The 72,089-nt window shown below is 36.2% G+C and overlaps 1 protein-coding gene across 1 annotated transcript; it reads left to right on the top strand.

Annotated features, from left to right (window-relative positions):
• The first annotated feature begins 19,341 nt into the window (after window positions 1-19,341).
• LOC131076474 (uncharacterized) lies at window positions 19,342-57,479 on the top strand. The gene is made up of 3 exons (XM_058013680.2): window positions 19,342-19,962; window positions 20,126-20,196; window positions 56,882-57,479. Exons 1-3 carry the CDS (start codon window positions 19,537-19,539, stop codon window positions 57,129-57,131), a joined length of 747 nt encoding a protein of 248 aa, XP_057869663.1. The 5' UTR covers window positions 19,342-19,536; the 3' UTR covers window positions 57,132-57,479.
• Window positions 57,480-72,089: the final 14,610 nt, after the last annotated feature.

Genomic DNA, 72,089 nt, shown 5'->3' with positions numbered 1-72,089 from the left:
CCGATGCCAGCAAGCATTTCAGATGCTTAAAGACTATCTCATGAAACCACCATTGCTGATGCCACCAGATCCAAGTAGACCGTTGTTACTCTATATCTCAGCAACAAGTACAACATTGGGTGTACTACTGGCACAACATAATGCAGAAGGAAAAGAGTGTGTTGTTTACTACATCTCTCGCACACTAGTGGGCTATGAACTCAATTACACGCCTATTGAGCGAGCTTGCCTAGCAATAATCTTAGCAGCCACTAAACTGAGGCACTATCTGTTAACACACAAAGTACAACTAATTGCAAAGATTGATCCACTCAAGTATCTACTCAGCAAAGCAGCATTGACAAGACACTTGGCCAAATGGGTGATGATTCTAAGTGAATTTGACATCGAGTATGTAGATCGTAAAGCTATCAAAGGGCAGGTTATTGCAAATCAGTTGGCCGATGCGCCTCTCATAGGCGATCATCCTCTCATTTCCAATTTTCCAGACGAAGAGATAGTCATGATCACAACAACACAACCATGGAAATTATACTTTGATGGTTCATACACTAGGCATGGCTTAGGGGCAGGCATTCTGTTTATCACACCCCAAGGTGACAGCATCCTGAAGTCTTACAGGCTCACATTTCCATGCACCAACAACATCGCAGAGTATGAGGCCTTGATCACGGGACTTAAGTTAGCCGTACAATGGAAATTACAAGAACTACAAGTATATGGCGACTCCCAACTGGTCATTCGACAAGCAACAGATGAATATCAGACCAAGGATGATAAACTCATGCCATATAAGCAAATGGTGGACAAACTAAAGACATCATTTACTACTATCACTTTTGAGCAGATACCAAGAGATCAGAATCAAGCTGCTGACGCTATGGCTACCATCGCATCTCTACTAGATCTTCCACATAATTCAACACGCTACGAGTTCTTGGTAGAACAGCTTTGGATTCCCGCTTATGATATCCCCAAATCCAAAATGATATGTCGCCTTGTCGGTTCTGAATCCCCATGGTACGGTGAATTCTATACCTATCTCTGCGATCACACCCTTCCTCCTAACCAATCGAATAACCAACGTAAAACCTTCATTCGCCAAACTGCTCGATATACCATTATTGCTGAAACCCTATATCATCGCGGTCTTGATGGTACTCTCCTTCGATGTCTGGAACAAGGTGAGATAACAAAGGCTTTGGAATAAGTCCATGAAGGAATTTGTGGGACTCACTCGAGTGGTCCGTCACTAGCCAAGAAACTCCTGTGCAATGGATACTATTGGTCATCTATGGAAAAAGATTCCTACTACTTTGTCAGAAAATGCAAGAAATGTCAAGTTCATGGCGACCTGATACATGCACCAGCCCAGGAACTACAACCAATCACAACACCATGGCCTTTCTGTCAATGGGGCCTTGACATTGTAGGTAAGATCCATCCATCTTCATCCAACGGCCATAAATTCATTATTACCGCCACTGAATATTTCACAAAGTGGATCGAAGCTGTTCCACTTACCCAAGTCACCGACAAGCAGATCGCCTCATTCATCCTCAACTACATCATCTGTCGGTATGGTGTGCCCATGTCCATCATCACAGATAACGGTCATCCTTTCAAAAATCAGGATGTCTGTGAACTTTGTGAGAAATTTCATATCCAACACCGCTTTTCCACTCCCTACTACCTACAAGGCAATGGTCAGGCCGAAGCATCCAATAAAAACATATTGAGGATCCTAAAGAAGACAGTCAATGATGTCGGTCGTGATTGGCATGTTCAATTGAATCCAGCACTATGGGCATATCGAACTAGCATTCGAACCCCTACAGGCGCAACTCCCTACTCATTGGTCTATGGTGCAGAAGCTATCTTACCTATTGAAGTCGAGATCCCATCACTACGGGTTTCCTTGCACAATCTAATAGATGATGAAGCGTACAGAGTCTCATGCCTCCAAGACTTAGAGTTACTCGATGAGAAGCAACAAGCTGCATACAATCATCTCAAAGCCTATTAGCAACGCATGAGCAAAAGCTACAATCACCAAGTTAGACCTCATACATTTGAGGTAGGTGATCTTGTTCTTCGAGAGAATCCTCACAACCAACCAAACAGAGAACATCAGGGCAAGTTTGAATCAAACTGGTTGGGCCCATATGTTGTCACTGCTGTCTTCGGGTCCGGGGCATATCAGTTGGCTACATCAGAAGGAGAACCGCCGCAGATCCAATCAACAGCATGCACCTCAAACGGTTTTATACCTAAGCTATATAGAGCATCAGGCTCCCCTGCATACCAGAAAATACCAAAAACATTCAGAAAAATGTCCTGAAGAAATACAAAAACATTCAAAAAGTAAAGAAAAATCATGCATCCAAATGGTGAACAACCACTCCGGTGGCACCTTGGGTAAGTGCGATGGTGAAAACCTGGCAAATAGGCGCCACTCGTAAAAAAAAAAAAAAACTATGGCTCCAGTATCTTTCAGGCTCGTTGCAATCACATTCATACATCCACACATCCATCCATCTAAACCACGGCTTGTTATTTGATCTGTAATCAAAGAAAGTACTTCATGCGTCTTGCATCCCACTTTGTCATAGTCATGTCTACACTTGGGGGCAATGCCCTTAAATCTAGTTGGTGGAAGTGGATTCTACATTACTGGTGATTCATTGGGTAAAACATTCAAAACTGTTTCACAAAATCCAAAAACATTCAAAACTATTTCACAAAATCCAAAAAAAATCAAAAATGACTCACAAAATCCAAAAACATTCAAAAATGTCTCACAAAATCCAAAAACATTCAAAACAATTCAAAATCCAAAAACATTGAAAAACCATTGAAAATCACACAAAAACATGGCAACACTTTGTACATACTCATCTGCGCAGATACAAAACAAACATTGACATAATACTCACACAATGACCATTTACCAATCAAACCACACAATCAACATCAACAAATCAGAAATTGTCTTTCAAACAAGGATGCATCCTTCCTTACTAAAACAAAGACAAAAGTGACGTTTTCTTTGACAAGAAAATTATGTTAAGCTATCAAATACTTGGTTGATTTGTGAGTACAATCATTCGTTTATCTGTATCGGGATCTTTCAACATTGTTTTGTATCATTTGCGCATTATTTCCGATAAAGTTCTGGGGCATGTACTAATGGTGTCTACATGGGAAGTTCACCAAGCTACGTGATCTTATGCCAAATGCAGTCATAGATCATTACGGCTTGCTGACTACAGCGTATACCTCGACCATATGAGCATGAACCATTACCAAGGATCCTTATTCTTTATTCTTTATGTATATATTGTTTGTTTGTAGGTACATTGCTCTTCCTTTGGTTCCTCCTACCTCATCCAAACTGGATAAAGGTTTTTATCTCTTAGTACAGTGTGCACTTGTCTCAGGATATGATCAACATAAGATCAAGGAGGATGATCCAAGTCATGCATAAACGGAGATAATCCTTGTCTGTTCCGCAAGCAATACTCTGGTTGACTTGACCCTTATATCAAGTCATTTGTATTAACTTGCTATATAAAATCCATGTAAGGAATACTCAGGTCATCTTGAATCATTATGTCAAGATGCTTGTATTCTCTTCCAACATTTTAAAAGCTCAATGATGAAAATAGAGCATTATGGATCGTCATTTCATCTCATCTGTTTATATCTAGCATTCCGTTGCATATCACCCATCCATTCATTCATTCATATGTAGGCTTTATAGGAAAAAGTGACCATTAAAGCTGGTCTTGGATACAATCCTGACCGAGTACTCTGATACATCATCAATGCATCATGCAAAGTCTCAAAAACCTTGCATTCCTCATGGTCATATCATCATCGCATTTAGTTGCATCTTGCATTAAGTACATTCATGTCATTTTTAACTTAACATTGCATATAGTTCATTTTTTGACATTACTTTTCATTAATCATTTGCATCATTGCATCAATCATAAATAATTAGATTCATTCGTGGGATCAAATTGTCTTTTGATTGTTTTAAAATCATTTACTAGACATTCATTTAGTATCAATTATCCATCCTCATTTCATTATCCTTTTCTCATTTATTATTGCATACATTCATTTATAGTTAAAAGGTGCATTCATTCATTATTAAGTATCTTATTATGCTCATTTTAGGATTCATTCACATTGCATTCATTATCCTCTTTTTAAATTGCATTAAGGTGCAGTTATTAAAACCATAAGTTATAATATCCTCACATTATCATTTTTACTTAAAATCATATTTAAAGCATTTAGAATCATAAATCCATTTGTTTCCAAACATGGGTTCATACCATTTTATATATATCCATTATACATATGCATTCATTTAAACATTATCATATAACCATTTGTACTTCACATTTTGTTTATCCATATTACATTCATATAAAAACATCTAGATGCATATCCATACATAAAATCATTCATCATCGCATAAATCATCTCATCATTATATTGCAATAGGAAACACCAAAATCCTGTTCATAAATAATCACAAGCATACATCATCATCATGGCATCACATACATAAAGCATTACATCAAAAATCAAACAAATCATACATATATAAACCTGCATTCATATGTCAGTATCCCAACATCATACATCATCGTAAAAAAACATGCATATAAGAAACATCTCATCAAATGCATACATGTACACATATCCATCTAAGCAATAACTCATCATCCTGCATAAACATCCATACATATCAACTGCATATCATCAAAATATGGGATCTCCTCATATATATCATCTCATATATCAGAGTACAAAGAAGTCTACACAATCGGCTACCAAGAGCCATCCAAGATACAGTCCAAAAAATAAACAATGATACAATACATATATGCAAAAATGCTCTCTCAAATGCCACTCTGGCCAGATGCTGTCCCACCACCTCCTCCACCTCCACCTGCTCCACCACTGGTGCACGCACCACCTGATCCATCTCTCCGTGGAGGCCTCATCGAACCACCACTCACTCCTACATCCCCTGATCTCTCCCTCCACAGAGGACCCATCACACCCCCACTACTTTGCACCCTCTGTGATCGCTCTGATCTAGCCTGCTGCATCTGAGAATAGCTAAGAGCTTGCTGACTAACTGGCACCACCTACTCATATAAACCTCGCCAGTAGTCTATCTCTGCCTGTGCTCGTCGCATCTCCCTCATCACCTCCCCCGTAGGCCCCTGTGCTCCTACTCCCATCCGGACTCTCTCCTACAGCTCTGCCAATCTCTCCACTACACTATCCCTCTCCTGCAGCACCACCGCCAGCTCTGACTCCCGTGCAAATAGCTGCACATCCCTAGCCGCCACCTCCGCCTCCAAATCCTCTACTCGAGTCTGCAAATGTGCTATCATGTGATCGCGAAGATCTCCAGTGGCTCCCTCCCAGGTATCCATAGCCGCCTCACCTGTACCACCCTCTCGAGTAGCTCCCTCCCCTCTGTCCATCGGGATCTCCCTCTCCATCCCCCTCCCACCTAGCCGAATTCCTCCCTATATCAATGGTCCTTGTGCTATCCATAGAGGCAATCCACCTCTCCCTCTCTGTTGAACCCGCATCCCCAACCCACCACCTCTTCCTCCTCCACCTCCTCCTCCTCCTCCACCTCCTCCTCCTCCTCCTCCTCCACCCTCTCCTCCTCCCCCTGCCCTCGGTCCTCGACCTCCTGCCCTCCTCCGTCTCCGTCCCCTCTCATCCTCAAAATCTGGGATCGGCTCTGTTGGATCAGATATCCGTAAGATCGGGTGTGCTGCCCGGTACTGCGTGTACTCATCTGACACTCCTGCATCCACGACCCTCGGTTGTATATCCCACGATCTCGCCTGCATCGTCCAAAACTCTGCCAGTGCTTGATCATATGGTAGCACTGGCCCCCATGCATACCTCTCCCGAATCACCCGAGCATACTCCCCTGATCCACTAGGCAGTCCCTACTGCCATCCAAATTGTCTCAGCACTCTCCCGGGCACCTGTCTCTCCACATGATATGAGGTCCTCCCAATGAGGAATTGGGTCATAAAAACATAAGGCAGTGCCTCTGCATCATCATCCCATGGCTCACACTCCAGGTATGGTCGCCATATCACTGCATCCAGATCGTCCAATGCCCACCGCCACCACTCTAACTTCCCCATGTGGGGCTGACTCATCATGCCGCTATACATGAACATATACGGCTGATCTACTGCACGGAATCTCAAACTCACTAGTCAAGTCATTGGTAGGTGCTCCCAGGCCCAAATATGCAGCAGCGTCACTCCCACTGCTAAAGAACCCCTCCCTCGGTAAACCACCTCATGGAGCTCCTGGTATAGGTGCGCCAGCATGCACGACCCCCACGCAAATCGAGTCCCCTCGGTAATCATCATCTCGATCACCTACCTCCATCCCACGGCCAAACCATGTGATCGCCTGTCCGGACAAAGAAGTCCTCCCACGATACCTGATAAGACTGCTGGAAGAGGCTCATATAACGTCGCTATCTCCTCCCAGGCAATCGAGCCATCATCAATAAACACGTCCTCATCAAAAATCCTCTGAACTGCAAGGGTCCCCTAGGATCTGTCATATGTGACCAGCTCCCCCCGAATCGGAATCTGCAGGATGCGCCACACATCCTCTAGGGTCACTGTCATCTCCCCCTGTGCCAGATGGAAGGTGCACGTCTCGTTGTGCCACCGCTCGGCTAACGCTGTGATCAATCCGTGATTTATACGAATCACGGGCATCTGCATCACCTCATACAATCTGGTCGCGACAATGCAATCAATCTCCGCCTCTGTCAATCGATCCCGCAACCCCTGTGTCGCAGGATGTCGCTAGCGTAACTGCAACATGCCTAGCTCCTCCTGCAATCCCCCTATTCCCCTTTTGAATAAGTTAAATAAAAACATTTATTTAAATCATTATCCCCCCCACTTGCATTTTCCTACAAATGCAACTTGCACACATTTATTGAAATAAATAAATTTTTATTTTAATAAAATCCTATTTTCCCTCACCCACCAAATCCACTTGCAAATCTAATCCCCTTCTAGATTCTTCTAACCCCTTCCTAATTAGCCTAATCCACCCCCTAATTATTGTCACATTCCTAAGCAAAATGAAGTCACTTCTCAAAGACTTCAAAAGTCTTTGAAAAATATTTAATGCTTTGTGTGTTCAACAAATTAACCCCCAAAGTCTTCAAAAACCACTAATGGCTCTTACATGACCATTTATGGCTCTTACATAACCATTTATGGTTATTTCAAACTTGTCTCCCCAAACATTTATTGTTTTGACCATATTTATCCTTTTTACATTTGCACAAGAGTTTATCCATTGGATAAAAGCTTTATTCTTTGAATAAAGAGTTTATTCATTCAACTAACCTTGACTTTAACTCTCAAGGTCATATCAAGCATTTAATGCTTATTCCCTCCCCTCTCAACCTATCTCACATTGACATTTGTCATCCTGGGATTGGGTTGAAAGCCCTCACATGGATTTGAAATCATTCAATCCTGACCCTTGTTGAGATTGTTCAATCTCAACCATCCATTGCTCCATTTTCCCTATAAATAGAGCCCATTTCTTCATAATCCAGATCCTGAAAACTTGTATGCATTTAACCTATAGGCATTTTTAGAGAGCATTTAGCATAGCCAACTAAAATCTTGTTATTTTGGGTTAAAATAAATCATTTTAATATCATCTAGTATTTTAGCTTTTCATTTTACATTTAGAGCAAAATACTCAAATCTCAATCCTCCATAAGCATCCATAGTGCAAAAAGCTGCTGAGAGCTACACTATTTTGGAACTTGGAGAGGAGAGGAACAAAGGAGAAGAAGCTAAGAGCATGTTAGGAGGTATTTGGAGATGCCTCATCATATTTGCTTCTTTAGTTAAATATGCTTTCATGTTTTTAGTATCTCTTTTGATATGCCTGTTTAGATTAGTTTTTGATTGATTAACACTAATGGTTTCTTGTGTGTGTGTTATTTATCTCAGACTAACCTTGTCCATTTTGCAGAGCATCAGCTTCCATTTGACATATGTGTGTAGCATCAAGATCAAACTTGATCGTAACTACCTTACTATTAGCAATATAATTAATAGAACCATGAAGGGTAGATGAGATATCTCCTAAGGCATGTAGCCATGACTTGCCCAAAAGATTGTAAGGTAGAGGCCCTGGCATCACATATACTAGAGTTTGGAATAGTAACTAGTCCGATCTTCAAAGACAATGCCTAAGGTGAACTTACCAATATTATCAAAACCACAAATGAACAAAAAAAATGTAGTAGGAGCATTTGGATCTACTTTGATTTTTGATAACAAGTCTAGAGTACAAATGTTGAGAGTTGAACTAGTGTCAATGAGAGTCTGCCTAATATCGATGCTATTAACATTTAAACAATTATCATTGATAGGTCTACTAAATTCCTCACTTTCGAAGGCGAAAGATCATGTAGGTCGAATGTGATATTCGACGTTTCCGCATGAATATGATCCATCAACATATTCACATTTGTCTGTTTAATGGAAGAAGGTAACAAAATCTTTTGAAGAGCCTCTTGAAGCATACCTTGATACATCAAAGAAGTATGAAGCAAATCCCATAGTGAGATCATAACAGGAGTAATGCGAAGTTTCTCAACAAGATCATAGTCACTGAGTTGCTTGGCTAGAGGATTATGTGCTTTAGGAAGGTCAAATTGAGAAGGTAAATAAGTAGTGGGTTGAACAATATTTTTCTTATTTCTTATTGTATTGTGAGTATGCACAATACCATTATAAGAAGCATTATAAGATTCGGTAAATTTTGTAAATAAATCCAGAGAATTAATTTCAAAGATTTACCATATATAGAATTAGCTTTCTTCATAGAAGGACTAGCTATAGTCACATAAATGACTGGTCTCTTGGGTTTTTGAGCACCGAAAACCACAATAACATTTACGAACTTTCCATTATCCAATGAAGAAGAGTTTACACATGGGTCGATCTTAGAAACCTCACGATCAAGAGGGGATGCCTCTAGTAAATCATCCAAGGCATCATCCAACATATCAAAATCATCTTTCGAAAACATCTTATCACATGCATCAAACTCTAAGAGAAAAGGATTCGACATAAGGCATTCACACATGGGTTCACCAAAATGTAGAGGAGATTTTCTACCCTCAAGATGATGGGATCTCAAGGAGAAAACCAACCTTTACCACCTCACTAAACTAGCACTTTGGTGAACTAAGAAGATACAATAATAATGAAAGAAATGAAACTATACTAACATACATATAGAAGCTACTAGGTGATAGAAGTATAAAATATAGATTTTTTAATTGTCAGGAATAAAAACTAATAGAACACAAATGTTACCATGAATCTGAAAGAGTCTCGATTTCAGGCACCAGCGCATCGCGAGAATGTCTGAATGCCACGTTGTCATTTGTATGGATAGAAAATAGAGGTCACTACAATCCACTTTAAACTTAGCTCAACACCTCAAATCTGTTTGCCACCTACACACACTCGGATGGGGGAAAAATGTTGGGCCTGTATAGGGGCTTGCCTTAGTCAAACCCCCACTTTGGTGTTTCCACCTCCATGGATAGCCAGATAGACAGATTTGGATAAAATGACAAATAGATAACGTAATAGAAACAAATTCCTCTTAATGAAGGAAAAACCCTCTTACGAGAGATAAAATAGATAATGCAATAGAAACAAATCTCACTTAATGGAGGAAAACCCCTATTACAAGAGATAAAATGATAAACAAACTAAATGCACCTAGATAATGGATACATTCATAGATTTGATAAATGAGATAATACCAAGATACTATAGATAAGAGAGAAGAAGAGCATTGCATAGCCCAAACCCCTCTCTTGAGATAATAGTGTGATTGTACTTTGAGAGAAGACCAAACAGTTGCGATTTCAAATGTATATTTTGACAGAGCTTCATTAAGAGCACGAGAGAAAGAGAGCCAAGAGTGAGTCCCCCTTCAAAATGAGGAAGAATAAAGAGTTTCGTTTCTCTACATGGGCATGAGTGATCGTTTCAGACGCGCACAAGCTAGGGACATGTGTAGGAAAAGGTCTAATATAGAATATGCTTGTTTAAATCTAGAATATTTTTGGGATATTTGTGTGTCATGCAGACATCCATGTGACACATTGTCATCCAACCAAGTTAACTCCAAAATAAGCTTAGGGGTGACTAGTGCTATTTTGTCTTTAGGATTCATGATGTTAGGATGATAAAATCCCAATTATGAATTTCATCATTAATGCACCATGCTTAATGCAATAGTGTAATAAATGCACTAGGCGCAATTTGTGACACTACAACTAGACACTCATTAAGGTACAACTTTTATTGTCCCCCCTTTATTACCCCATTGGGAAATATGGTTGATGTCGAACCTTGGGGTGATGAAACTCCTAGGTAGGCCTCCTACTGAAAAATAAAAAGTGATTGTTGTTTATTTCTCTTGCACTCAAGTTTGCACAAGCACGTGAGGGAGAGGATACACACACAACTACTTGGGTTTACAAATATGTGCAAGCACACCAAATATAATGGATAAGTTTCATTTCCTTTAAGATTTTGAAGTGTGAGCTAGCTAAAAATATCACAGGCACTCAACCTGTAAGAAATATGTTAGTAGCTTTAAGATCAAGGTATTCTCCAATGTTCACCAAGTATCTAGATAGATCTGATTAGTAATACAAAAACCTCTATTATACTTGAGATGAAGCATGTGAAATGATAATCCCAAGAATTATACCTTTTCTTTTACTAGAACAAATGTGGCACTTTGTAGACAAATGTGCCACAAGAAACTATAATTGCATCAAAATATAGCACAAATGCATTGTAAAAAGTCTCAGATGTGATAAAACCCTATGTAACTGTATTATTTAAAGCTACAAATGAGTCATAAGATCTGCCAGTCAAGAAAAAACCAAAAACCCATAGAAAGACCCATAAAGCAATAGAATTTTGTTAGGGGTTAGAATCTACGATATGCAATAGTAATCCATAGCCTAGATTAGATTTTTTTAATTCCCAACAAAAAAGACAGATGCATTTTTAGACGTTGCAAATGCACCACATTATTTCTTAGATGCATTGAATCCTCAATAGATGCGTTGTGGGATCCCCAAAGCTTCAAAAATTAAAATTTCTCACAAAATTTGTAAATAGGGATATGGCTCCCACCAAGCATGCCAAAATATAAGAATAAGATTAAATTAGTGTGAATCATAAGTAGGTCAACCACAAAACCCTATAAAACACACTAGGTCCTAATCTCAACAATGAAATATGTAAGATGCAAGCAAGAAATCAAATGAATAAAAAATAATAATACTCTTGGAAGATTTCAATAAAGTGTATGTATGTTGCTCACAAAATCATGTGTAGCACTATATTTGTAGCGTGATTGCACTAAAGCTAAAAGAGTATGGTTTAGAATGATTGATGGACGAGGTATCATTTTATAGATTGTTTGATATTGATCAACCAATAGTGGAAATCTAATGAGAAAGATTAAGATCAATGGATGAGGTTTAGATGAGATGAATTGATTGAGATAATTACAAAGTTAACATATTGTATTACAGAGAGAACGAAATTGATTGATCAATTGAACTTAGAGTGAGTGGTAGTTAAGAAGTGAAAGTGGAGTTATAATTAGCATTAAATAATTAAAAATATTTAATTAAGTGCTTGAGAGGGAAAAATAAATAAAATATTAATTTTATTTGTTTTTTAGAATAAATATATTTAGAAAAGTGGATAATTAAAAAAATTAAATAATTCATTACGTTAAGAGGCGTAACACTACAATGGCACCCACCCATCTATTTTATTCGTATAATTTTAATGACTATTATCGGACTAAAATCTAAATTAAAAAGAAACTTTCTATTATTATTTATTACGACTAGACATTGGATAATTTGAAAATAAGTTAAAGACTAAAATCTAAATTAAAAAGCAACTTTCTATTATTTTTATTTATTAAATAAAAATTAAATATAGATTTAAAATAAACAAATCTAAATTAAAAAGCAACTTCTTATTATTGTTATTTATTAAATGTAAAAAAATTATATGTGTTATTCCTCCTAAAATCAAATGCTTTAAGTGGCAGCTTATTATTGACAGACTTCCTTTGAGAAAATACTACTCTAATGCTGATCTTTGTTCCATTAGTAGAGTTCCTGAAACTTGCAGGCACATCTTCTTTGATTGTTCCGTGGCCAGGGAGATTTGGTTAATGTTTGACATATGTATCCCAGATCACGTGAATGTTTTAGATATCATCACTGGCTCTATCTCCGGGTTAAAGAAAGATGCTAATATGTTTTGGCTTACTTTGTCATCTTATATCCTCTGGTTTATTTGGAAGCTTAGAAATGAAGATGAATTTCAAGGTAATGGCAGATGTCTTACTGAGTCTTTTTGTAGACTCACTTTTTTTTAATATTGCTGTGTAGATCTGTTTTGTGATGAATGTGAAAAGACATAAGTTCCTCCGATTCCTGAAGGACGGGCACGTCGCTATGTTTATTTATGCAATGAAAGATGGATACGATTGGAGGAGGGTCACGGACAACCACACTACTTTCGAAGAGGCCCTCAACAAGCTACACAACGAGATGAACAACAACAGAGTTCCCTCATTTGATCGTATTGGCTTGCTTGCTTAGATTTAGGATCGAAAGAAGGTCGTCTGGATGGAGGGATCTAAAGGATGGACTACGTGAATGGAGTCCCACGTTGACATTCTGTACTAGCCTGGTGTTGCTGCTCTTGTCTTTACCCTTTTGCTTCTACGGTTTTTGTATCTTGGAGATAGTTATGCTTAGACTCTTTTTGTAGTTATGTGATGGTTGGCATTGGCTCGCCCAACTCTTTTATAGTTATGCTGTTCTAAGTTCTCTGATTGTCTTTTTTTTGGTTGGAGGCTAGGCCTCCTTGATACTCTTGTAATCCTTCTTTTACTCTCGATATTTAATACAAAAAAAAAAAAATTTTTTTTTTTTTAAAATCTAGACTTTAAAAAAAAATTCTAATTTAAAAAATTATGTTTTTAAATCTAGATTTAAAAGAAACTTCTATTTTTTAATTTATTTTTTATACAAATCATTTCATATTCTAAGATAAGACTCTAAAAATTATATATCTTTTTTTGCATGCAAATCATTTCATATTCTAAAATAAGATTAGATTCTAATAAATATTAACCATATAAAATTAATTAATCTATGCTAAATTAAAGATTTTTTAAATTTGATATCTCTCGGAATCTTCTACATAAATTTTATAAAATAGAAGACTTAGTTAACTAATTAAATAATTAAAACTATTTAATTAATGAGGAGAGAGGATAAATAATAAAATAATTCAATTATGTGTGCAACAATAAATTAATTAAATAACACAAATTCATGTAATTAATGTTGGAAGAAATTTAGAATAATTAAATAATTAAATATGATTGAAGTGTAAAATTTGAATTTAAAGAATAATGTTTGTTTAGCCAAATAATTTTTTTATTAATTAATGTAGAGAAATTATTAAAAAAAATGTCGTTAGTAGGTGTTGGATAATTTTTTTGTGTCTACAAGTTGAGTCAATTTTATTGACACGTGTTTAGTGAGTAGTGGTTCACTTGAACCCACCTTACATGAGATTGAATTACTCATTCTACACTAGTTTTATCAAAGTGATGCTTAGAGGGTTGAAGCATTGTGACTTCCTAGGAGGTCACCCATTTTAGTACTACTTTGACTCAAGCACTCTTAAGCATGGAGTTTCCCTATGATTAATCCCTTTTAGCTACTATTTCATTTGCAAAATCTTCAATATGAACCATTCATTACAAAACCCTTTTAACTCATCCATTGATAAGTAGGTGGTATTTTCCACATGCGAAATTATCATAAGCTGCTAGTAGATTTATGAGTGTGTGTGTATGGGGATAAGGGGATGAATGAGCCTAACTTTGCATAAGATTAACAATTTGTTTATATACAACTTTATTCAAACATTTTTTCAAACCAATACAAAACTAAACAAGTGCCACGTACGTAGTGGCCAATACTTGCCATGCAGATTTGTAATAGTAATTGAATATGTTTTTTTTGCAAATTAATAAGTAATCAATCAAACTAGTACATACAAATGTAGTAAATAAATGAGAGGCTTAGTAAAGGTATTAATTTTATAAATTTATGTAATCAATAAATAGTATCAATAATAGTCATAGTTAACACTAAATTACATGGAATTGTTGATATCCTTTAATTTCACAAATTCTAATTATTTTATTTTAAAAAATATTACATTGTAGACATCAAATTTCCACACCGATGTCTATCTTGGAAGGGTATTGCACAATTGTAACTTAGGAGCTTATTGATAATTTTCAATACCATTTAAAAAATAAAATTAATGGAATCTATTTTATTGTAGTAATTACAATGATGTGTGAGCAGAATATGCTTGTTAATATATAATAAAAATCCACTTCTTCATGCTTTGAGGAATGATATAAGGATAATGTTATTTGAAGGAGCATGAACATATATACTACATTAAGAAAACTTAATTATAATTCAAACTTTATTCATAATACATCAAAAATTATTTAATTATAATGAGTGTATTTGGTAATCTTTGTATTTTTTAAGTTAGTTCATTCAATAGTAACAATAATATTTGCAAATATGTGTAATCTTAGTTGAATATATTAGAAAATGGAATATCAATAATGCAAAATATATTCTATATTATTCAATTAATATTAATCCTTCACTCACTTGTCATGGTAGTTACCTTGTAATGGTAACTACCAATATTTTTCACAATTAATTAATTAATTAGTATCAAAACATGTTCACCTAGTTTCAATAATGAAGGCAAAATTCATTTGTCATGTTAGTTACCTTATAACATATATATCAAATAAAAAAATGTTTAGACTTATAGGACCAAAATTTTCACTATTCATCCATAATCAAAACATCTCCATAATATTATTATTGTATTTTCATTATTATATTGTTATTAATTTATTAGAATTATAGTATAATATTATTTTATTATCCAATTTTTATATTATTAAATTATATGAAGATAACTAAAATATTATTATTAATTCATATTTTTTATATTATATATATGTTTGTTTATTTATATAAAGCTTTAAGATATATAGATTCTAAATAATTTGAAAAGAAAATTTAAACATTTGAAATATTATCTTATTGTAACTAATTTTTTTTCTAAGAAATTTCATTTATTGAATTTTATTCTTGACCTCTTTGAATCCTAACCATAACTTAAACCTAACCACAAATCTTCCTAACTTTATACCTAACCCTTATCCTAATTATGTTTGAACTATGATCATAATTTAATCCTAAGTAAAAAAATTCTATAATTAAACATAAGTATAATTATAATTGAACTATAATTATAATGAATGTATTTGGTAATCTTTCTATTTTTTAAGTTAGTTCATTTAATCTTAACTATAATATTTGTTACCCATAAAAAAAGAACTATAATATTTATAAATATGTGTAATCTTATTGAATATTAGAGAATCTATTTATTAAATTAATATTTAATTCATATTATAAATATATATAAAGAAAGTCGAGAGATATAGAGTCTTTCATTTTTTAATTTAATAAAATTATTTTATTTAAGTGAAATAATAAAAAATAAAAGCATCTATATCTTTTGACTTTCTTTATATATAGAATTTAGCATATATATAAGCTAGTAGCATCCACAAGCACAAGTCAAAAGAAATTAAATAAAGTTTTTTTTTTTTTTGATCAGTAAAAATTATTTTATTAATAATAAGCTGGGTTTTAATCTTGGCCCGAACCAGGTGGGACTACAAACACGAAGCCACCTCCCCAAATTACAAAGTACCAAAGATCCAAGACCCATCAACAAGTGAAAAATACTAGATCATCCACTAACTTCACTAGAAACAAGGGAACAAATTGATTGAAAAAGCGAGACATCCTTCATTGCTCTCATGTTCTTCTTCCCAAGCACCTCTATCCACCCCTCTTCCTCAATAACACCCTGAGGCACCCTGACAGATTCACTGGAAGAGGACACAATACCCTTCCTATCACCAAGTGAGACATCATGACTACCTCCCTCAATAGAAACACCAACATGTCCATTGTTTATAACTACAGGCATCAACTCTCTTGGTTCCTTATCCACCCTACCCAACTTTTTCTTCTCAGGTAAATCAACAACCATCGTGGCCGTAGCCTGGCTTGGCTTAACCTTAGCTCTATTGCCACCGTCCTTCCCAAAATCCCCTTCCTAAATGATACCATCTTCCTTCTCCACAAAATAATGATGGGGAGAGGTCTCCCTCCACTAAGAAGCTAAATCCTTTGATTTCTGCTTGGCACAGTTAGCTGCCAAGTGACCAGTTTGAAAGCATCTTCTACATCTAAAAGGGATATTCTCATAATCTACTGACTGCACCCAATCCCCATTTGCAAGCTTCAAAGATATCTCAGCAGGAGGAGTAGTTGAGCAATCCATCTCAACTAAAATGCGTGCATACATGGTATGTAAGTAATCCAAAGAACCCTCATCCACCCCCAGAAACTTACCTATAGTGTTACCAATAGCTTTGAAACAAGCTTCAAACCAAAACTATAGAGGCAAATTAGGTAACCTTACCCAAACTGGAATTTTATCAAAGGCCTCTATTGTAGGGTTAAAGGCAGGATACCAGGGTTTTAATAACAACATATGCTTCTAACCCCACCACCATAACTGTTCACATATATTTTTCTTCCTGTCTAGCTCATTGTCAAAAACCACCACAAAAAAGCCCCGTACACCCGAGTAAATCTGCACATCACCTTTCAAAATGGGCTTCCAATAATCTGTAATCCATTTGTGTAACTCGACCACACTTGGCCAAGCACCATGAAAACGCCCAATCAACCCCATCTCTGAAAAATATAGTTCATTCTCCTTCACTTCTTCAAAGATCTCGACATCAAAACTCACCAATGGCCTGTTAGGGTCCGGACCAGTCTGAAAAATAGGGAACATAGAAACCCCTGTGTCATTGCTTCCTTAACTATCAAGCCCCTTGCACGCCCTATTAACCAGAGTTGATCGACTGCCTTTCCGCAACAACATTTTCCCACCATGCAAATCCTCCTTAAACAGAGAGGCGAACTTTGCATTCCCACCACGCTATCCATTCCTAATAGCAAGGGAGGCACCACTCGTACCATTGGAAAAACACCTCGAAGCTCGCCCGAAGCCCTTAGCTTGCACGGGGAAAATAGAAGCCACTCCCATAGAAACCCTAACAATCGACAAAAAACCCTTCAGCTGCATCGTGCTCTTCTACAATCTTCTTCTTAAATAAAGAAATATTTATTAATTTATAAGTACAATAATTTATTTAAATATTAAAATTTGAATGTATAATCGTTAAAATAAACTTTTAATAAATCAAATTGAACACTAAAACAAATCTTGATAAATTAAATTAAACTAAACCAAATTGAACCCTAATAAAATTTTCATTCAAGATTAAGGGCTAGAGTTTAAATAACACTTTTAATAAATCAAATTGAACACTAAAACAAATCTTGATAAATTAAATTAAACTAAACCAAATTGAACCCTAATAAAAATTTCATTCAAGATTAAGGGTTAGAGTTTAAATAACACTATTAAGTAATTAGGATTAGAATTCAACTATGGTTAGGGTTAAAGTTGCAATTTTGGTTATGGTTCAATTTGATTTGGTATTAGATCTAGTGTTCAATTTCATTTATAGTTACAGTTAATTTGGTTTATTGTTATGGATAGGATTTCATATAAAATTAGAGTTAGGCTTGGTATTAACACATTAATCCTTTTTTAATAATGGTTACAATTGAATTAAGTTTACTGTTTAATTATATTTAGAGATGTGTAAAATTTGGTTTAGTGTTTAATAATATTTAACGTTGGGATTAATTTTGTATAGGGTTAGGGTTATTGTTAAATCTAGTTATGGGTTAATTTTGTTTTGGGTTAGGGTTAACTTTGGTTATGGGCTAGGATTAATATTTAGTTTGGTGTTGTGTTAGTGTTTAATAGTTTTGTTTAGCCTTAACTTAGGTTAAGGGTTAGTGTTCAATTACGTTTAAAGTTAGCTTTCAATTTTGTCTAGTTTACGATTGTGGTTAAATTTGGCTTAGTGTTAGTGTTAAACTTTGTTATGGGTTAGGGTTAAGGTTAAAATTTACTTTTAGTTTTAGTGTCTAGTTTGGTTTAGTCTTAAATTACATTAAGGGTTAGCATTTAACTTGACTTAGTTTTAAATTATGTTTGAAGTTAGGATTAAATTTTGTATTGTTTAAGGGTTATAGTTCAATTTGTTTTAGTGTAAGGTTTGGGTTCAATGAGAATTACTATTAGGAGGAAATATTATTATAGATTATGTAACTTTACTTGATTTAAATTATTTTTTTAAGTTAGTTCATTTAACCTTAACTATAATATCTATATGTAAATATGTGTAATCTTATTGAATACTAGAGAATCCATTTTTTAAATTGACATTCAATTAGTATTATAATGAACATTGAATTAGTATTATAATTAGTTCTATAGTTTCAATAATAAAGACAAAATGTATTTGTCATGGTAGTAACATATATCAAATTTATGAAATTTCAAATTGCATGAAGAAAACTAAAATAAAGATGTAAAAGATTTAAAGATTTACATACAAATTCAAAATAATTTGGAAAGAACATACTAATTTTAATGATCTAAAATTTACATCTAAAGAAAAAATTCATTGATATAATTGGTAAAAAAGCAATTGAATAATCATAAATTAATAAAATTTGGGTGCAATAGATTACAATAGTACTATGAACAAATGTATTTTATTTAAGAAAAAATATAAAATCGATTTTGTATCACCACTTAAACAAAATAAAAATAAAAATAAAAATAAAATAATATCATGTAATTAAACTTTTGTTAAAACTACAGCCTTCAATTTAATACACCAAACATCGAAAAACATCATTTATTTAATTTCTTTTCCCAAATAAACACCTTATTCTAAGCAAGAATTGCTTGCATAAATTTTGGCCATTATAAAGTATAATTGAACTCTGAAGTTTAATATTTAACATAAATAATGATGAATTATAAGCAATTTAACTACTTGTGTAAAAAATAAATCCCTAACCACTTAGGTAGCAGTGAAGATTTGAAGGAGAAACTAATGGGGTTTTGATAGCCGTGGAGGGAAATTGCTTGGGTTCAAACTGCGCGGGATGAATGCTCGCCTATAAAACAAAATATGGGCTAAAGCTTAATAACTGATGTTATGTGTGTTCGCTGTGGAGCTTTTCATTTGTTGAGAGATAAGTAGAGAGCAATGGCCGATGGGAAGGGCAAGGTGAAGGTGAAAACCAAGATGATGAATACAAAGGTAGAGGCACTTCTTATCCCTGCAGACTCGGATCTTCTAAAACCCCTCAAAGTGAAGAAAGAGGCGCAGTCACCCAAGGAAATCAAAGATATCTCAAAATCTGGTTCAGTGAACACCAAGGTGAAGAAAGAGGCGCAGTCACCCAAGGAAATCAAAGATAATTCAAAGTCTGGTTCTGTGAACACCAAGGTGAAGAAAGAGGCGCAGTCACCCAAGGAAATCAAAGATAAGTCCAAATCTGGTTCTGTGAACTCCAAGGTGAAGAAAGAGGCGCAATCACCTGAGAAGGGCCACACCAGTGATGACAAGAGTGAAAAAAAACAGAGGAAGCTCTATGACTTGCCCGGACAAAAGCGTGATCCCCCACCGGAGGTATGGCATTGCTATATTCTCTTGCTGCATTGCTTCTCCAATGCCATTGATACTAAATTGGGTGGGCTTTCTTGATAAGTAACATCTCTTTATCTATTTTATTTACTGATGTTGGGATTCACAGCTGGGGAATGTGTAATATTGTCACTTTTGTAATCTACAGAGGGACCCACTGAGGATTTTTTATGAGACCCTGTACGAGCAGATACCTACGAGCGAGATGGCTGAGTTTTGGTATGTGCACTTGTTAACTGTTGTCCATTAGTAGTGCAGTACCCATTTCTCCTCTAGGATAGTTGATGAAATACATCAAATATAAACTGAGTTTGGCCTCTGAGTGAAATTGCCAATGCAAATTAAGGGTGCCTGGTGGTTTCACCGTTTTGTTGATTGTGTAATGTGCTTGTTACCTCAGAACAGTTGCCTTTGAGGCTGACACAACGCTGTTACGTATCAAGTTCTCATGTTCTACAATCGCTATTCTTGTTCTCTTTGTTTGCTCCACTAGTTGGGTTTCATCATTTTCTTACTAAGTAAACATTGACTAGAGTAAATATCAATTAGTTTCTCTTTCATCTATTGTTCTTGCATGTTGCATTTTGCTTCTGGAATAATGCAGCTGTAAGAGTTTTCTTTGGCTTTTCTCAAGTGTTTATTTATCCTTTTGAAAGTTGCCATTGGGGCCCTCAAACTTTTAGAATCTTCCGAGTCTGGATCTCAGAGTAATGGTTTGGGTTTTGCAATAAGTTGGACTTGTGCATTTTTTGTATATATAGTTGCATTTCTATTTGGATCTGATGTGTTTAGCTGCATTGTAATTGACTGTTGTTTCATTCCCGGTCCTGATCTTTCTGTACCAGATGTTTTCTTCTAACTCGTAAGTTACTGGGCATTTCCTATTCCTACACTTTGTCTTCAATACATCAAGTACTCCTCATGTTAAGTACACTTTTTTAGCTCAAATTTTGAAGTTGATAGATTTTTTTGCTACTTGTGTCAAATCTAAAGTTTTGATTTTTCTGAATTGAATGTGGAGCATAGGATTGATTTGTGATCCAATAAAGCTGAGGAGTTCATAAATGCTGTCAGGAATGTGGTTTTGCATATCATTAAAGAATGGTCTCATTCTTTTTGTATAAGAAGTGAGGATGCTAGGATCCGGGGATAAGAGTATATGTTGAGCTCATCTATGCTTTTGATGAGAGGTAAAATAGGTTTTGAAGAGGTCCTTAAAACCTGTACAATAGGCCGATTGGCAGCAAAAGATTAGCCAAAAACAGCTAAATGTTTGCAACAGCAAATACCAACACCGAGAGTATACATAGAGCTCATCTATGTTAACACCATTAACAGGGATTCATTTGCCAGTTTGCTTTTTATTGGTGTTGTTGAAAGTCCTATCTTTGTCAAAGCTTGACGACTCTTGGAATTGATTTTAGACAACTTGTAGCCACTGATAATCAGAGTATATTATTCATAGTTTAGAAGAGTTTCTATACACATGAGGTCCTATAAATTAGGATGCGCTTCTTATCATCTCCACTTATCTCTCCAATAACACTTATTCTATGTGATTGTTACAACAATCACTCAACAACTCAATAATAAATTAACTTAGAATAGGTTTAAATAGTACCATTATTTAACTTATGTAATATTGAGCTCCCAAAAGCTTTTATGCACCACGTAATCTATGGTATAATCTTTACATTTCCTAACATTCTTCCCCATATTACAACATAGTTTGAAGGAGAGGATGCACTTTTTATATGATTGGGGACAAAGATGCAATTCATCATACTTATACATAGTAGTGGGGAAGACTACACTACACCTACAAACTATCACCAAACGAAGATAAACTCATCATTTATTGAGATACATCAAATGAGCTTGAACTAGGACACAACCAATAGTCTATACATTTAATCTTGTGCAAACAGGGACACACTTTTCAATTTGCAACACAGTAGTAGAAGTAGATCATGCCATCTCTTCCACGGGATGCGTGGCCACCCTTTAACAACATATGTACTCTTCAATCAGCTGAATCTCACTAAAAAACAACTTGTGAACTTAATTCACGAGAACACATACATTAAAACTCAGTAAACTAAATCCTCACCACAGTCCTTGTGGGGAGGCTCTTCATTGTGCACAATAAAGCCACAACGTTGTCTTTCTTCAGTTTTCTGTCAATTAGTTCTCTTGCTCTTTGAATACAATTTATTATTGCACGTCCTTGTTGCTTGCAGTATGAAATTACATGCCTATTTTTTGATGTTTGCTTTGCATTTGAAGATGAGAGGTTCTAATTAGATTTGGAAGAGGGTTCTAATAATTAGAGGGTCTTCATTGTGCACAACAAAGCCACAACCTTTGTCTTTCTTCAGTTTGCTGTCAATCAGTTCTCTTGGTTCATTTTGCACAACAAAGCCACAACCTTTGTCTTTCTTCAGTTTGCTGTCAATTAGTTCTCTTGCTTCATTTTGCACTACAAAGCCACAACCTTTGTCTTTCTTCAGTTTGCTGTCAATTAGTTCTCTTGCTTCATTGCGCAGAACAAAGCCACAACCTTTGTCTTTCTTCAGTTTGCTGTCAATTAGTTCTCTTGCTCTTTGAATACAATCCATTATCACATGTCCTTGTTGCTTGCAGTACAAATTTACATACTTTTTTTGATGTTTGCTTTGCATTTGAAGATCAGAGATTCTAATTAGATTTGGAAGAGACATTGGGCATGTTTTCCACAACAATCACAGTTTTTTCTTTAAACCGGCCATTTCTCATGGCTCAAATATTTTCGTCGTTAGTCAAGGAAGAGATTGTGTGTTTAAAGCTTGTTGGATCAATCTTGCTTAGTGTAAACACAAAATAGGAGTAGCAAGCAGGCATGCCATAAAACAAATTTTTTTCAGCATCATCATCTTCTACTTCAGCTTGTTGGCATTATTGGCATTAAGTTGTCATTGATGTCAATTGGTTTGGCATGGTCACCAGTGAGTAAGAAGTGGTGACTGGTATAGGAAAAGTAAGACATGATGATGTCAATCCTTATGTTTGTAAGCAAATTGAAGGTAAGTTACTGGTAAACATGGAATGCATCATCTACCGGTAAAGCAGGGCCACTGGCAAGACAAAGCAAGCAAGCAAGAGAAGAACTGAAGGATGTAAACTGGTATACTCAGAGAAGATCAATGATGCCAGTAAATGGATTGAGTAATAGGACCAACATGTTTGATGGAAGGCCAAGTTGATCCACGGATAGAGAAGAGGTATGCACGAATGAAGGCCCACTGGTGGATTTAGGTTATACCGGTAAGGAGAGTTGAACCGGTAGTCAATCTTGGTCAACAAAGAATGTCAAACCGACATAGCAAACCAAGCAGAGGTGGATGTCGACAAAGATGACAGTTGGAAGCCAGGTGGTGATAGTACACAGGTCGGCGAAGTGTGCATCAACGTAACAGTAGCAAGCAGGTCGACTTTTATGAAGAACCTACAAGTCATGGAGGATGCCAGAAGATTGCGGCTCAAGGAAGACAAGCTGGCAAGCGATTGAACTTATCCTGCAAGAAGATCTGATCTTCGTACCTGTTTGCTGAAGGAAACAACCGAGCCATTAATGGCGTGTGACAGAGAAAAGCATAAAAGCATGGTGCAGACCTCCAAATTTAGAAAACGCACATTGGAATGCGAGGCGTTGGTGGTGCTGATCGATGGCATGCATATCATCTCTCTGGAAAAGCAGATCAGATCAAATCCAATACAGATTGAGTTGGTGAAGGCAAAACCTAACACGACATTGTTTGAATGTTGCTTTGGCGGGAACCCTAGAAGATAAATATGTGAGCTCGAGACTGAAATTAGTTGATGCTTGATGCGAAGAGTGAGAGAGAAGAGAGCTTGAGCAAGGAGAAAGATCATCTTCCTTAGAGTTTATTCTAAGAAAGTTGTAGAGTGAGTTAGCAGGCGAACCGGTGAGAGGGTCTAATTGGTAGTGACAGAGTAACCGGTAAATTGTTGCAGGTCTAATAGTTAAGCTAACCGGTGAGGGGTATTTGATCAAGAAGGCATCCGAGAGTGACATAGTGTGGTGTGAGGCTGAGGGAGATAGAAGAGAGGCTAGGAGTAACCGGTGAGTGATCAAAGAGAGTAATCTGATAACCGGTGGTGTGAGAACCAGTGAAGAAGAGGAGGTTGTTAACGGGCATAAATCTATTGATCAGGTGTTGCAAAACTCATTTGCAACCAGGTGCTATAACTGTATCAAAATTGTATTTCATTATACATCACCGAGTTGGAGCTTGGTGCAGGGGTGGGTGCCCTAAATCATTGTAATCTATTGTTTCATTGTGGGGCTGGATTGGAGCAGTAGACTCCAACAACATTTCTCACCGAGGTTTTTCCCATATTGGGTTTTCCTCGTACATTTGGTGTTGTGGGTTGCATTTGTGTGTTTGCCTCTTTTGATATCCACATTTGTCTTACTGGTTTGATTGTTTAGTGCTTAGGGTAGTAACTGGTATTCCAAGGTTGTTTAAAAAGAAAAGAATTTAAGAACCATTGATTCACCCCCCTCTCAGTGGTACATTGTGTTCAACAATTGGTATTAGAGCCTAGGTTCTCAGTTGATTAAAGCTTGGGTAGATTCTAGTCTTAGAACACAATGGCAAGAAATGAGTATGCCTCCTCAAAAGCCCCCATGTTTGATGGATCTAACTATGCCTTTTGGAGCAAAAGAATGGAGACCTATATTTCCTCCCTTGGTTTTGATGTGTGGATGTCTGTCAAGATGGGTATACTGTCCCTAGTGCTCCTCCCACTGATCCAGATGCCAAGAAGGAGTATGAGAATAATGCAAAGGCTAAACATGCTATGTTAAGCGGGCTGTTTGATAATGAGTTTGTCAAGGTCATGCACTGTGCATCCGCCAAGGAGACTTGGGATAAAATGCAGAGGTTATTTGAAGGAGATGCAAAAGTCAAAGAGGCCAAGCTGCAAGCACTAAGGGGTCAACTTGAAGGCATCAAGATGAAGGATGAAGAAAAGATTGCAGACTACCTTCACAGAATAGATGAAACTGTGAACACCATCAGAGGACTTGGAGAAGAAATTGTAGATGAGATTCTTGTCATGAAGGTACTTAGATCTCTCACACCTAAGTATGATACTAAGGTTTCTGCCATAGAGGAAGCCAAGGATCTGAAGATCTTCACAATGGAAGAGCTATTTGGCTCACTAATAGCGTATGAAATGAGAACAACTGGTGAAGCATCCTCAAGGAAAGAGGCAACATTCAACTCCACCAAAAAGGGCAAGGAAGAGGCTGCTCATAAAGGATCCAGTGAAGACTCGGATGCAAAGGTAGCAAATTTTGTCAGAAAGCTCAAGAGAGGATCCGGCAAGTATAAAGGAAAGTTACCACTCAAATGTTTTAACTGTGGTAAAGTTGGACACTTTGCTGCAAAATGTCCTTATAATGAAACCGGTGGAGATGAGCAAAGAAGTTTTAGTAGATCTGCTAGTAAAGACAGAAAGAAATGTCTATCGGCAAGGAAGAAGAGGCTACCGGAAGCAGAACAACCTATATACTATTGAGGATGATGCCACAGACGAAGAAAGTGCATCAGAAGATGACTACCATGAGAATGAAAGAGAAGTTAATCTCTTTATGGCACTTGATGAACCGGTTGGTGAAGATGAAGAAGAAGAAGACATTGAGGCCGAAGTAGATCTAGAAGGTGAGCTCATAAGTGCTCTTGAGGAGCTGAGTAAAACAAGAAGAGAACTCAAGAAGTTCAAGCTTGCTGCAGTAGATGAACAAGGTCTCTTGAAGCAATCCCTGGACGAGTCCAATCAAGTTATATCTGACTTGACACTCCAGTTAGAAGAAGCCAAGAGGTTATGTGAAGTGACATCCTCTAATCTGATGAAGAAGGAAAAGGTGCATCAAGATTTGGAAGCAGAAATAGTGAATCTCAGAAAGGAGCTTGAAAAAAGTAAGGAAGAAATGAAAGTGAGAAGCAACTATGAAGGCAACACCGAAGCCTTAGACAAAATGTTGAGCAAACAGAAGCCATCTAAAGATACCGGTGGCTTAGGATTTGAAGAAGGACAAAGTTCAAACAACAGAGACACATCCGGTAAGGAGATACAGTTCACTTCTTCAAGTGAAGGTGAAGAGAAGAAGACATTCACAATAAGCAAGGATATTGGTAAGAAGACATATGTAGATTCCGTTAGAAACTGCCACACAAATCGGTATACACAATCAATGAACCGGAGGCCACACTCTATGTACCGACATACAGATCCAAGGAGAAATGCAAGAGTTGATCATGAAGGATTCACTAGAGTCAGCAACATGAAAGGAAGACCCTCGGTGAGTCAGTCGTTTGCAGGACCAAGGCAACCTAACTGGTATGTTCCAAACTTTCATGGTTATTGTTACCGGTGTAAAAAATTTGGACATAGGATAGTTGACTGTAGATTAACCAATAAGCCCACTATGAGTTATGAAAGTAGAAATCCATTTAATGCACTCTGGGATATGAATGTCGTCTGTTATCAGTGCAATGGATTTGGTCATAGGAGTTTTGAATGTAGGAAGAGCAAACCGGTGTCCTACAATAGTTTCAAAGATTCATTCTCCAATGAAAATGTGAAATGCTATAACTGTCAAGAGTTTGGACGTATAGCAAAGTTATGTAAGAATAGGAAAATCAAGCATAAGAGGACAGATCCTGATCAAGAACCGGTAGTTAAATCGGAGCACAAAATTGCAGCTGACAAGAAGAAGGAAACCAAAAAAGGACAAGGCAGAATCAAGTCTGATAGTGCAGACTGCCCTACATGCTGAAAGGAAAAATCTATGGGTTGTAGACAATGGATGTTCCAACCACATGACCGGTGATAAAAAGAAATTTATCAAGCTTGAAGATTGGAATGGTGGTTCAGTGAGATTCAGAGACAACTCATCCATCAAAATAAAGGGAAAAGGTACTCTAAACATTGATGGAAAACTAAAAGCACATGATGTGTATTATGTGGAAGGCCTAAAGCACAACTTGTTGAGTGTGAGTCAGATGTGCGACAAAGGTTATAAATTCACCTTTGATTCTACCACCTGCCAGATAAAGAAAGAGAGTACCTGTCAGATTGTAGCCAAAAGAAAGAGGACAGATGGTAATGTATATAATCTGAAAGAATGTTTTGAATCCCAATGTATGTTGGGACAAGTTGATGAAAGCTGGTTGTGGCACAGAAGATTAGGCCACATAAATTTGGATAACCTAGTTGCAGTAAGCAAAAAGGGGTGTGTAAGGAATATTCCACCCATCATCAAACCAATAAGCACATTTGTGATGAATGTGTGAAAGGGAAGCAGACTAAGGTGAGCTTCAGAACAAAAGAACACAACACCTCAAGACCACTTGAAATTGTACATACAGATCTGTGTGGTCCAATTAGGACAAGAGCTCTTGCTGGTGAAAGATATTTTATGTTCTTCATTGATGACTATTCAAGATTGACATGGGTCACTTTCCTACAAGATAAATCACAAGCATTTGACAGATTCAAGATGTTTAGGAAGATGGTGGAGAAGGAAAGTGGGTGCAAGCTGAAATGTCTAAGATAAGACCGAGGTGGAGAGTTCACATCAAATTATTTTGAAGATTACTGTGAAAGACATGTAATTAGAAGACAATACTTAGCCCCTAGGACACCACAACAAAATGGGTGTGGTAGAAAGAAAGAACACGACAGTCAAGGAGATGGCCAGAACCATGTTAAATGAGGCCTACTTGCCGAACATATATTGGAAGGAAGTAGTTCATACTGTTGCATATACCTTGAACTGGGTTCAACTAAGAACAAACAACATAATGACACCTTATGAGTTGTGGTATGATCGAAAACCATCAGTCAAACACTTTAAGGTATTTGGAAGCAAGTGTTTTATCAAGAGAGATATGGATGGTTTAGGTAGTTTTGATTCCAGGAGTGATGAAGGAATTTTCCTTGGTTACTCATCTAACAACAAGGCCTATAAATGCTACAACAAAAGACTAAGAAGAGTCATTGAAAGTGTGCATGTAAGAGTTGATGAGGATATGCACAAAGGAAGACAATCACAGGTAAACCAGTATGATGATTCCGGTGATGAAGGTGAGGAAGCTCAATCAAAAAATTAACCGGAAGAAGCATCCAAAAGGGCTCCTAACCAGTATGTGTAGATGAACCACCCGGAAGAGCAGATTTTAGGTAATAAGAGTGATGGTGTGCAAGCTAGGAGAAGACTTGCCCGAAATGATGAACAAGTCAACTTCTGCCTCATGACTGAAGTAGAACCTAAAACCTTCAATGAGGCCAACAAAAGCTAGAAATGGATGGATGCCATGGAAGAAGTGTTGCAGTAGATTGAGAAGAACAAGACTTGGGAATTAGTCCCTAGACCGGAAGACAAGAACATCATTGGCACCAAATGGGTCTACCGGAATAAGATGAATGAAGAAGGTAAAATTGTTAGGCATAAAGCTAGACTTGTGTGCAAAGGTTACTCTCAAGTAGAGGGCATTGATTTTGAAGAAACATTTGCACCGGTAGCTAGATTAGAAGCAATTAGAATGTTTCTAGCCTTTTTTGCCTCCAAGGGTTATAAAGTATATCAAATGGATGTAAAATCTACCTTCCTCAATGGAAATTTGGAAAAAGTGTACATGGAGCAACTGGAAGGGTTTTTGTTACATGATGATGAAACTTTTGTGTGCCGGTTGAAGAAAGCCCTGTATGGTTTAAAGCAAGCTCCTAGAGTGTGGTATTCAAGGCTAGATCAGTACCTGAAGTAGCAAGGATTCAAGAAGGGGAGTGCTAACAACAATTTATACATCAAGAAAGATGAAAACCACATGATCATTGTGGTTGTGTATGTAGATGACATTATTTCTGGAGGCAACAAGGACACCCTTTGCAAAGAATTTGCTGATCAGATGCAGTCAAAATTTGAGATGTCAATGCTTGGAGAATTGACATACTTCCATGGTTTGCAGATATCACAGCAAGATAAGGGAATCTTTATCTCACAAATCAAGTATGCAAAGGATATGTTGAAGAAATTTCAAATGGAGGATTGCAAACCGGTGAATACCCCCATGTTGACTGGAAGCAAATTAAGCAAGAATGATGAATCACCAGTGGTGGATCAGACATTGTATAGATCCATGATAGGCAACTTATTGTATCTTACTGCTTCTAGACCGGATATAGTGCAAGCAATGTGCATGGTGGCTAGATTTCAAACTGCACCTAAGCAGTCACATATGAATGCTGTAAGCAGAATTTTTAGATACCTACAAGGAACACTCAATTATGGTTTGTGGTACCCTAAACAAGGGGAATTCATCTTGGAAGCATACACTGATGCTGATTGCGCAGGTTGCATTAATGACTGGAAGAGCACAAGTGGTGGTGCATTCTTCCTAGGTGACCGGTTGGTCTCATGGCATAGCAAGAAGCAAGATTCAGTCTCCCTATCAATTGCTGAAGTAGAATACATTGTTGCTGCTACATGCTGCTCTCAGGTGCTTTGGATGAAGCAAACCCTCAAAGACATACAAGTGGACATCTCTAATCCTATTCCCATCTGGTGTGATAATTCAAGTGCCATCAACATATCAAAGAATTCGGTGATGCATTCTAGGACAAAGCACATAGCCATGAAGTATCATTTTCTCAGAGAGAAGGTTGAAGGACAGGAAGTAAAGATGGACTATGTCCCTACAGGAGAACAAGTGGCAGACATTTTCACCAAACCATTGTCGGTAAGCACTTTTGAGTACTTAAGACACAAGTTGGGAGTTGTGTCACCTGCCTTATGCACTTAAGTTAGTAAGGAGTTATATGGTTCAGGGGAGTTCATATTAGCATCTATAACTCTTGAACCACATGGTGATCATAGGGAAAGTTCAAGGTTGTATGTCTCAGTATCGACTGTAATCACTAAGAGAAGATTTGACTAAGGGGGAGATAGGTATGAATCAAAGGGGGAGTATACAGTACCCTGACCCTTTGTCATTGTGTCAAAGGGGGAGAAATCTATCAGTATGAAGTCTTGCGGTAAGTTGACATCAATGCCAAAGGGGGAGACTGTTGGCATTATTGGCATTAAGTTGTCATTGATGTCAACTGGTTTGGCATGGTCATCGGTGAGTAAGAAGTGGTGACTGGTATAGGAGAAGTAAGACATGATGATGTCAATCCATATGTATGTAAGCAGATTGAAGGTAAGTTACTGGTACACACAAAATGCATCATCTACCGGTAAAGCAGGCCCACCGGCAAGACAAAGCAAGCAAGCAAGAGAAGAATTGAAGGATGTAAACCGGTATACTCAGAGAAGATCAATGTTGCTGGTAAATGGATTGAGTAATATGACCAACATGTTTGATGGAAGGCCAAGTTGATCCACCGACAGAGAAGAGGTATGCAGGAATGAAGGCCCATTGGCGGAGTTAGGTTATACCGGTAAGGAGAGTTGAACTGGTAATCAATCTTGGTCAATAAAGAATGTCAAACCGACATAGAAAACCAAGCAGAGGTGGATGTCGACAAAGATGACAACTGGAAGTCAGGTGGTGATAGTACACAGGTCGGTGAAGTGTGCATCGACGTAACAGTCAACAAGTAGATCAACTTTTATGAAGAACCCGCAAGTCATGGAGGATGCCAAAAGATTGCGGCTCGAGGAAGACAAGCTGGCAAGCGATTGAACTTATCCTACAAGAAGATCTGATCTTCGTACCCGTTTGCTGAAGGAAACAACCGAGCCATTAATGGCGTGTGACAGAGAAAAGTAGAAAAGCATGGTGCAGACCTCCAAATTTAGAGAATGCACATTGGAATGCGAGGCGTTGGTGGTTCTGATCGATGACATGCAGATCATCTCTTTGGAAAAGCAGATCGAATCAAATCCAATACGGATCGAGTTGGTGAAGGCAAAACCTAACACGCCATCGTTTGAATGCTGCTTTGGTGGGAATCCTAGAAGATAAATATGTGAGCTCGAGACTGAAATCAGTTGATGCTTGATGCGAAGAGTGAGAGAGAAGAGAGCTTGAGCAAGGAGAAAGATCATCTTCCTTAGAGTTTATTCTAAAAAAGTTGCAGAGCGAGTTAGTAGGCGAACCGGTGAGAGGGTCTAACCGGTAGTGACAGAGTAACCGGTAAATTGTTGCAGGTCTAATAGCTAAGCTAACCGGTGGGGTGTGTTTGATCAAGAAGGCATCCGAGAGTGACATAGTGTGGTGTGAGGCTGAGGGAGATAGAAGAGAGGCTAGGAGTAACTGGTGAGTGATCAGAGAGAGTAATCTGATAACCGGTGGTGTGAGAACCAGTGAGGAAGAGGAGGTTGTTAATGGGCAAAAATCTATTGATCAGGTGTTGCAGAACTCATTTGCAACCAGGTGCTATAACTGTATCAAAATTGTATTTCATTATACATCACCGAGTTGGAGCTTGGTGCAGGGGTTGGTGCCCTAAATCATTGTAATCCATTGTTTCATTGTGAGGCTGGATTGGAGTAGTAGACTCCAACAATATTTCTCACCGAAGTTTTTCCCATATTGGGTTTTCCTCGTACACCTGGTGTTGTGGGTTGCATTTGTGTGTTTGCCTTTTTGATATCCACATTTCTCTTACCGGTTTGATTGTTTAGTGCTTAGGGTAGTAACCGGTATTCCAAGGTTGTTTAAAAATAAAAGAATTTAGGAACCACTGATTCACCCCCTCTAAGTGGTACATTGTGTTCAACACAACTTTTATACTAGCTAATTGATTTTGCATAGAATGAAACTTCTGTGCTACAACGTACTGTTGCCTGCCTCCATCTTTAGCCTAGACAATCACTGCTCCAAAGTTAGTTTTGCTATTGTTCTATTAGAACCAAACAAACTATTAAGTCCATCCCAGACTAGCCTGGAGGTGTTTATGAAATCTACATGATCTAGGGATGCATTAGATATCCCCAAGCCACTTATAGCCACAACCTCTTGATCTTTGATGACTTATTTATCGCCTCATCAATATTTACTAGTTTTGGTGTTATTTTTCACTTACAATACCCCATTGGTCTTTTTTGATCATCAGGAATTGCAGCTTGATTTGCCATGTATGGAAGTCTCCTCCTCCAAATTTCTCAACAACGGTCTTCTCCATTGGAAAAAGCTTTCCCCCCTCGATAAATATTTTTGCTAGTGTGTTGGCAAGCACTGTTAATACACCTTTCAACTAACGAGTTTACACAAATTTTAATACAAATGTTATTAAAAAAATAGCTAAGTTACTAGGTTCGCTTGTTTTGATCCACGTACTTGAACCAGGTTCTTCCGGGTTTTGGTTCGTGTGGGGTTTGCCTTGGGTATGTACCCAAACCTTTGGGTTCGCTAGGTACGAACCTGGGCTTATCCAAAGGTGTTGAGTGCCAAAACATAACAAAAACACATCTTTGACCTTCTTTTGCAATTAAAAACCCTAAAAGCACCCCTTCTATCGTTTTTTATTCATCATGCATTGATCAATGATGAAGTAGCATACTATTAAATGTATTTAGTTTTATAATTCTGAATATTTCTTTAAATTTTTACACATGCGCACACGCACGCACGCACACACACACACACATGCATGCATGCATGCATATATATGTGTATATGTATATATATGTGTGTGTGTGTATATATATATATATATATATATATGTATGTATGTATGTATATGTATGTATGTATATGTACATGTACATGTACACATATACATACATATACATATACATATACATATACATATACATATATATATATATATATATATATATATATATATATATACACACACACACAGTTTTGACTGGTTTAAATGTGATGTTCAAATGATTGTCATTTTGGTTAATTGCTAACTAGTGGTGATGTTTAGGAGAGTGTCAAATTTAATTGTCTTATAAATCTGTAGTATTATTATTTTTTTCTTTCTTACAGTCCAACTTGTTTTTAAGGCCTAGCTATTGACAGGTTTGTTTCTTTTGTGTTTGGCAAAGCGAAAATATTAGAAGGTAATGACATTGAAAAAATAGAAGCAAATGGTGGCTGCCATAAAATAATGAACAAAAATGTTTCATCAAAGGAAAAATACGTTCCCTTACATCTCACCAACCAGTAGACAGACATTTCTGCACCATGCAGATAAGAAAATCTTCTAGATTCTCCTCCAATTGGCAGACACTTTAATTTCTTTTTCTGTTTTGGTAATATATGGATGTGCATTTTGCTTTCTTCACACGTTGCTGCAACTTTAGTTTAAAAAAATATTATTTCTGAACTTTAAGGACTTGATCAATGACTCGCTCTCCATGGCACAACCACTGCCACATCAACACCAACAGTCAAACATGCATTAGTTATGGCTAATAAACTGCTATCAACAATTGAAGGTGCTTCCTTTTTTCTCTCATGCCTATTCACCATACGATAATATTTTTCTGGATTATATCCACTCTTTTCCAGACGTTTGCACAATTTCTATCCACATTTTCTACCATAGTGCAGAAGCTCGGGCTTGGTAAAATCTTGGCAGACCCAAACATTGTCAAAAATTTGGATTCGACAAAGTTTATGGTAAAAACTTGGTAAACTTTTTTAACATTAATAACACAAATTTGTAAAATAAATTAAATAATCATTAAAAAACACACATAAAAATGAATTTACAAATGTTATAAGTAGTTCTTCCTTCATTTATAGATCAAAAAATGAGTGCAAGTCACATAACAATGTTATAGGATTATAAATTACCTATTTGTATTAATATATTACAAATTTCTTTAATGGAAAACATGGGCCCTAAACAAATTTTCCTTTTAAGACCAAAGTAGGGGTTTGGAGTAGAGCCCCTAATGGGATTGAGAGATAGTGACCTACATGGGGTTTAGGGGCAATGAACCCTATTGGGGCTGAGGAGTAAAGCCCTTGGTTTGTAGTCTTATCACCAAGCCCAAATTAGGGCCTTCAAGATTGTATGAATCTTCATGGCACATGCTCAACTTCTAAAAAAATATAAAATGCTTGAAAAAAATGATGCAAAAATGACGAGACTATGCTTTTTCTTGAGTGAATCAATGTATTTTGATGTTGATTGAGTTTGTGACTTAGAATCAGAAGTTATATTGTGGGGCCCTTCAAGATTGCATGGATCTTCATGGCACATGCACAACTTCTAAAAAAATATAAAATGCTTGAAAAAAATGATGCACAAAAGACGAAACTATGCTTTTTCTTGGGTGAATCGATGTATTTTGATGTCGATTGAGTTTGTGACTTAGAGTTAGAAGTTATATTGTTGGGGTTTGGCTTGCAACTAGTTGTGAGATAGGCAAGCTTGTAGCAAATGTTAAACCTATTCTTTCTACCATCAATGATTTACTTCACTTCTTCCAATGATGTATGTTGCACCCTTTTTTGTATGGAGTTAGTTTTTAGCTGAATGCAAGTCTTTTTACTTAATGAGTCTTGATCAAAATTTTATTATTCGTTTTAATGAATGTCATGTTTCTCAAGCTTTGATCAATGGTAGTACACGATCAATGAGATTTACTTTCCAATGTATAATGGAGCTCGGATGCAAAAGAGAGGCCAAATTTTTTGTAGTCATGGGAAAAATGGACTCTTAGTGTATTGGAGCACTTCTCTCCAAGGGATGGACACTTTATTTGTTTCAAGTCATGAAAAATGGACAAACAATGTATTGGAGCACTCCTTTTCATAGAGATGTCCCACTTCAAGTGAAAATCAAGTAATAAGTTGTCCAAAGAGAACTTAAAAACATAACATAAAAATGGACAATAAGTTAAAAAGTGCGCACCATTTTGACAAATTGTTTAAATCAAAACATAATAAATGAACATATTGGGGAGAGGACGTAATAGTTGAATGTGTTCCAATAGCTGAGATAACATTTGTAGATTTATATGATCTTTATTTTTAATAGTATAGCACTACTAGTTGTGACTTCAAGATTGTTAATGTTGACCATTATTACTAATAACAGAATGAGATGTGCTTATTAGGTCCAAAAAACAACAAATCATTTGTTGCCATATGTGTGATCCAACAAAACATGACTTGATGCATAATTACTGTTTAACTTTGTTTTTGGGTCTTTTATGACACCTTAGCAAAAACATGTTGATGTAACATCATATTTGATGATGTGGACCTCAAACCTTAGGTATAAGCAATTACTTGCCAAGTAGGCTGCTTTTAAACATTGAGTCATTTGAAATTACCACATATGATTTTGGGAGGCATGAAGTTAGAGTGCACATGCCTTTGTATTGGAATGCTCCTCTCTGAAGTAAGATGAGTTTTTTATCTTTGCGTATGAGTGGGCTTCTCTCCGTTGAGTGAGCATTCTGAGTGAGAAGTGGAAAGGGCACATGCCTTCATATTCCATTTTCCTCCATTTGAGGATTTTGGAGCTTTCCATCATAGCATACCATTTTTGGATTTCAGAATTTATCGTTCTTGCCCCTTTGGCATGCATTTTTTTAAAACTACAATATTTGAAAAAAAAACCCTATCTACCTCTCCGGACAACCTAAGATGCCATTAATGGTCACAAATGAACATGATTAGAGGGGGCAAGTCTTTCAATATCCTCTTAGTATTTGTGGATCCCTTAGAGGCATGCTTTGTGCACAAAGGCATATGGTTGTTGATACAAGGAGCATGGTTGTAAGTGCACAACCATTTGAAGATGATGCAATTGACATGGGCAACCTGCAAATTCATTGACAAACTCTTGTATTCTTGCCTAGGCATCAAGATTGAATGTAATGTTAAATATACATATTTGTAAGATGTATTAAGGGGTTGGTCATTGAACCAATTTTTGATTGTAATTGTTTCAAGCAGGTTCTAGGGTATCAAGCGATGAATGTCCAACTTTGTAAATGATGAAGTATGTTTGTAGATTAGGGGAAGGGTGGTCTAGTAACATTTTGTTTGCAAATTTATGTCTCCATGATGGACTATAATAACTTAGGAAGGGCTTTGAACCTTATTGTTGTTCCTCACTTGCCACATTTGTTGGCATGATTGTAACAAGATTTGATCAATGTATGACATGCATTCTAAGGCATTGCAGACTCTTTTGTGATGGTCATCTTTTGAAGCATGTGGTGTATTTGTTTATTTGTAAGGGATAAGTAAGTATGTTCATTTGTAGATTTCTTTATCTTTTATACAATCTATGTTCCATTTGTTAATTTGTAGATATGATCTCATACTTGTTGCAAGTTAAGGCTTTGTTGCCCAATGGAGTAGGCACTGGCCTAATTGGTGAAAGGCTAAAGTTTAAACACCTTTTATTATAATTATCTCTGTTGTCAGTTGTAGTAGTAATTTAGGTTTCACCATGCCTATATGATTCAATATTGTAAACTATGTCAACTCTTGTGTTAGCTTAGAATTGATATATTGTTGGAAGACTATGCTGGTATGTTCTCCCTCTTATTAATGTGTATGCAATGATAAGTGGATTCATTTGTTGGGGAATGATACAATTGTTATCTTTTGATGCATGTTAAGGGTGAGTTTTTATTTGCTTATTGATGGTATTTAAGTTAACACAATAAAAAATTTTAAAATTCTCTTTTGTCAGTACCTAGTGCAATCATGGCAGTCTCAAGAGCCCAACAAATTTTTGTTTGAGAGTTAATTGGGCATCTAGCCATCACTATACTTGGCATTTTTTGTCTTCTTGTCCACTTGAGTGCTATGTAAGTAATGCATTGGAAGTTCAAAATGATGGTTACTATCAACATAATGTGGGTAGGGGTTGCGGAATTGAAAACCTTAAGAGTTTGTGTTGGGAATCATACATAATACTTTGCTGAATTGAATGCCTTTTTCTATGCATAGGAAATTGTGGGTAATATTTGTTTGACCAGCCCTATTTATGAAGTGCCTTTTAGAAGTGTTTGAGGTTTGTTGGGACGATGAATGATGTTGGAACAATTCATTGCTCTCTTTTCTATTGAAGGACAAGCAAGAAGAAGGATTGCTTAAGCCATTGACTTTTGGAATTAGTTGGATAAAAGCAAAAGCATCAATTGGAAGGCTATTACAATCATTTGTGAAGGTGTCTCAAGGACCAAGAGCTTTTTCATCCAAGAGGCAAATGTAGGATGAAAGACAATAACTTCTTGACTCATCATTGCCTAATATTGGGCTATATAGGCAATTTGTTTTGGGTTCTCTTAATGGGATGCTTTCTTATCTCTTCTAATTTAGGATTAGGATTGTGTTTATGGGCATTGAATTCTGCTTATTTTTTGGGCATCTTTAAGGAGGAAAGTGAGAAACCATATTTGCGAGGAAATTTTTGTGTTTCTTTATGATCTTGAGATCTAGTAGTTGTATGAGAAGTGATTGCATCAAGTGAAAAAATCGTGACCTCCATACTCTATGAAGTTAGGGCTCTGATCAAAGGAGGGTCTACACTTGAAAACTTTAGCACTAAGAAATCTTTAGTAGGAAATACATTATGCTGGATTTTTAATTGCAATTCCTTCTCGAGTTAGCTTATTTTTGGGTTTTTAGCATTGTTTTCTAAAGGGGGTGTTTGGTATGTTGGGAAGTAACTTGAACCCCATCCCTATGAAATTGTCACTAATTGTTAGAAATGAAGTAGTGCATGACAGAGAAAAATTTAATAAATAATAAATTAACATGTTAATGCTAATTTATTATATGCTAGATTTTAGTTAGGAGAGATGAGTTATTAGTTAGTTGTTAGTTGGTCGTTACTTAGCTGTATCCATACAGATATAACAACCATTAAGTTGAAGTTAAAAATCAGATCTAGAGGTTTGATGTAAAATTCATAAATTCATGATAAGAACAAGTGAACAACAAGTGTAAGTTAATGTATTACGAAGAATACATACAGAATTCAGTTATATATATCTATAGATAATATGTATTTATGCATGCATGTATGTATATACACATTATATAAAGAAAGACATATATGTAGATCGATAACTATGAATCTTTTATAAAGAGAGCCAATATATATATCGATTTGGTAAACAAGTGCAAGAATAAGAGAGATGGATCTACATACAAACCACTTATCTGAAGAAGAAGCAAGTGACTCAATTGAAGGCTGTGGAACAAGAGTCACATCGCCAATCTCTGGAAGAGGGGCAATGACCAACTTCAGAGAAGGTTGAACCTCCTCAACTACTAGGATAGAAGCAAAAATAGAAGTTCAAGAGTTGACTTCTTGTGACAAAACTCAGGGATAAGGCCCTGCTCAAACTTACTCTAAGGGGGTTGAGATGAGACCTTCACATCAACTGTGGCAGGTTGGAGGGCCCTTGGAAAACTAGGATGAAGATGTGGAGAAGAAACAAGAGGTATGTAGGCAAAGCCACACTAGACACAACCTGTTCATATCCATAATGATAAATGGATCTGATTCATCATTACAGTCAGGATCTTCTTGTTTCTTTGACACTTTGAATGCCACCTCTTTCCATGAAGATTTATCATTATCAATCCTCATCTCATATGCAGTCAAAGTTCAATGGCTTTATATCTTAGTTTTTAGTAAGGAGAGATTAGTTATTAGTTAGTTGCTGGGTAATTGTAGGCTGTATGGATGTATAAAGCAATTGAATGTAATAATGAAGGAGTCAAAGATGAATGGGTGAATTTGTGGTATTGGAGGCTTGTGCTCTTTGTTTCTCATTTTTTCAATACGGTATCAGAGCAGGTTTGATGGACCTCTTTGGCTACCTTCCATCCACTTGTTTTTCCTCCAAAACGACGCATGCAACGACCAAGCAGTGTAGACAATGTGCAACAACCATTGATGTCTGTTCGACATTCTTGCATTTTGTTAACAAAGACGCAGTGTTAACCACATACAAATTTGTTGGCATTCATCATCCATGTGCATTTGGTTTCTCTCAGCTGTCCATCTTGTTCACTCTTCTCATAGTTTTTCTTTTCACTTTGTTCATTTTCATAATAAACTCATTAAATTTTAAAATTTATATTATTCAAAAATGCAAAAATCAGAGGTGTTGTAATATCCCCAATAATTTTTTTTTTGATTTTTGCAATAAGATTAACAAAACAAACACAACAACCCGTTAAGGTTAGAGAAATAATCCAAAATAACTGAAAGGAATCCTTCCACCTTTTGTTCACCAAGAGCCCAATCTAGGAGGGTGAGAGCATACTGTGTTCCGGGGATTGAACTGAAAAACTGAATACAATAATGGGCGGCAAGCTAGCCCCTTCCGCTTATCCAGTGGGTAAACAAGATACTTGGCGGTAAACCAGCCAAGAGAAAAACACACCAAACACAAATCACTCAACCGCAATGTTTCAGCGGGAGGATTGAACACAACAAAAGCTCAACTCGACTGCTTATGTAGTGGGAGGATCATTACAAACATAAAATCACTCAACCACTTACTCAGTGGGAGGACAGAACTTCATAACTGAATTACAGAGCAAGAAGGCGGCTGAGCCAACCTCTTCCACTTATGTAGTGGGTAAGCAACGCTCCAGAAATGATTAGTAGTACTACTACTTAACCTTACAAGATAGAAGGAGAAGATTATAGATGATATCCAATACAGATTACAGCAAATAACAACCATCAAAATAACTTAAATAAAGCCACTATTGCTGAACTGAAAATCTGAAGTCAATACACACATAACTATTCTCAACCGACAACACCAAAATGATCATAACTCACTCAAACGAAAACTGAAACACACCAAATCAAATGCAAATGGAAGATATAACCTGGACGATGATTCTAGAACACAAAAACTGCAATCTAGTTGCCTCAAAACAGCAGCACACATCCCAATGCACCTCTGGAATGGTACGACCCAGCTAGGTGGTACGATTTGCTCTTAAAATTCCATCTCTCCAAACCAACAACTATAAATTTGTAGACAATATCACCTCTATACCACGATTTGATAGAGCCAATACCCAGAATGATTGGTTCACTCGGCCAAGAGGTTTGAATAAAATTCAGTTTCAGCAACTCTGCGACCGGCAGCAAGAAAACATTCCAGAACCACACAAAAACACTCCACAATCTGCAAAACACTCTTTAACAGCATTGGAAATACAAGAAACACAACTAGGTACTATCTCCCAACTACGAAACTGAGACTTAGCTAGGAAGCCACACTTCGAAGCTCAGATTTCAATCGCCAAACCGACAGCATAACGATGCAATTTCACAAGATGATCCAAATGAGAGCCCAAGGCTCTTATTTATAACACTTCCCTCTCCAAATTCAAATTCAACTTCACTGAAATTCCCCCCAAAATCAAATTACATTTCACTCCATCTCGCCTCATGTGTTTGGTGTCCCCTTCTTAGGCAAGTAATTCGACATTTTTCCTTGGTGAAGACTTTCAACATAAAAAATGAAGTTAGCACATGAAATATGCTTCCTTTTTGACGCCACTGACTTAAGAAAAATAACAATATAAATGACAAATAAATATTTTCCCTCAAGTCGCCCACAATACAAATAATCAGCAATAAAAATAATTAAATATTATTTCCTTATCCTAAGGAAATAATATTTAATTAAATAACTATTAACTCCAATATTGATCAACACCAAAATCAAGGATGAAGCTGTGCGATGAAGACCACGGAACTGTGCTGAATCAGGACTCTGACTGAGACTACTAAAAATAGAAATGCTCAACACAGCCACTTACTAAAAATAGTAAGTCAAGGAATACTGCTCCGAAAAACATGATCTTCGCACCCAGAGAAAGAGCTTGGAAAGCTCAGTAGAACTGCATCATCCAAACAGCCAAACCCTAACTTACTAAAAATAGTAAGTTCTCACTTCACCAAAGAATCAAATGCATGTTATGCCACCCTGGAGTTCATGGAAAACTTAGAAGGAACCATAAGTAGATCTGAAGAATTCCCTCTCGACAAACCCTAAAAAGCTCGTGCAGAACTCCACAGAACTTGGAAACTCTAATTCTCCTTTCCAAATAGCCTACGGGTCTCCGGAATAGGCCAATGGACCACTAAATGCACATCACTGAGAAGGGGACATTACAGGTGTTGTTGAAAAGTGCAAGAAGTTAAGGTGGTTGAGAAAAAGTTTTTGATCTTTTAGTTATGAGGGTTTGATTGTTTCAAAATTGGTATGGATATATTACACTGCTCTTTGATATATAGTCATGCTGTACAAAGGAGGAATTATGTTTTCATTAAGCAACATTCTATCATTAGTACATTGTTCAGATTTTCAATGGCAGTTAAACATAGTCTCACTAAAAATCTGATATCTTTCTCATTTTTCAATGAAATTCAAAATTCAAAATGTCCTAGAAAACTATTTAACAAGATCACAAAACTTAGAAATAGTTTGGGAATAATAAACATATTTAATTCACAATGTGATGTGGAAGACAAAGCTATTTTAATGGTTATTGCCAATTTAATCTCTTATGTTTCATTTTGTATGAGGATTTTGGAGCCATAAGGGTGTAATTAGTTTTTCAGTTGCACTTTGTAATTTGATGCACTACCAATAGAAATAGATATTCAAAGAAGTTTTTCTAGTGAAGGGGAGAAGATTTGAGGCAAACTAATTGTTGTTATTGCAACACTAGAATGAAGTCCCTAAGTCAACACTAAAAGGGGGTGTTAGAAATTAAGTTGTGCATGTTATAGAATGATGTAATAAATAATAAATTAACATGCTAATGTTAATTCATTATATGTTAGTTTTTAGTTAATAGAGGTTAGTTATCAATTAGTTGTTAATTAGTTGTTAGTTATTAGGTTATATAAAGCCATTAAATGTAATAATGTTGTTGAAGATGATTGAATGATTAATTTGTGGTGTTAGAGCCTTGTGCTTTTTGATATGATTAGTTGTCCATATGTGGAGATACTTAAGAAGCCTTAATGTTGTTTATATCCTTATTTTGGAATTGAAATGATCTTGGATTGATTCCATGTGGTCAAAGCATTAGTAATTCTAGCTCGCTAAGGAAGGTTTATGTTCCCCTTGAGTGTACTTCTTGCTGCATGGGTTGCAAGATGTGCATCTTTTTGCATGGTTTATCCTTGTAGGGTGCCAAGTCGAATGTCCTTTTGTGCAAGTCATAATTCGATACTATTTATATCTATGCCTTGAGTATTTAGCTTCTTCATTCCTAGCATCCATTTCAGTGGTGTAATCACCAATCTTTTATGTAACCATTCTAGTATTGTGTAGTTGTTTGTAGAAGCTTTGTGGCAAGGATAGCAATAGGGCTTCTACATTGCTTTTGTTGTGAAGTGCCAAAATTGTAGTTTGTGCTCTATCATTGGTCATTTCCAAGTATATTCTTGGGCTAGGTAAGTTGAGCACCTTATTCTATCATCTAGAAAAGCCTTGAGATAAGTTGTCACAAAGGGCTCTTATGTAAGTCTTGGATGTGGCTGGTCCACATGTTGATGCAAGGACCAACTTGCAAATTATAATGTGAGGAAGGGGCCTATATGCACACACCTTTTTTGTTGTTGCCTTGTGTAGATCATCTGCTAATTGTTTTCCTTTGTCATATTACATACCTTTGTGCCAAGTTATGACAACACATTGCTATCTAACCATGAGAGAACCACTTCATGAATTCTTGTTGTCTCTCCTTTAGTAGCTCTTCTATGCTTTATTGTGGCATAGTGCTACTCTTCTCAAGTTGACACCTCCTAGATCATGTTTCATAGAAACCAAGATGTTGTTCATATCAAATACTTGATTAAAGGGTAGTGCTTTGATCCATGTGAAGGTGAGGTTATTTCGCAAAGGATTGCCGAGAACTTTTTGTGCATGGTTGACTTAGATAGTCCATAAACAAGGTAAGATGCTTTGATTTGGTTGTTCTTTGGTCCTGGAAATACAATTTGTATATGATGTTTGTACACTTGGAAAGTGACCTTGGATACCTTGATTTGGTTGTTCTTTGGTCCTGGAAATACAATTTGTATATGATGTTTGTACACTTGGAAAGTGACCTTGGATACCTTGCTACAAGTTTGGGTGATATGTTATTCATCTACAATTTGGAGTCGTGGTATGTGCACTAATTTCCCCATTACTAATTTGTGCACCACTCTATTGTGTTTTTGTTGTTGTTGTGGGGATTAGGTTTTAAAACCTGTAAACATGAAATCAACAACTAGCCTCACATATTTTCTCAAGGGTATTCCATGGTAGTTTAGTAGGCTTATATTCAATTGGGCATCATTGTAGGTTGCTCTATGCTTCTCGTGCCTTCTACACCATGTCATTTGCATTAAAATTGTAATAATTGAAGATTGTATTCAACTCACCAAGCTTATACCTTGCATATGTGCCTCCAATGGTGGTTGTACGTTTTCTTGCCTTACTGTAAGCTTTATTGAAACTAGGGCACAATGGTGTGAATGTGTATATTTGACATTTTGATTAAATAGGACACATCTGCTACCTCTTATGTTTGGGTGAGGTTTGAAACCATGTGGGGGACTACGTTTTGTTTAGAAATGTGTCAAGATTTTGGGTTGCACCTTCCACCTATATTTGCACAAAAGCTAAACTTGTTAACTCATATGGTGTGAAGGTTTATTGGGATCACATTCCATTTGTCCGAATACATTGCTAAATAACAGAACTAGCTCGCAAGGAAACAAACAAGTGGTTTGGTTAGGCTGAAACAAGGTAAGTCTTGTAGCTTTACAAACCCCCATTGAATTTGGGGCATGTGCATTTTCATTCCATCTCCAATGTGGGACATCTCTACACTTCCCTCAAACAATGGTGTGTTTGTACCACACCACTTACCGTCTAGATTTCCTTTTCTTTACAATGTGTCTTACAAGAGACATCACTTCCCTTTTTAAATATTGAGCTTCCTATATGTGTTCTTGTGTGGCATTTCTTCAACCTTGCTTTGTTTTCTTTATTAGATCAAGTATTTTTCACTTTCCAAATGCATTCTTTTGTTTGTTGTGTTTGCCTTCCTTTCCTATGTCATTTTGTTTTCCATTGTGCACTTCCATTTCAGCATCCTACACCATCCATCAAAGTTCTTTTTGTTGCAAATCTTGTTTTGGTATTTGTTTGGGCTTTGTTAGTTTCTTGTGCAACTCCTTGATCTATTGGTCAATATTCCACAACACACAAACATGTTCCTATTCTAAATGATATTGAAAAAGTTTCTTGTGCTTATGGAATACAAATGACATGAAAAGTTCCCAAATCCAACAAGTTGCAAAGACATGATTTCTTGTTTTTTGGTTTACTAGTGTGCACAATCATATTTGGTAGTACAACTTTAGTTAATTTCCATTAATAACTTTGAAGAGGCATATCCCATTAGTGCAAGCCAACCATCCTATTCCATCTTACAAAATTGATTCCATCACAAATGGGTCTAATTAGTGCACTTGTAGCTTTGCTCATATGCTTTTTATGGTTGGAACCATGCATTAGAACCCAAATTCTTTTTATACTTGGAGTCATGCATTAGAGCTTGATTCGTAATGCAGGATCATCCTTGGCCCATCAACAATCTTGCCTCAACCAAAATGTTTTGCTCTTCCTTTTTGCGTTCTCTATATTGTTTAGGTTTCTCTCTATGCACCATGAGTTAGAGTGAGATTTCTCCAATATGATCCTAATGGTTTTTATGTAATCTTGCATTAGCTTAACTCCTGATACCTTAGTTGTGCATTATGTTGGTATTTGCAACCAATTCCATGATTACCTCTAGGGATTATCCAGATTTCAAACTTAAAAGGGAATTAAGAGGCTGGTAAACAAATAAGGAACATATTAGATCAATTTCCTTTGCACTTCAGGCTCTACAAAACCTAGGTGGGTTCCCCTTTGTGGTATTAGTATAAGATTTCCAATATAACGAATATATGATACCTTGTAGGCATTTTTCCATATATTATGATAAGAATTTAGAAAATATTACATGAAAACATCAATTATCCTAGTGAACATTAAAAATCAAGCATGGGAAAAGAAAACAATTAGAAATAACTTAAGATTGGCTTATGATATGTCATTCTAAATTGATTCTAGGATTTAGGAAGATATATCTTGATCAGAACAATGCCTATTTAGGGGTAAAAAGTTTCAAAATTGTAAACTTCTCCCCATAGCAGCTCAACACATTTTAATGGTCAGTTAGACAATATTGGCTTGGAATAATGAGACCAACGAAAGATAAAAAATGTGTTTCTACTTAGTAATCCTTCTGTAACAATAACATCCTTAGCATTTTCATGAAAGCAATTGTTCCATTCATTAAGCAGAACCCATTAATGAAAAACACACATTGCAAGAAGTTTGCAGTGAAGAAATCAATAATGCTTGATTATTTTATTCAAAAGAAGTGTTGAATTACAAATTGGAGACAACCATATTGAAGCATGATTTCATATAAGTTTCAATTGAAATATACATTGCTATGACAGTTTTTTTATAGACCTTAACCACTATATCCTAAGACATGCTACAAACCAAAAATTCTTGCCCAGAATTTTAAGTCCTAAAATCCTTTACAATGAGGCTCACATAGTGTGCAAGCTCATGAGCCAATTCACGTGTTACATGTTACATTTGACAACCATTTTTTTGTTGAAATAGAACAGGTACAACAACTTGTTAAGAAAATATTCTCTTTACAATTTGGAGCCAAAAAGTAGTCGAAGCTGTTGGACAGACAACTGAACTCAAATTTGCTGATGGAGACAAAATTTGGTGGCCAAGTTAACCTGGCAAAATACCCATCCGTTGTATTTCTCCAACCATGAAGCATACAATTCCTTTGAAGGCCATTGAAATTCAAGAGCTTTTGCAACTTTATTGATATGAGCATTATATCTTGCATCTAAAGCTGCTTTAGCTTCTTTACTAGAACTGTATAAACTTGATTCAAGCTTTATCAACTTGTCCATGCTACTGTATAGCAAAGTTGAATCAGGTTCGCCACTTGCATAAATAGAAGAGCATAAAGAAGGTAGAATGGTATTGAAATCATGCTTCCATTTATCAAAGGCCTTGATGTTGCCATCTTCATCCAAAATTTTAGGCGTTAAAGCCTCCTCCAATGCTTCAAATGAACTCAACCTACCTTTGAGCTGAATTCCAATTTGGTTTGGTAAGTTGATAAACCACCTAATAAACCCACCATCTCATAAGTGCTTGCCAATTCAATAGGGGCATTAAGGTCAAATTTAGCTTGCTTATATACTCTTTCAATTATGGACAGCCTAGGGATCCTTGTTCTTAATATTTCTTTCAAGTTCTCCTCATGCTGCAGGTTAGTGACATATGCCTTTTTCAAGTTAATATATCCAACCATAGTATCATTTAATTTGTGCACAACGCAAGACAATCTGTGACTTATTAACTCCATTGGACCAAGTATCTTTTCTCATTCATATACATCGATTCTAGCATCCTTGTGCCAAGCAATTTATTGTCACTCAAGTGCACAACTTGAGCAATGTGTAGGTATGGCATTGAGTAATAAAATATCATGCTAGAACAATTGCTTATTTGCCATATACCAATTGAAATGGCATATGACTTGTTAGGCACTTGCTAGTGGTTCTATATGTGCACAAAATTGTTTACATCCTATCATCATAGTCCATTCTTTCCACGTCACACATTTATTAATATGTACTAAGGATCTTGCTAAATTTTTTTCAGTTCTATTTGTTTGTGGGTAGTAAGGAGAGCCCTTATTTGATGCACCACGAATTTATATTAGTAGCTCTTGAATTGTTTATGTTTTAAAATGCATACCCTAATTACTAGTTGAGTGGGCATCCAAAACTATTGATGATGCTATCAAACAATTTACATTGTTGTCTTTGTGGTACAATCTCTTGTGAGCACAAGCTCCACCTAGTACATAAGGTAATCAGTTGCGTTTCAAGCCGTGCACTTGTTCAATGTTGACGAATGGGATCCTTGATAGCTTCAAGGTATAGGGCAATTTCTGGTGCCTCCTTTTGTGTGCTAATATTCTGTTACACTAATTCATGTTGAATGAGGATTGTCTACCCTTTAATGAACCACTCTTGATGCAATAGGGAGTTGTTTTTATATTACAACTAGGCACTAAGATCCTTAATCACTTATCATAATTCTCATAAAAGTTCTTGAATTTTTTTTTGTGACAATGTTTAGTGTTAGAATTTTGGGCACTCAAATTCCTTTAAATACCCTTTTCAAACCTTTGCTTTGTGCTTGCAAGATCAAAATGGACATACCAGTCTTACATGTGCCTTAAGTGTAGCAACAAGCAACAACATTTTATGAACCAAATTCAAGACATTCTTAGCTATCCATCATCACAAATGCTTTGCAACGGCATGCCAAATCCTTGTCTCTTATAAAGGCTTTAACAAGCAACTATGTGGATTTCATAAATGGAAGGTTGATTACCTTGATTTGGATTTCCATTCTCTATTGGATTCACAGGTAGATTTTGATCCAGAGATGGGCTTGGTTGATTACTACAGTTTGGGTTTCCACTCCCACTTGGATTGAAAGGTGGATTCTGATCACCCTTGATGATATTACTTGAAGGCCTTCATTGATTGCCTTTGATTGTGACTACCCAAGTGAAACGTGTAGTAAATATTTTTGTCATTGATTTCACGTTGTATGCTCAGATGATTGTCTATTCAGCTCAGTCCGTGTTAAGCAGTTTGAGAATGTGTTTATTGGACGGTTATGTTCAGGTTGATCACTGCATTCTCCGACTTCAGTTTGCGCCATTTGTACATGCTCTGTATGTGGTGCGGAATGCAGGGTGTACAGAGAATGTCTGCAGAAGACAGCAAATTAATTCGATTTCAGAGGCATTTTCTTTCTGACATATCGTTTTTTGCAGATACCCTGTGGTGCGTTTTTTTTTTCTGCGTGACTAACCTTCTGATCATTCAGCTTGACATGTATGTGTTTGAGTGCTTGCTGTCATATTCTGTGTTTGGTGGCAACTTTAGTTGGGCGAATTTGTTTCAGATGGTGTTTTGTTTGGATATAATAAAAATACCTCGAGCTGGAAGTTTTTAGAAAACTGTTCGGAAAGTTTGTCAGAGATATCATGCCATCATTTGGTCTGCGCGCTCAGTTTTTCAAAAATGTGTAAGGTAGACGTAACTGACATGTGTGATATGAGTTTTCTTGTTTTTGAAAGCTGTGATTGATGTGGATATATTTCGGTAAGGGGTTTCGAAGAAATGTTTTTTTTTTGTTTTTTCTGCTCTTCATCGTGTGGTGCATTTTCTGCCACTGTAAAAGAAGATGAAATGTTTTGGGATGTATTCTGAATTTTTGGTGCAACGTCTCCTTTTAGAGATATTGTGTCTAACCTTCTGGAGCTATGTACTGTGCTGGGCCGAAAAGATATAGCTGAGGCTGTTGTTTTGAGAGTCAATGAATATGTATGAAGATGGAGTGTATGCCATTTTTTTTTTGTGAAGTATTTTGAGATTAAAAATTTAATTTTTTTCGACCTTCAGAATGAGCGCAGGTCAAATAAAACCTGAAGATGTGCATGGATGATTAGAATGAATGTGCAGAAAGTGTGGTTGATGACTTTCAAGTTCGAGGGTGTTTGTGGTTTTGAAGAAAAGATTCTGTTTTTAGCTGTGAATATATATTCAGTCCAGGAAGCTTTTTGATCAGCTATTATTATAACTTTTGTTGTATGGGATGTTCTGGTTCATGTTGTGAATCTAGCTACAGTGGACAGTTGAAGAACTTCTATGTAATGTGATTCTTTGTCTGTGTACACAGTTAAAAGGTTTATATCCAAAGTGTGCAAGAAAACAAGTTCGATTGGCTTGACAGTGTTTTCAGTCGAATGAGTTTTACTTATATCTGAGTAAAACATAAAGCTTACAGACTCCTCCAAATTCTTGTTTTTGTTCTCTGTGGTTGAGTTGATGCTCATGCATTTTGAAATATTTTATAGAGTTGGTGCTCTCATAGTGACTGAAGTCTCTAGTGTTTGAGTTGGTGCTAATTAAGGAGTTGGTGCTCCTGTATGTAATTGGGTTGGTGCCTATTTTGATAATGATAACCCTTGCGTGACGTGGTTTTTTACCCGAAAGGGTTTTCCACGGGAAATTCTGTGTTCTTGTGTTATGGGTGTCTACTGAATGTTTTTATCTTAATAATTGAGTTATACAATACTGATTCACCCCCTCCCCCTCTCAGTATTGTCTGTGTATTTTCAAAACAAAGGTCTTTGGTTGCCAACTCACTCTCTTGAGCAGCCTAACAATGTTTGTGATGATATTGCTCTCCCCATAGAATGTTTCTTCTAAACTAGCTACAAGATCGTTCCATACAAATTCTTGTTGTGTAAAGTGATGGTCTAGGGGACCAATCTATCTATTCGTCTAATGATGTGTCAACTTGAGTGTCCAACCATTAAATGTGTCCAAACCCCTTTATATGTCAAACACATTCTTGTGCAACTTTTTATTAAAGTAATAATGTAATACTTCTATAATGGTCATTTTGTTAGTCTATTTTAGGATATTTCCTTTTTGTCTTTTGTATCTATCTTAGAAACTTTGTTTGTAAGTTCTCTATATAAGGAGCTTTCTTCTCCTTTGTTACGAAATATCATTCAATGGTATCAGAGTGGGTTAAAATTTTTGGTAATAAAAATTTGTGGCTACTAGGAATTTATTTCTTGAAATTTTATTTGAATCAAAGTTTTTTTATGAAAAAATCATGGGTGCAAATCAAAGGATATCTTTTTATTTTATAATCGTAAAAAGGGTTTCTAAAAATCGCGGGTTTGTATATGCAAATTGTGGGTCTTTTCTTTGCATTTTCGAGTTAAAAATTGTGGGTCTTTTCTTTGCATTTTCGAGTTAAAAATTGTGGGTCTTTGCCTGTGAGATTATGATGTCCTTCAAGTTCGTGGGTTTATTTAGAAAAATTGTAGAGTATTTTGTTGAATTGTGGGGTTTTTTTCCATCTGTTTTTTATGCTTTTGTCTCTGCTTACGACTTGACAGGATGTGTTATCTTCTACGATGATTTTTTGGAGGGTTTTTTTGCAGACAAATCAGTCCGTGATGGCTCTGCCTTTTTGTGACATTCTATATTTTTTTTCGTGTGCCAGATTTGTTTCTTCTTCGCGTAACGTTTCTATCCTCTACATGAGTCCAATTTGTGTGTTTGGCCCTGAAAATCTTGCGCTCTTCTGATAGTTGATGGATTTCCAAGGTGTTTACTTAGGGTTCGTGGGCGTTTTGTCTTCTCGGTGTCTAGTTTTTCGTGGCTGCTGCTGTTTTTTTCTTTTTCCCGCGATGGTTTTCTGAGTGTGAGGGTTTGTGGTGTTCGTGGGTTTTTCTTCAGGGGCTCTCTGATTTTTGAGTTCGTGCTTTTTGAACGTGGGTGATTTTCTGCGGCCAGGGTTTCAGCGTTTGCAGATTCTTTTTGATTTTTATCATGGTTTTTTGGGCATGACTAGTGTTTGCTGTGCACCCAAAGTTTTCAAAGTTTTTGAACAAACTAGGTTCTGTACAATTTTTCCCAAAATCGCGGGTTTTTGTTTTTTTGTTTGATTTTTTCACATAAAAATCACGGGTTCTTTCTCTGCTAGAGGGTTTTCTAATTTTTTCCACAAAATCATGGAAAGGTTCCTTTTTTTTCACAAAACAAAGGTTTTTGCCAATTTTTTCACAAAATCATGTGTGATTTCAGCATCACATCGAGGGTTTAATGATTTTTTTACAAAAGTCATGGTTTCTTGCAGCTTGTTTTGGGTTGCACCTAGGATTTCTAGGGCAAACGATGTTCTTCTGCAGAAGTTTTTTGATGGTTATTTTACAAAATCATGGGTGCTTCTTTTGACGATTTTTGCCAAATTCTTGTTCTTTCAGAACTGCGAAGTTTATAAGAAGCTGATTTCGGTTTCCGTGACTCCAAATAGTGGGAGGGATAGCTTTGTTACCTAATATCATGTTGGAAGGATTGTGGTAAACTTGGCCATATCTAGAAGTTTTGTAGAACTAGGGAGGGTCTCAGCAGGCTCATGTCGTAGAGCGTTTGAGAAGAAAGGGCAGCCTTCTATGCAAATTATGTTAAGTCTTTTGTAGGGTATTTAGTAGAATGACCATTAAGGGAGGGTATTAAAGTAACAATGTAATACTTCTATAATGGTCTGTTTATTAGTCTAGTTTATGACATTTCCTTTTCATCTTTTGTCTCTATTTTAGAAACTTTGTTTGTAATTTCTCTATATAAGGAGCCTTCATCTCCTTTGTTATATATCGAAATATCATTTCACTTTTCAATATCACTATATATTATCTCCTAAATCTATGGATACATGTGAGGTGGTGGTGACAAAAGTTAGCAAGGTTCAGTTCCATCTGAATGACTTTTGTTTGCATCCTTGGTCTATGCAAGGGTCCAAAAGCATCTTACCATTGCGAGTTTCCCCGTGCACTCTATCCTTTTGAAATATGGTGAAAAACTAGTTATCTCTTATAGCCTTTGCCACCCAGTGGTCCTATACCAGAGCCTTCTCTTCAGTTGCATCTTTTTGATGCTCAGTATGGTTTTTGAGTCTTCCCTTCTTGTGTGGCAGCAAACATTTATTCATATTGCTGAGTTTGTGTTTCTTTATGCTCAACCTTGGGATTTGCTCCTTACATTTCCTACTTACCATTTTTTCTGTAAACTTGGCCCTGATATGTAATTTCCTAAATTCACTAAGTAGAAATTATTAGAACATAAATAGTACTATTGTGCTACTTGTTTGAACAAATAATAATGCTTAGAGGAATGAAAGCTCAAAACAAAGAAAATTAAGTGCTGAAAATGAAAATAAAAAAACCATAATAACTTAGAATTCATCCTGGAAAGTCCTCAGAGGGGTAAAACCAGCTTGGTAGTGACAATTTCATGTCTATCTTAATTTAGTGCTCACCAAGACCAAGTACAGAGAGTAGATAAAACTGGGATTTACTCCTATGCTCTTGTCAAGCTCAAAATGACTACAATCAACTACATTTCTCCTATTTTGATTGCTACAACATGCATACAAGCCTCCATCAATCAAACCCATGCTTTCCATGTCTTAAAATAGATGCTGGAATATCCTTCTCATACATAAGAAGGATGCAGGAGTGCATTTGGGAGTAGAATAGTTGAACAGTTACTTTAAATTCCAGATTTCACCAATCATGATGAAATTATTAGTTGTCATCAGGCAGCGGTACTGTTTCTACTTTGGAACTGTGAATTTTCTGCTGCTGATCAATTTTGGATATCTTCAAAATAGTGAGCTTAAACCTTGTCAAATCCACATGGATCCAGCCCATGTCAAAGGTCCATTTCAGGATGGGGTCATTAGACCACATGCTAAGGAACACAACCTTTAGTTTGTGAAGACTCAAGAGCTTCTTGATCCAAAGTGCTATTTGTTTGAGAGATTTTCAACATGGAGGTTCTAGGAAATTGTATAAAGCTTTTTCTGCAGAAGTGTAAGTTATTTTAACAGCAAACTCCATCTGATCAATGTCAACTATGTGTTTTATAGTTCTTGGAGTTGCACGGGCTTCTCAGGCTTCCATGCAATTGTTTGGTTATTCTCACTTTAATGTTGTCTGAGCCAAGCTACAATCCACTCAAACAAATGATTGGGTAATGTTGAGAAGAAAACCTTGTAAAGTGAATTGTAAAATACACCATTTCTCCAGCTATTTGGTCGAGCTTTTATAGGTGCCTCTTGTGCAAAGTCCAAGGTCCTTTTAGCAAACCGGTCATTGATCTCTGTGTGGATCACTAACCAAGGCCTCCTCAACTTGCATTGCGTCGTTCATATGAATGGCAAGAAAACGAAAATGATAATTAATTCCAGCTTACTTGCATGTGCAAAACTTATCTACCATTTATCAATCACTACACTTAGTTCAGTGACCTTCATGTAGAATATCCATGATGCATGCAACCTAATAAATAAATAAACACCACATTTAACCTTTAACACTTAAAACATTATTACACCTTATGTAATTCTTGTGCATATGAATCTCTTATATTAACTTTGCCAAAATATTACATTGAGTGCACATTGTACTTACAGCAACCCAAAACAAAGAGTTATATAATACATGATACTTTCAATCACAATCTGGCAGCATATTGTTTCAAAAACATTTTACAGAAAACTACTATATTACCCTTATATGGAGGCCTGTGAAAGATACACTGACTAGAACCACCCCAGTTGTATGCTTTTGCCTTAATATGTTATTAGGTTGTATGAAAACTAAGGAAGAACATGCCTTTACGTGTATTTATTACATTAAAATCATAGGCCACCATATTTTATCTATAATTGTAAAGCTAGGGGAAACCCATGTGTGCAACTAATTGGCATAAAATATAACTTTTTTTTTTATACAAAAATTGCCACAATGTTTAGTGTTACTTCTCCTGTTCTATGTGATGTTGATTGACAATTCTGAGGGATCTATTTGTAAGGGTTTTAGGGATCTCGACTTTTTGTGATTTGTGGTTATGGGATGAGGCACAAGTGTAATTTTTTGTAGATCTGGCTTGCTAAGATGCCATCACTTCTCCTTTCTAGTAGAACAACCAAGAAAGGAAGAGATCTAATCACCTTCATTTAATGCCATTGAATATGTTGAGGTGAGTGGAATCCTTGAGGCTGTCATTTTAATGCTGCCAATTTACATTGGTGTCATCCAGTTGCCTCTTATACCATTTTGTTGAAGGTGAAGATTGGCAAGGGCTTGCTCTGAATATTCCCCCATGAATAGATTAGCAACACCTTCCATTTCATAGAAGTTTTCTTGGAAGCTGAAAAAATTCGATCTCAAGCTATTTGCAAAAATTGCTGTTCCTTTTTCATCAGAAGGGTTTTTTTTAAAATAAGAACATGTCAAATCTCACCAAGATATCATTTGCAGCTACCTTTTTGTTGATGGAGCTGAATTTGTTAAGGAGTCCATTAATGCGAGGAAATTATTTCTTACAAAAGATTTAACTTGGTAAAATAGGCAACAAAGGTTGGTGGGAACCTGCTAATCTCCTTTTGGCCTTAGGGAAGCTTCTTAAATGTGGATTGGGCTGATTTCCTTGTCTGGAACAAGATTCTCCTGCAATTTAGTGCTTAATGAGGACTTTTAACATTTTTTATAATCTTGCTGATTGGGTTTTTGCTTAATTTTCTGTAGATGTCACCAGTATGGAGATGGTCTATCATCTTAGCCAGTTAATCTGATTTATATATTACAACTGACACTTTTCTGTTGTCTACTTTGTTGACAGTAAGATTGTTTCTTTCCTTTTGCGTGTCTTGAGCGTTTGAAAGTCTTATTTGAAAATGTTAATCTTGGGAGGTTTGGCAAACCTAAGAGTGATTTCCCAATCTTTCTTGATAACCTTGGCAACTTCATTTATAAGACCTCTCACAGCATTCAGTTCATTAATACATTGTTTATTTCTTTATGAAGGCCTGATTCTGCATCTAATGTCTGTACTTGCTTGTGATTGTCTCTCTTCCATTTCTTTTAGGACATGGAGTTATAGTGTCGCGGTAGTGGTCAGAAATGATTTCCTGCACAACTTTGATCCTTTTTATTTCAAAATATTATTGAGTGCAGAAGCTTGAACTTTCTTGTATTATAGAAATCAATGCCTGGAGCGTAGAAGCCTAAATACCTCACCTTCACTGCCCTTGCTGATTTAGCTGCTCCTAGCATAGCTAGGCTTGCTCTTTAGTGAAGGATAAAATAAGACAGATATTACTGTTGAGTTGTGTCATTGTGCTTTCCATCCGACAATATTCATCCAACAATATTCTATACTTTCCTTCCCAGTACAAGTTACGTGACTTTTTAGTGTGAAATCAAACCATTGCATGTTGGGTAGATTGCATTATCATCTGTAGTAGGCCTGGCCTATATTCAGTGGAGAGGAAATCCGTTTGGTAGTTTGCTATTGGTTGCCTGTTGATTGATTGCTAGAATACTTACTGAGTGGCAACTACAAATGCTTGAAAATTGAAATAGTACTTACATTCTATTCTTATGGTTATAGTGAATGCTTTTGTATATCGTGGAAGATAGATTTGGTATGTCATAACTCAATTGAGAAACATACAGAATGAATATACACTTTTGTTATAGGTTATTATTAGGTGGTGGTATTTGCTTGCCATTTTGAAAGTTCATGCTAAACCAAGTTTTGGTGAACCCCAAGCGAAATGGCATGGGGAGAGCTGAAAAATAAGGTCAATTTTCTGGGGATGATGGGATGGGGAATTGAGGATTAGCTGATAAATCCAGGGAATGAAAACCTGTAAATTGGTCGAAAATATTACTAGAGACAAGGGTTTCATTCCATGAAAATAGAAAATAGGCTTGTGGGGAAAACTCTGTTAACACAGATTTTCCTAGAAGCTTGTTTTCTAAAATTGCAAATGAGCTCACACTGAAAATATAAAATACACGTGTACTGTACTGACAATTCAATAGGTCAAGTGTAAATGTGTTTAAAAGCTATCCTAGTGTTATTTAGATAGAATACTGAAAATAATGAAATCTTTTTTCTTAAATTTTTGCCATTAATGTAGGGTTGGACATGCCCTTGTGTCTACTGTAGACTGAATATATGTACAGGCTTCCCATGAGTGAGTGGGAAATCGTAGCTGGCCATTGCAATGGGAATAGTTCTGAGCTGTTTACAGGTGACCATTCGTTTGGGACAGGAAGCATGTTTTAATCCGCAAGAGATGCTTCTCTCCCATTGATAAGTGAAAAATTAATTCAGATTATTTTCATTTTAAGATTGTAGAGGCATTTTTCGTCATTAAATTCTGTTTGACTTGTAAATCTCGTCTGACATTCTTATGTCAATTCAGAATTCAGTCTCAAGTGTTCTGAAAAGTTGGCTGAAAGAAATTACCCAAAAAATTGCTTCGGGTTATTTCAGATTTCTTTGGAAAATCTAACATCATCTACTGTATCATCATCCAAATCTGATGACAACAAATTTCCAAACAAAACAAGACATTTACATGGTTCTTGTAATCACTCAGAATTCCCTAGTTTCCACAACTTCGGAAAGTGCACTGAGACACTTCCATGAAATTTTTAAATCAGGTCTCTTCGAAATGTTACTTAAATATATTATAGCATAATTGTACATATCAAATTATAATTAATTCCATGACTGCTTACTATTGTTTTTGGGAGTTTTATTCCCTGATTGGCTTTGTCTCTGCCCCATCGTTGTAATATTGAAAATGTTTTCTATGGGGCTGTTTTGTTGTTGTGGTCTGTTTTGGCTTGATGTCTTGTTAAGTCCAAACTGATCTCCTTTTGTAAAAGGTTTCGGGTCTATTCAAAACCTGTTTTTGCTTTAATCAAAAACAGAAATTATTTTTGTATTTTCTGAAAAGGGGTAGCTGCTGAGAAAACCAATGTGGGTTTATTCAGGGTTCCATTGGTCATTTAACATTTTCACTAATACCCAGCTGTTGAAATGTTCAGAAAGCTTGAGCAATAATTATTTCTTACGATTTTCTCAATATGGGAGTTGCTGCATCTTTTTATGAAAAAGATTTGTCTATGATTTATTCTAATAAAATATATTGTCTTGCGGACAAACAATTTTCATAAATCAAACAGAAATTAAACTGAATTCAATTATGTGTGATGAAGATTATCATTTTCACTTATTGAAATTTCATTTTAATTACTGACAGAATGACGACGTTTATTTACAGGATGATGGAGCATGGTTTGTTGACACCGGAGAAGGCAAAGAAGACTTTTGAGAAAAAACAGAAAAAACACCTTCAATTGAAGCCAGGATCACCAGTGAAGCCTTCATCTTCAAAGAAGAATATTCAAAAGAGCTCTGCTAAAGATGTTGGTAAAGATTCTTCCAAACCCAAGAAAAAGAGGGCCCATCTATCTGATAGTGATAGTGATGAACTTATTTTGCCAAAGAAAAAGATTAGAATGTCTTCTTAACGCCATCTGCAATTATTTCTGAGATTTTGCCATGTATATTGTTCTCTAAAAGAGCAGTCTACTAAGATTGCATTGTTATAGTTTTGTTACTGCTATCTTATCTACAATATACTCATGCAACACAAAGTAGCTCAGGGTTTTCTACTATACTTTGAACAGACTGTTGATCTTTTTGTACATTAATTATATTTAGCTGATATGTAGTTTTGACCTGATGATAACCACATATGTTGATGCTAGAACCAGAGTTATGCATCTTTTAAAAGTAGGGGTCCCTTTAGTATGTAATTCTTTTGTAACAAATCTATTTTCTTATTCATTTATTGAAATATGCAGTTTTGGAGGTTAGATTTTAAAGTTAATGCATGTTTAAAATTGGCTTGTTATTATAGAGATTGGAGTTCAGAAGCAAGCTATAGCTGGTAAGTAATATAATTAATAAAAGTACCTAAAGTTGCTATTGGATGGTTGATAATCACTTATACAAAGTCTTTTTGATCAGGCACTGTTATTTTATAATTTTTTTGGTCAGAAAGTCATTTTGTATGTTTAGTGGACAAGATTATTTACATACATGTCCATCGACCATCAATTAGTGTCTTAAGGTTCTTTTGCTAGCTCCTGATAATCTCATAGGTGGAATAATTCAAGAGATATTCACGAATATATCAAACAAGTGAATTTCAGTGTATCATAATTTATTAATATGGATAATTATTTGGAAGACAATAAATTGATATGATAAGTCTCAACCTCAAGAATCTTAATTTGTTTATTTTGTATTAAGCAATGTATCTTTATTGTAGTTATTAACTATGTATGCACCTTTGTTGAGCTCTCAACTTGATTACTCATTAAAACATGGGATGGTCTTACTGAGTGTGGGCTCTGATAGTTGAGACCAACCTCCAGAGAGGGTTGGTTCATTTGGATTATCACCTAAAACTAGACTAAACTAATGACTTACTGAGAAAAGTGATATTTTGAAATGAACTTATTTCTCTTGGGGGCGATGCACCAAATGAGTTTTCAGAACTTATACTATTGTTTTGAACACACAACTTACTAAAGATAATGCTATTCTATGTACAACTCAAAATTTTTACGTCTATGCATTAGTATTTCATAGGGAGGTTATGATATTCATTATCTTTTGAAGGAAAATGTAACTTTTCTTCACAACTTTTGATTGTAAGTATTATTTACACAGCCTTTAACTTGCACAAATCATATATTTTTTGCTTAGAGGTGCTGACAATGACATATGGTTTCAAGGGTTTTTACATAAACCACAAAGAAAATACATCAATCATCTAATAACACAATAAAAATAGCTTATTCGAAGGCAAAATGACTTATCTTTTATTAATAAAAAAGGTGGTCAACAATATACAAGTCTGAAAGTTGAGTTAAACCAAAAGACCTTTGTTTTAGGTTACATTGCATGGTCTGATAGTAAAAGTTGTTCTGATCTTATCTATGAGTCAAGGTTCCTTGAACAGGTCCTAGATGCTTGGATGAGGCTCAAATTGAGTCAAAAGGCCTCCAAAATCCTCTCAACCACTTTCAAGTCATCAAACTGCTCTTAGATTCTTGCCAATGTTCAACAACTCCCTTACCCATGAGCATAGAGCACACGAGAGCAATTTTGAAGTGATTGTAAGCTTTTCTAGGCATAGGAAAAGTCCTTGAACAAATTTTGCCATGTGTCATCCATCTATATCCTCTTCTATAGGTCCATTTTCTTTGACAATATCTTGTTTACTGTTGTTCCTCGGCACTGCCATAATGGTTAGGGTTATCATTTCCTTATCTTTTTGTTGTTACAAATCATACACATTGTCCATCTCATCCATTGTGATTTTGCCCAAGTGACTATCCTGAAATAATTGTCATGTTTTCTACTCTTCCTTGGATTGTCTTTAGTGTCTTGGCCATTGGATGTCAAATATTGCTCCGTGAACATGTCATCAACAAGATTGTTGTCCTTTGTCCTCATGTGTCTTTTAGGCCTTATGAATTGTTCTTCGAGTATTTCCAACCTAACAAATAACTGTCCCACTGCATATGAACATTGTCATCAACAACTTCATCCCTATTTTCCTCAAAGATGGTTCTTTTATGGATGTTTTCTACTCGAAAGACCTCTCCCATTCATATCCTTGTCTAGTAGAGGCCAATAATTTGATAGATGCAACATTCTAAGACCACCGAGATACCACCTTTCCCATAGACTCAAATCCATTTGACTTGCGGTAGCACTCAATACAAAATCTACTACATCATAATCCAATTCTAGCTTTGACAAAGAGAGAACATGCCAATAAACTTAAATTATTGGCTTGCTCTTTTGGTTTTGTTGAACACAATCAACAATCCTAAGTAGAAAATTAAAACTTTAATCCTCAATCCTTTAAAACAATTTGATCAATAAACATAACCATAGAGATTCAAACAATGAGAGAGCATTCACACATAGTAGCCATAACACATGATATATGTGAAAAACCCAAGATGGGAAAAGGCACGGTAAGAAATGTTGGTAAAATCTATTGTCCTAATCCATCCTCACAACATAAAAACCACTTACAATGTTTAGGGGCACCAACCCTAAGGAGTCACCAAGTCCCCGATTTAAGAGCACCAAATCTACATCCTTTAGAATTTACATTAGTCAATCTTGTTATCCTAAATTGCATTTTAGTCCAATTTGTATCTTTAACCCTTCAAGTCTTCAACATAGCTTGTCCTTGATCATTTAATATTCATTATCCCAAGTCTTGCATATCTTAGTTTGCACATTACCTCAAACTAGTTTTGGAGTCCTAGGAAGGAAACCAAAGATCAATATCATAGCTATAGTTAGGATACTTTAGAACTTGTTTGCATCTTATATCTTTTCACCAACAGTCAAAATACCAAGCTCATCAGTCTAGTAAAGGGTAAGACTATCAAATTCCCCCATGCTCATCATCTCGATTTCAAGGTCTAGATTTTTCTTTCAGTTGCTTAGGTTTGCATCTATAAGCAGGATTCCAAAGTCTTTCCAAAATACAAAAGCAAAAACATAGTGTCATTTTCTTGGCAGATTTATCATTGCAAAAACCCAAAAATCTCCAAAAACATAGGTTACCATTTTTCATTTCTTTAGTTTCAGGGTCATCCTTAAAAGTTAAAAAATCTACAAAAATATAGTGTAGGTTGCTTGCATTGTCATATGGTCATATCATTCCTTCTTAGTATCATCTTGTGCACTTAATAAGTCAACATTAGATAAGTCTCAAAACCTCACATGGTTAACACAAGATCACGGTCTAGACACACACAACTCACTTAATCCAAAACTGTTGAAAGGCGGTCAAAAAACAAGAGAAAGATGGACCCAACATATGTCCCCATTTATAATCCTACTTGCAACATAAACCTAGGGTTATCAACCAGCTCCTACCAACCTCCTAGTGGATTCTTGTTGCCACCTCTAGGGCATGAATTTTCTATGGACAATGTCTAGAAAGGTTTGGCAACGGTACCCCAAGAGGAAATCGATATCATGTCCCAAGATCCACGTGTCATAGTTGTCATGAACTCACTCATGATGTGAGACTCCAATTGATATTTCTTATTGCTAGCTCAGAATGGGGCCAAGTTCTTACCGATTTTGACATGTCTTTGATAAAAGGACATCAAGATCAATCTGTGATAGAGGGTCTAGGATTTTCCCAAGCACAACCAATGTCTCAACAATTGCCCATGAGCATGCCTATAGTTAACACATCTCAAGGGTCAATACATCTGTACCACTTACAATTGGTTTGCAATACATGAACCCACTGTTTGCTACGCAAGCCCTCACTTTTATCGACATTTCAATGCCAAAAAAAGCTGCTTTAAAGACTAGTAAATAAACCATGATAACCTAAAATCTACAAACCTAAAGTCAAGGTCTTGCATCTCAAGCAAATACCATCAACATCTCCTAGTCTGTGGTTACTGCAACTGTGTCACAAATCAATATCATGTTCTCCTCAAATACTTTGAATGACAGTTAGTTAGCTCCTTAGCATAGCATGCCACCACACCAAAATGTTAATTCGCAAAACTTGATTCAATAACCGCAATAGAATACGATGTCCTCAAACGTGTCTAACTCGGGTTCAGGTCAATGCCACACTTCACTCTGCACAATGCATTGAACAAATTGCAGTTTACATATGCTCCACAATTACCTCTGCATTCACAACCAACACCAATTTGAACTTCCAACATGCCTATAATTTTACTCAATCTTTGGTCTACCAAAACACAACCCCCTTTGTGGACCCAAATCAAAGCTTCAATGTGCATGTCCTTGTGACACCTACGAAAGTCTTATCACAAGGAAAAAGCCTGCAAGAACAAATGTCCAACACCCAAGTAGGTGGTCCTAAGAAAGCATACACTACGGAGGACCTATGTCCTTACCCTTTCGATAGATTGATATATATGCCTCCTTTCACTTCGAACTTTGACACACCGATATTTGACAAATACAAGGGAAAAGGAGATCCTCAAGACCATTTCAATTTTTTTTTTATTGCTTGTATTGAGGATGCATACAATGACACTCATCTCATACGTCTCGTCCCTAGAAGTCTCGATGGACAAGCAATGGAATGGCTCTCCCATTTGCCACGTGGCATTAGATCTTGGAGTGAATTAGTTGAGAAATTCATCACTTACTTTTCACATAACATAGAGCATTAGATGACCATAATGGACTTGTGCACAACCAAAAAAAAAATGTGAAAATCTTTGTCTCATTCTTACAACGATGGAGACCACTTGCCAGTAAAAGTTCATGTCATATCCCTGAAAAAGAGCGGGTGCAAATATTTATTGAAAACTAGAATCAAGAAATGATGTTTGCACTACAAATGCAATGCATAGACACATTTGAGCAGTTGATAGACAAGGGAATCAAATATGAAAAATCCCTCATTGCCAAGGGAGAGATCAAAATCTACAAGGAAGACAACAATAACAACCCTCATCCATCGAACAATAAGACAAAATTTTGGTCCAGGAACAAAAATGTAACTAATGATAGAGTGGTTGCTGCTGAGGTGGTTAAGAGGGCTCAACCCACAATTAGCATTCAAGGGCCAAATTTCACAAATATGCCACCTTCAAATAACACTCCACAACATAATAATGATTACTCGGCTAACACAACTCAAGGTAGTCAACAACATCATCCTAGGAATAATAATTTGAGACGAATATACACCCCTCTGGGAAGCCAATCGAGTCAACTTTGAAGAAGATGATCCAGTCTCATGTCATTACTTTACCCAAAATAAAACATTATGACACTAGTACATTTGGGGCTGATTTTCGACGGCCAAATGTCGGAATTTTGACTACTTTTCGTTAGACTGCCGACAAATGAAGCCATTGAAAACTCGTCGTTGGGCATTCCGACGATGCCATCTAACGTCGGAAACTCTTTCGACGACAGCCATGATCGCTCATCCGGCCAAAGAATGTCGTTGGATGGACGACGCGCACCAGGAATATGCATCGACTACGACTACGACGACCGTCCAACAAGAAAGTGTTGTCGGACATACAACATCCTTGTCGGATGTTTCTTCAATTGGCGTCGAAATTCCGACGCTTGCCAAAAGCTATGCACCGACGAGGATGCTGTTGGTCCGATGGTTTGGCCGTTGGTGCAAAGTTGGGTTGCCGTCGGAATTCCGACGATAATTTATTTAAAAAAAATAAAAATACGCATGCCAATTACAATGGTGCTTGTTGGTTCTCTTTTAGCATGTGGGGTATGATTCAGACCTCGACCTTAGTTTTGAGACCTCGGGTATTGGAGGCTATTAAGCCTATTGGATGGGGTCTTCAACCTACCCATTCCCAAACAACTCACCTTCAGTTGTTCTTGGTACAAGTTGATAAGCATTGGGTCTATCTGGCATGTATGCTCTATCTGGCGTGTACAGGTCTATCTGGCGTGTATGGCTTCAACACTTGAAGCAATCAGAACCAACAAACTATGCACAATAGGATAACGCCTTCAACCAAGGATATACAAATGATAAACTTATCTCTAAGCATAGGGTATCTGTTGTTAAGGAGGTTCACTGCCCCAGAGATAGTGTTCGCTACTCTAGGATGAAGATCGCTATCATCAATGATAGTTCAGAGCCTTCAAATGAAGCTTGTTGTCCACAAGATGAAGTTCGCTACCCTTGAGAATAGTTCACTGTCTCTAGAATGAAGATCGCTGTCACTGCAAGATGGTTCACTATCCTTAAATTATAGTTCACCGACTCAGAGAAACAATTTGGTGAATGAAGGAGATAATTTTATGATTGAAGACAATTCGCTGAGTGTATGTGGATACAATGACTAAGCCTTTGTATGTATATGTGACTCAGCCTACCAATTCACTCTAGGTCGACCCTTTCAACTTGGCACCAAAACATAAGGTTAAGATTACAAGATACATAAGATAGGGCCTGCCCTGTTCACAAGTTACAAGTTACATTCAATATAGGATCATAAGTTACATTGCCCAATTAGGGTCACACCAAATTACAAGTTATGTTTATAGGGTCTGTCCTATCCACAAGTTACATTATATATAGGTCTTGCCCAATATTCATAGCAAGACATAATTACAAGTCACATGTATTTGGGCCTAGCCCTAAGTGGTTCGGATTGCATGAGAGGTAATACATAGGAATTTTAATTGTCATTGACGACATTAAAATTCAATAGTCAGGTATCCGAGCTAGCTACAATTTTCAACACACAATAGAGATCACTGCTCCACTAAGGTTGAGATTGCAACACTAATAATAAGTTTGCTGCCTTAGTTGATAATAGGACCACTCCTCAAAGACAATGATATATACCTTGATTGCTGTGTATATATCATTCTTTGCATTAACAAAGGGTCAAATTGATATTTGGGCACGATTTGAGTTATAGAAAATTGTGAAGTCTTGAAACAAGACAATTTTCCCTTATTAGAGATGGTGTAAGTCTGGTTGTCATGGTGGGGACATGATAGAAGCTTGCGCGTGAGAGTTATAGTTGAAATAGTTTTCTATGTAAGGGTGGGAAAGTGTTGCATTTTGGTTCTAAGGGGAGATAGATCTAACTTCGTATGACAAATTGGGATATACAACCATGGTGAAAAGCTTGAAGAATCTATTCATGTTCTGATCAGCCTTGGGTGTTAAGGACTTCTATAATTTCATTAAATGTTTGTGATTGACAAAGTTACCTAAGTTACCTTTGGTCAAGTCATGGTGTTGGAGTTCTTGGACAAGAGTGTTTACTAAAGCTTATAGTTCAACTATGGAATGGAATTTAAGAAGATTAAACCATTCTAAGAGGATCCTCCAATATCCATGGCCATGATGTAGTGAGCTAATGATTCATTTTGTAAGGTTTGTAGCAATTTGTTGCATATTGTAGATTGTGTAATTGATCTCCCATTATCTATTAGGGAGTAGGAGACATTGATTAGGTGACTCCATTGATTTGTTCAGGTCGATTTGACATTTATTATTTATATGATTTGGGTTTGCATATGAATAATTTGAGCATTGATTAAGGTGCTTGTTGGCCATGAATTGTGAATTTGAGGGTCATAATTCCCAACTGTATAACACAAGTAGTGAAAATATAAAAAACATCTCAACAACCCAAATAGTTATGAGAGTTGAACTTTAGGCTAGATTTAGTTGTAAAGTCGATAATGAATTCAAATGATAAAAAAAATACAAGGAATTCTTGTTATCTTTCATGCTAGGGCAACAAAAGATCATGTACATTATATAAATAATTAGTTGTATATATATTTTAACTTTTCTCCAATCCAATAACAAAATATCCTTGTGATTGACCAAGCAAAGTGATCTAAACCTTAGAAACTAATAAACTTATCCTGATGTTTGCCAAAAACAGTGATTCAAAACCTTAAAACATTAATCTTTCCTTGATGATTGCAAAAGAAAAGTGATACTGAACACTAGAAATAAATAAAAGTATATACATTTTATCTATAAAGTTTGCAATTATTAACTAAAGAAATATGTATATATAGTGCATGGCATCTTTCAAAAGGAATTTAAAGTGTTCACCAAATGAGGAGAGGAAAGTTAGATGTACGGGTGCTATTAAGTTTAGAGCAATATCATTTTGGAGGAGATGTAATTCTAATATTGTGGTTTGGAATTCTCTATTTAGTAACATTCATTTGGCTTTTGTGTGTGTGATATGCTTGCGTTATAAATCTCCGAATTACAAAATGGATACCTGCAGTCTGACCTTAGATATAGTAATGTTGTGCACAATGAATGACGATAATAAGGAAAAGGAATACCTGAAGTTTTGCCTCAAACCCAGCAAAGCCAGATTGATCAATATTCTCAGATCCAGCCATGTCTACTAGCATCAATCTCCCTCCCACGACAGGTACATCCAAAGTTATCAAATAAGCATGACAATGGAAGATAGAAAAGAATGAACTGCACAAAGATCTACTGGAATAAAATAAACTTAAAATAATAAACAGTGTATTAAAAATAATTGCCCACCTCGAGAGTGTTTTATTTTTCAAGAGCTGCTCAAGTCCAACAATTTCAAACTCATTTCTTTGACTTTCCACTAGGAGGACTTCTCCCTCTTTATCAATCAAATTTGTTAGCACAACATTATGTAGACATATAACAAGTAATCAAACCAAATTAAGAATGAAATACAATGAAAAACAAACTCAAAAAATATAATTTCATTGCAAGCCATTCCAATACTCCAGCCAGTAGTATTGTAATTGACAACTCATCTAATGCTAAAGTTGTGCAGTTGTATGAGATGTTACTCTAAAAGTTGAACATAAGAGTTGATTGGATTACAAAATTGAATAAGACCTTCTAGTTGAATAAGACATTACTTTACACAAGCTCCAATATTAGAATTTATTGCATTACAAAGTTGAATAAGACCCTCCAGCTTCCAAAAGTGCAGACAATCAACTATACATGCTACTGTCCAATTAAAGGATTCAATATTTTAAGTGAGTTGGGGAGCTATGCCAACACAAGTTGCAAATCAACCTCAACAAATGAAATTTTGGCACCATGCAAATTTAGTTACATTATCAACCGCTTTCCCATTCAAGTTGATCTTGAAAAAATCAAGGTGACATGATACCTAGCATACCCATGCAAACTCAAATAATTGCACAACAAAATGAGTATGCATTAGGGAGGACCATACATCCATGAAGTAATCATGCTGAAAGCACAACAAAATGAGTCAGCCCCGTAAAGGATGAAGTATTTACATAAAGTATGAAATATACCTTTGACACAAATAGTGCGCAAGACACATGAATACACATAAGATATCGATCAAGCGTAAATCTTGGATCATACCAATAAAGAAGTACATATAAATACATGAATATATTTAAGGCATGATTAGAATAAGGATCATACATGTGAATATATGTATCTCATAAAGCATGTGATGTTCATTGTAACACGTAGAGTGTCCATGAATTTACTTAAGCACACATGTTGTGCATGGAGCATGAAGAATACACTCGAAACATGAGGAATACAAATGAATACACATGAGTCATAAGGCATACATTAAATGAATACCTTGAAGCATGAAGCATACAATGAGCACTTAAAGCATGAAGCATATAAACGAATACACTTGGATTATGAAGCATACAATGAATACTTAAATCATGAAGCATACTCGTGAATATACTTAACGCATAAAGCAGGAAGCATACATAAAGCACGAGGCATCCAGATGAATCCAATGAAGTCATAAAGCATACACTTGAATATATGGAGAGCATAAATACCATAAGATGTGAAGTGTACACATAAGGCATAAGATAATGGATACATGTAAGCAAAGAATCAACATACACGAATATATGCAAGACATGAAGTAATGCTCATAAGGCATGAAGGAGCTATGTAAAGCACAAACCATACATATGAATACATGCAAGACATGAATCATACATGTAAACCATGAAGTAATACATAAATACACATAAGGTACAAGCATATATGAGAAAGGTTCTGATGGAGTAGACATGCTGAAGACACATCGATCATGAAGCATATAAGAGAGAGGTATTCATGGAATAGACATCTGAAAACATCTCATTCATGAAGTAACACAAATACACATACGATATAAAACACATATGCCAGACACATGATAGACATGGTGCAAGCACAAGGTATACATGAGGGAAGTGTACATATAAAACACCCATGGAGTAGGCATGCTCAAAACATATTAGACACTTAGCAGTTAAAGGCATACTCATAAGAATGCAATGCTGGCCAGATCAATTCAATTTTTGATTTATTTAAGAAGAGGGCCGAATCATTAGTTCTAACTGAGTATTTGTTAAAGTAGGTTCGTCTAACATGCTTTGAATATTGTCAATTACGTTTGACAATATACTTTTCATGCTCTGCATCACAATGCTCCAATGTTGACCTTACCTAATTCTTTGTTGCTCATTGAAGCTTACACAAATGCTACTGAGGATGTCATGGGAGCCATCTTGTTATAAGATGGTAAAATATATGCTACTATTCAAAGGTTTTCTTTTCAACAATGAGGGACTATCTAGCTTATGATAGAACTTTATGCATTAGTCTAGGCGATGAGAAAGTGTATAAAAAATAGTATGAGAAAGACTCAAATTATGGGGAATACAAATAGCAAGAAATTACATGATCATTGAGGGAAAATCTAAGATTGGTTGACAAATATAAGATAGCAACCATGCAGATCATACAATAGTGATAAGGAGAATGCCTAAATAATATTCCATATGAATCACCAAGGAATATCAGCATATAGTCATACTAATCCTCACACAGAGCAACCATGGAGTCAAGTGTGTTATCTTATTGAGCTTCGCTTGGTTTCAAGAATAGTTTAATATTCTCTACTTAACAGGGCCAACCACATGAAGGTGGAAGCTTATTTGCCCCCCCCCCCCAACATCACTCTAAATTCCCCGTTAACATCTAACATTCATTCATTAATATCACATAACGTTCATTAACACATAACATTGATTAACATTAATTAACACACAACATTCATCAATATTAATTAACACATATCATTCATAACCATTCATTAACACATAATTACATTCATTAACACATTAAAATCAGTCATTATCAAATAAGGTAGATTACAATCATTTCTTTTTTTCTTTTTTCTTTGAAGCTATGAAAAGACTAAGTGGAACATCATTTTCTTCATCATTTCCCCCCTCTTCAGTTGTTCTGCCCTCTGCTCGTGATCTCGATGTATGCCTAGTCCTATACTGAGGACGAGGACACTGAAGCGGAGGGGGGTCCTCTGCAATAACACATAAATGGGTTAAATTCAAAACATTTTTAATTATTGTTACAAGTATTTCATTAATTTAGAGAACATAACTATTGCGCTCTTTACCTGATGGGGCCACATCATTTTGTGTAACCTCAACCTCAACATGCTGAACACTCTATAGATTCTCTGGAGTTGAAATACTAAAGGTTAAATTAATGCCGAACACCAGTTGCAATTAAATTTGTTTAAAGGAATAACAATGGTCCTCTTTACCTGATTGAGGAACATCACGTTTCTGATGTTGTGTACCCGGATCATGCTCCACTTGGTCACCACCGACTACATGCTCTAAAATATTAACAAAAAAGGTTACATTAATTACTACTCTAATTACAAATTAAGATGTTTAATTGTATTAATAATTACATAAATAAATTTGAATAGCAAATGAATACCTCCACTACTGGGATGCACATTCGGACCTTCATGTGCAGGTGGTGATTCACGATTAGTAGGCTGCATTCCAATGTCATGCACATTGTTATCATTGCTTGCTTATTTAAAACAAATATAGTCACTCTATGTTGGAACTCAACATCAATTAGATTATTGCAGGTAAAGTATTCAATTTAGAATAATTTTTATTTAGCTTATTTACCTGTGTGACGGATGCACCAAAATCTTGTGTTTGCCCACTCAATTCGTAGGCAATTCTCTTGTCATCTTCCGTGGACGCTCTATTGAATTTAGAGCCCTGCATTTTTGCTTGGTATCATGAATTTTGCTTGCATTGTTTGATAAAAAAAAATCATTTGCAATCTATAAATATTTTGATGCGATATTTCATTTACAGATACTTACAATTCATGTGGCAAGTTTCATATAACCACCAGAGCCGAGTTTGTGTTGCCCGTGCTTTTCTTGTCTTGCCTTGGTCGCCTTTGACGTGCCACTCAGTCTATGAAAAGTTTGAAATATGTTAGATTATATAAATATAAAGAGTAATTAATTAGTACATAATTACATTCTTAATTGTATCCCATACCTTCTTTTGGCGTCTGGTGGTGTATTTCCCTTTTTCCTTTCAATTCTCTCCTTGGCATCCAAAATCAGGTCCATCCACTCCCTCTTTGGAATCATGGGGGGATGCTCGTACTTTACGTTCTTGTCTAAATGGGTCCTATATTGGTCCCTCACATACTTTAGATATGTGCCAGCTTTTTCAAGGAGCTTGGTTTTGTCGAAGGTGTCATTTCCAAACCACTCAACCATACGGTTTGTCAATTCATCTTTTAACCCTTTTTCTTGGTCATTCCACCTTTTAAAGCAAAAACAAACCTGTTAGATTCAGAAATGAACTGAAGCTACATTTATTATAGTTCAAATAATGGATCAAAGGAAAACTATTCTAGCAATGACATGAAATAAAATAGTGGATTAGGGTTAGTTCACATATGATGTTCCACCTTTTACGTATGGTGGGCCCAAATATCTGCAATGCAATGTCATTAAGATTTTTATAAAAAATATCATTTCCTGCAAAAAATTCATGCGATCATTAGTCCAAAATGAGTGATCAGAAAGTAAATTACAATTAGACTATATATAATAATAATTTTAAAGTACCTGGAACCTTTTGTATCTTTAAGGGAATCATTTCTTCGTTTCTCACCACCAATGTGGCCTGCAACATTCCCATACTAGTAATACGAGAAGATCCAGGAAATGATGGTATGTTATCAGCAGTAGTCGCCTTTGGCGCATCCTCATGTGCATCTCCTACTGCAGAAAATGAATCCACTATGAAATACCCCCAAGAAAGAACGCTTAAAGAGAAATAAACACATAATAGAAGATAGAGCAAACGATGAATCTACCAACAGTGGGCGGGCCAATATGATGTGCACTAGTGGATGTTTGCATGCTGCATGTTGCTGACATTGCAGTCGACAATACACGTGGGGGTAACCTCCGATGAGGCGCTGACGATATTTGCACAGGAACATTGACAACACCTGAAGAATAATACATTAAACATATAAAACATTAAATATATGAAAAGTGCAAGAATTGTAAACAAGGATGAACCTTTCTTATGAGCATTGACAGTATCAAGTATGATATATTTAGGGTACTCAAAGTGATAAGCCAAGCAAGTGATAAGCCAAGAAAATCGTCATCACTTGAACTACCTGCAACACCCTGATCATGGCCACCAGTTTCATGAGGACGCATAAATTGCTGTAAAAACAACACGTACATATTTTAGTTAATGACATAAAAGAGTATAAAATATAAACCATTATTGAACTTTTGTTATAATTAAAGTTTTCATTACTACTTACTTGCAAGTTTTCTGCTATCTGAATTAATTTTTGCACCCTCTCTCGTATCTCATCAGTTTGAGGCTCCACGGATGCCAAAGCAACAATCTCTCTACTAATTTTTCTAATAGACTTTTTTTATCAATTCCATAGGGTTTGTGGAATTTGTAGGGTCATCATTGCTTAATCTTGTTGAGTCCACATCCCTAGAGAGGTGCTCAGGTACTACAACTCCCTTTCCCTTTCCTCGAACATCCATCTGTGACAAGAATATCATTAACAATTACAAAATTAGTCTAAAACACTCAAAAAAAGAACATAATAATGTAACAGTTTGCTTCTATCTAATTTGTACAATTACAACGAGGTTTACCTGCTCGGTAGAAGTGTCGTGACCTACATCCTTGTCTGCGCTATGTGATGGATCCACGTCGCCTTGTGACAAAGAAAAAATATAAAAACGTCAGCGAAATTAAACCAATAGACTTAGCAAAAAATCTTCACAATAAAATGGTATATTGGAGTTATTAATTGGAGGTTGGTTAATTTAAATGGTATATAGTACCTACCACGCCCATGATAGTAACTTTGTTTGTATCTATACAATTCAAATTGTAATCGATTAGCAGCTCTTCCCCTTCACTTATTGATTTTATCACACATACAAATACATTATTTCTCTCGTGCACCTCAAATATGCAATTGAGTTGTTTATTAGTTGACCCAGGTCCCGTACTATTTATAAAACCTACAATATTCCCTATTGCTTTTGGCCTTCCATCAATGTATACAACCACTCGTTTACTTTGATCATTATCTTTTTGTTGTATATAATTTGCTAACAATGCATACCTACACATACTTTTTTTATATCGAACAATTTACATCCGATTATAGTAATTGTAACAAGGTCTGACAAACTCCATCAATTCAACAACTTTGTTGTAACAGACCTTTATGCTATCCATGGAAAATAGGCCCAAACCATGTAGCAACGAAGGTGATATGCGATATATCCTATTGTTAACACAAAAATCAATGTTTATTGGAGGAAGTTCCTTGCGTACCCATTGTTTCTGTAGATGTTTGTACCTCAAGGGCACCTCAATGTCGCCTTTGGTGTCATCATCATAAGAACATGACCCCCCTTGAGCAAGGAAAAATTTCATGCGTTTATTGAATTTTCTTCTAATCTTTTGACCTCTAGTTAATCTCCCTATTGTAGACCTACTAC

The sequence above is a fragment of the Cryptomeria japonica genome, chromosome 5 (assembly GCF_030272615.1).
Source record: "Cryptomeria japonica chromosome 5, Sugi_1.0, whole genome shotgun sequence".
NCBI classification, from domain to species: Eukaryota; Viridiplantae; Streptophyta; class Pinopsida; order Cupressales; family Cupressaceae; genus Cryptomeria; species Cryptomeria japonica.
This window is presented reverse-complemented; position numbering and strand designations above follow the sequence as displayed.

Excerpts from the sequence above, each read along its gene's own strand:
- LOC131076474 (XM_058013680.2), top strand. The coding sequence starts at position 19,537 with ATGGCCGATGGGAAGGGCAAGGTGAAGGTGAAAACCAAGATGATGAAT. Across the intron at positions 19,963-20,125 it reads AGCGTGATCCCCCACCGGAG|AGGGACCCACTGAGGATTTT; the intron begins GTATGGCATTGC and ends TGTAATCTACAG. Across the intron at positions 20,197-56,881 it reads AGCGAGATGGCTGAGTTTTG|GATGATGGAGCATGGTTTGT; the intron begins GTATGTGCACTT and ends GTTTATTTACAG.